This window comes from Dermacentor andersoni, chromosome 10 (assembly GCF_023375885.2).
Source record: "Dermacentor andersoni chromosome 10, qqDerAnde1_hic_scaffold, whole genome shotgun sequence".
In the NCBI taxonomy this organism is placed as follows: Eukaryota; Metazoa; Arthropoda; class Arachnida; order Ixodida; family Ixodidae; genus Dermacentor; species Dermacentor andersoni.
Window position 1 is genome coordinate 87301712 of NC_092823.1, and position 72089 is coordinate 87373800.

The 72089-nt window shown below is 45.1% G+C and overlaps 1 protein-coding gene across 1 annotated transcript; it reads right to left on the bottom strand.

Annotated features, from left to right (window-relative positions):
* Positions 1–5081: 5081 nt before the first annotated feature.
* On the bottom strand, positions 5082–41350 carry LOC126544272 (luciferin 4-monooxygenase-like). Its single transcript, XM_072284719.1, has 8 exons — positions 41294–41350; positions 40194–40396; positions 36285–36453; positions 35439–35576; positions 28920–29048; positions 18498–18642; positions 13819–14073; positions 5082–6550 (listed from the first exon to the last, which is right to left on the bottom strand). The coding sequence occupies exons 1-8, from the start codon at positions 41348–41350 to the stop codon at positions 6408–6410; spliced, it is 1239 nt and encodes a 412-aa protein (XP_072140820.1). The 3' UTR covers positions 5082–6407.
* Between the last annotated feature and the right edge of the window lie 30739 nt (positions 41351–72089).

Sequence of the window (72089 nt, forward strand, 5' to 3'; positions counted from 1 at the left end):
GCAGTAGTTCGCTGGAATACAGAAGAGCAATTTCTCTGTCCTCTTATAAGAAATAAACGTAGTGTTATAGTATAAAGAAAAACAATTTTCAAAGTGCATAATACAGGTGCTTCAGGGACTGCAGCATTAGTTGCCAACACAAGTTCAACGCTGCATATTAGCCTGCCTGGTGGATTATGGAAAGCGTAGAACCGGTTGGCTTTGCAAGTTTATTTAACATACAATGCCTACGTGTGGAGAGTCATCAGCACTAACCAGGCATTTTGTGAACGTAGAACATTTCGCATAGATAAAAACTTTCCTCGAACAAGGTTGGTTGGACGTCTCAAAAGTGGGCACTTGGCAAAACCTTGAAACAATAACTTAATATCTCTGTTGAACATTGTCGTCGGCACTTGATTATATCCGGGAAATACTTCTTATGTGATTGACTGCTGGTGACCAACAAAAAGTTCAGCTAGTCATGCGTAATCTGTGTGTACATGTCATAGAAGATGGGGAGTTCTCGCAGGTGTCGCGGCGTCGAGTGACTGACAGCTGAAGTGCGGGTGGCCCGAAGAATCATTGCTGAATCGTGGAGGGCAAAATTGCAGAAATTGAATGGAAACATTTGAAATAGCATCACGTTATAGCACCGCTAACAATACGCCCATGTGAATTTATACACTTCGTCACACGCACTAACACCTGTAAAACAGTGTAAATTAGTACGAGGGAGGCCAGAGAATTGTCGTCAGGAACTGATTTTGCCACTATCCACACCTATGTGAACGTAACGTTTAGCGGTTAGTTCCGGAACACAACTGCACGTTTTCTTCACTGGTAGCCGACGTTTTTAGAGAGTTGCCAATTATTATTCAATGTTTTCAGTTTTCCAATGGCCTGATATGATAATGCGAAATAAGAGCCTGTTGCGAAATTCGGAGAACGCAGACGTTCCCCACAAGTTGTCGCTTATCTTGTAGTGAAAACAGCGTGAGAAATGAATACTGAGATAAGCAAAACACTAGCGATATGAAATGGACGTTATTTGGACCAATAAATTGTATACAGCATAAAGGCTGGAAACAAGGAAGATAGCCAATGCCACCACGAAAACTAAGGCTTCAGGTTTTCCTGAAATTTTTTGAAGGCGATCGCACACGCTTGGAGTCCCTTCTGGATTTTGCTATAGAATCAAGGATTATTACGATGGTTCGAGACTCCTTCGCGCACGTGCCTTGTACTCTCGACTCCTTTGACTCACCGAAGACTTCAATGAATAGCTGGTGCCCGAGTGCTTTCTAGAAAGCGTAACACTGTTCATGTCATGGGTACAATAAGTGTACACAAGGCTATGGACAACGCAGACAACACAAAGAACAACCATAATGTTTTAGAATGTTCCGAAGCGTCCACGCGTCTTTTTATCTGTTTTGATATCTATGAGCTTTTAGCCGCAGAAGCGTAGCAGCTGCAAAAAATAAAACAAAAAACAAGTCATAAACACTGCTCATAACCATGCCGTGAATGGAACAGAAAAATGGAGAACATGTGAAAATTGACAAATGGGTTAGAGGAAACATTTTTACAGCACACTTCGGCGCACGTAGAAGGGCCTGAAACGCACTACTTGGAAGACTCCAGGCCAGGCGCTGCGCCGCTGTGTCCGAGTGCCACCGTAAGGCACAACCTCATAGTTCAGTAACCAAGACGTCGGAGCATCTTCTACGGGCAATAGTAGCACCGCATGAATTTTCCAACCAGTCCACGACGGCCTATTGGCGTTCAAACCAGCATACGTTCACTGGGCTCGCAATCCACATAGCGTCGTCGAAGACTGTTTTCGTCTGTCAATCCGCTGCTGGGTCATGATGCGCAGGCAACCGATTTGTCCTTGGCCATGCTGGATGTAGGCGGCAACACTGAGATCGTCTTCGTGGCTGACGTGTGGCAGCATGGCGTAGAGCATCGTGGTCGGTTCCTTCCATAAACCAGCTTGAATGGCATCATCTGTGTCGTCTCTTGCCCTGCCGTGTTGTAAGCAAAGGTTGCCTACGGAAAGACGGCATCTCACATCTTCTGTATGACGTCGACATGAGTTTCAACATATCGACGAAAGACTTGTTCAAGTGCTCCGTAAGGCGATTTCCCTGGGAGCGGTAGGCGGTGGTCTTGTGGTTGACTCTCTGCCTATATTTCCTTCATTCAAGCTGTCGGCTTGCATAATCTTCGCTCTACAATGCGTTCCTGGGTCGGCGATGGGAATTTCTGGGACACAACGTTGTAGCAGAATGTTTTCGATGAAGAATGTCGCCACTCCCGCCGCGCTACCTTTGGGCGTTTGCTTCTGTTTCGGAATAACCGCGAAGGTCGTCGATGTCTCCGACAATATACTTGTTTCCTGATTTTGATGTTGGGAAGGGCCCGAATAGGTCCATCTGAATGTGCTGGGATGGTCGGCGCTCAGGTTCAACCGGCTGCAGCAAATCTGCTGGCCCTGTCGGCTGTCTTGCGCTGCTGACACTATCAGCAGATCTTGGCCTAGTGAGCAACATCGGCGTTGAGGCGAGGCCAGTAATACTTCTCTTGTATTGTCGATAGCGTACGGGAAAGCCCGAAGTGCCCAGCGGTAGGGTCGCCGTGCACGTTATGACAAAATTCAGGCTGTAGTTCTGATGGCACAGCGAGAATGTAGTTAGCGCGAATTGGTGAAGCGTTTTCAGATTGACGTCATTTCACAAGAAAAACAAAGACAGTCTGCGCCTCTGTGGGAAAATCAGGTATTGCATTCCAAGGACTCAGTAAGGCTTCAAAGCGCGGAGTCGGCTTTCTTCCTTTCGGTGAAGTCGTCGGTACCTATTTTTCCCTGCAGGCTGTTCTCGATTTGGATGTCCTGCGGTAATTGGTCGATGTCGGCGAAAGAGATGCAGTCGAGTCAGAGTGCTTCCGCTCGAACTTGTAAATCAGGGTGACGTCAAGTTCTTCCAGCCTGAGGCTCTATCGTGCAGATTAGTCTAAGGGTCCTTGAAATTTTCCAGCCAGTGCAACGTGTGGTGTTCGCTTACGACCTTGAATTACCTATTGTGTAGGTACAGCGGAAATCTTACATTGCCCCATATGATAACAAGGCATTCATTTTCTTTCGTAGAATAATTGGCGTTGACTGTGATGGCAAGAGGCTGCCGCGACCTACGACTATTTCGAGGCTGTCTTCTGTCTGGGACAGCACAGCGCTGAGCTATGCAGAACTTGCGTCGGCGAGGATTTCGGTATCCGCAACCACGTCGAAGCGAGCGAGCTCTAATGGTGACTTCAAGCATGGTTTCACCTCTTGAATTACTTCAGTTTGCGGCGTTGCCCACTGGAGATCTAAATCTGATTTTGCAAGATGGATCAATGACCCGGCGATGCGTGAAATGTCCTTAACAAAGCACCCGTAATAGGCACACAAGCTTTCTTGGGGACGGCACACGATCGCCATAAAAGGGATATATATTCCGAAGAAATGTATACATGAAAACTTTATATTGAGAATTTTTCAGCCAAACAAGTTTCCATAGTGAGACACTTCTACATATGATAGTCTCAGCTTCTGTGCTATTCTTCCTACAGCAACCTTGTGCAAGCCGATATTACCGGGGTTTGTGTATATTTCATTGTATAGAACGCAAGCGATGGCTTAACAGATATTTATGATCAAATATTCGAGAACTGAATATGTGGGAGGCTTCAGCATACATTTCACTGATGCTTTAGGAGCGATATTAAATATGATGCATTTGGTTATATATGACGTCTTCAGAGACGTAATACAGTGTTGATAAATCATGAGCAAATGGAACCTCATCGTAGCAGCTGCCATTCCATACACATCCTGCGGTATTGAAGCACACTGTGCCCCATGTGGACACACTGAAACTACTCCATGTGTTTTGCGAAAATACTCCATATTTTTACAGAAACAAAATGTTTCTCCACCCAAGATCACGTACAAAGTGTGAAATATGCATTGTAGAATGTGTTCACTTTATTTACTATGGACACGTATGTACGGTGTATGTTTGCATGCGTTTTATGCGGATTGAGCAAAAGCGTGTATTGTTCTCGCGCAGGTGCTTATAAATATTTACCTTCAATGGCCAAAATATTTACACACTTGGTGAGAGTGTTGCTTTTTTAGTACTTTTCGAAAGGCGCCTAGAACGAGTGACAAGGTACAGAAGTGAGCCAGGAGACCTGCACCAACCAGGCCTGAACGATTACTGAAACACAAGCTTATGAAAGCAAAAGATAATGCAGGTCCCACTCACTATGTGTGTTGGTGTAAGCTGGCCTATGTCGAGCTGGCCAGTCCGAACGGCACATATCGAGAAGAGGCGTGCAACAGATTTCGGCGACCAACATGATTCAAAAGTATCAGCGCAGGCTACGAAGAAGCGCCGCTAACTCTGGCAAAAGTTAGCTGAAACACCTTGTTTACGGACTGAGTGCTCAGTAACACAAATAATAGGTTGTAGTTTTAAACCATTGATGCCCTCACATTTACCCACTTTAAAGCGTCTGAATATATTTTTACTTCATGTTCATCAGGGAAAAATAAAAATTCTGCATGTGTGGAAAGGGACACATAGTCTAGAGCTGCAGCATTGTATGTACTATTTTCTAGAGAAGTAAAACGTTAATTGAATTTTTAGCCAGCTCAATTCCTTTGTATACTTTTTTACGTAGTGACACGTGTACTTGTTTTTCGAATGATCGCATGCTATCGCTCAGCGCAGGACGCGCCTGCATGTATCGGAAGTTTCTTGAATGATATCGATGGTTCTATCCGCTGTCTGTTCTCGCCGAACCTTGTGCAATCTTTCAAAGCCTTGATAGCACCTCGGTCGCGTCCGATAAGGCACACATTATAAAGTCTATTTTCTTTATTTTGTCATTTTAACGGTTTATGCGGTTATCTATAGTTCACGCACAAGTTTAAGTTGTGAAGTGCTTTTTATATACCGAGGATATATCTCTGTAAACCAGTTGTACGCTATATCAGGCGAAAAAACGGCAAGACGTCCTCCCAAATTGATGAGTTAAGTTAATCCAGAAAAGACAGGAATGAATAAGAATTTATTAATTTTTGTTTTGTTACAATACACATAACAGATTTGTTGAGCACATGCATCTTTCATCAAGTGCATATCGCAGGCGAAATTTATGGATATTGTTTCCTAGTTTCCACAATTGCAAATCATCTCGAACATAGCGGCAAAATTTCACGTCCTAGTCACTATGTACGCCTGAAGAACTTGCTCCAGGTCCGCAGAGCAGGTTATATCCAAAACAGGCAATTTTTCAGCTTTTCATCTAAGGATCTTATCTGCGACACCCAAACATATTTCCTACTCTTCTCCCGCCTGGCTTGTTTTCCGGTGCTCAATATGTGTACGGGTTCATCTTCACTGAAACCTATAGCTGCTTTGCACCTAACTTTGCTTTCTTCGCAGCTGACAAGAACTTGTCAGGGGCAGTTCGCGTTAGAAACTTCGCTATGACATTGGGTTTTCTCTTGTCCCTGCTTTTTGATGGTACTCGATGTGGGATATAAATATCATAAATATTCAATGCAATGCCCAAGGCGTCAGCAATGTCTATTACTGTTTTCTTTAGGTGCTCATCTTGGATTTCCCAAAGCTCCTGTGTTTCAATGTTCATATTCATGGATTATTGTATAGGCTCCACAATTTCTTTCTTATACATTTACTATGTTCATTCCACAGCTGTTCATTCTCCTCGCGACACAGTTCATTCTCAGATTTCGTGCCCCCCAGTTCCTATCGGAACACTTCCACATCTTTTCTGAAGGTTTCGAGCTCTTCGTTCATGAAAGTAATCAAATTTCGAATGCCTGCAAGTTCGGCATGAATTTCGGTTCCCGCACCTCCGCACTTTGCGACATCTTTCCTTAATTAAATCGCGAATGTCCCATGCCTTCCAACCACTTCATTTAGAACATTTACCACCTCTTTTATGCTGGTGGGCTGCCTTTTCTCAAGCACTCTGGCGACATGTTCTAAGCTACCAGAGTTGTTATCGTTCAATGCCTCAAAACAAACGCCGCACGTTGGAAGCAGGTTCTCCTAGAAGACAACTTAACGAAGCATATTCGTGTTAATTGTTGAGTTTATTAGTGTTAGAAGCACGCGACGAATGTTAGATATGTTAATTGGCTAGAGAGCAAACTATAGGCTGTCGCTATTTTATAATAGCTTTTCTGAACCTAAGTAGCATGCGCTAAAGCTCATTGCTAATGTTTACAAAGTTTTCTGCAACCGTGATGTCATTGTTTTGAAAATCTGATATAATTGACACATTATATACATCAACGATGCTAGTGCGCGCACATCGAGAAGGCAGCTCAGAAATGCACGGATAATTTATGGCGCATCCGGTGCTTTTCCCGTAAAGCGCAGGTGTCCTGAACGCAGCTTTCTCCGCAGGTATTTTCCAGTTTCGCTCTTCGGAATTTGGTTTACGAAGAAAACTCCGCCATGCAAATTCTTGTGAAAGGCTGTTTGCTCTGCAACAATAATAAAAAAAAAAGAATTGCATGCAGTTCAGTAAAGCCATATGCAGCAAAAAAAAAAAAAAACATGGGAAGTTTCATTTCTGAATCAACTTAGGTTAATGAAGAACTTACCGCTATAGTGTCCTAAGAACAATGAAGTACTCACAAGTAGGTTTGCAAGGACATGTGACCTTAAAATGTTAAATACCCATGCAATAAGAGTACATTTCGACATTTCTGGCAAGAGACGCTGAGCGTACTTGGACAAGATGCGCGCGCCGCGACGGTTAGCTCAGATGGCAGAAACGCGCAAGACAGGACCACCGGCCACAGCGTCTAAACATTTAGACGTCACGGAGCTCTCGTGCGAGAACTCGTGCGTCTGTATAGCAATAGCGTTCAGCGTTTGTTGTTCTGTTGTTAAATTCTGTAGAGAACAAGGCCCGCGACTGGCGGTGTGCAGTCCTGTTTTGAACCGTGTTGGGACAGGGTGCAGTTTTCATTAAACGGAAGTCTACGAGAAACAGCAAGAAGAACCGCTCCAACCGTAACGAGTATAATATGCTGGTGTCCAGCACAAGCAAAAGTGCATGAATTCTTGAGTTTGACAAACATCATCATCATCATCAGCCTGGTTGCGCCCACTGTAGGGCAAAGACCTCTCCCATGCTTCTCCAACTGCCCGGTCACGTACTAATTGTGGCCATGTTGTCCCTGTAAACTTCTTAATCTCATACGCCCACCTAACTTTCTGCCGCCCTCTGCTACGCTTCGCTTCCCTTGGAATCCAGTCCGTAACCCTTAATGACCATCGGTTATCTACTCTCCTCATTATATGTCCTGCCCATGCCCGTTTCTTTTTCTTGATTTAAAATAAGATATGATTAACTCGCGTTCGTTCCCTCACCCAATCTGCTCTTTTCTTATCCCTTAACGTTACAGCTATCATTCTTCTTTCCATAGCTCGTTGCGTCGTTCTCAATTTCAGTAGAACCCTTTTCGTAAGCCTCCAGGTTTCTGCCCCGTACGTTAGTAGTGGTAATACACAGCTGTTATATACTTTTCTCTTGAGGGATAATGGCAATCTGCTGTTCATGATCTGAGAATGCCTACCAAACGTACGCCAGCCAATTCTTATTCTTTGGCAATACTTTCAGTCAAACAGAAATAAAACGACTGTTTAGAAATTCTGCATTTGCTGCAGTTTGTAATGGATTAGGCTATGAGATGTATGCGTATTAAACGTTCTGCCATGGTCATATTCAAAAATGGTCTGCAAATATATTCAAACACAAATTTCGTACCGCTATCATGCTAGTCAGAGATATCAAGCTGAATAATTTTGCAAAAATGTCCTATGCTACGAAGAACACGACACAAAGAAAGCTGCTCTGTCAAACTATATTCAGCTGCATAAGCTTGGGAAAATTTCGGGCGCATACCTTACTCCAGAAGAATGTGGATATAAAAGACCACAGGTTGCATTCATTTAAATTCGCTCGAGTTACTCTGCTTTAATTCCCACGCTGGCCAAAATGTACCCGAGGCTAGTCTTTGCAGTATCGTTGAGCAGAGATCTAAGTCAATACGCAAATGATTGAGAAGAGAAGTCAGCTATTGTTGCCATTTATGCTGGCAAGAAATAACCAAAGGCATCATTATTCACGACAGCCTCGCGGTGTTGCAATTAGCTTACCGTACCCGCGGTATCTGTGTGGAAAGAAGAGTCTTGCTGAACACATCACACGATGAATCCCGACGCGACTGCAGTTAGCATAGAAGTAATGTATCGAAACATTGGAAACATTGGACATAGAAACCCTAAATGCGTTGTGTGAGGCGTGTGGGCAGCCTAGGTGCTCTGGGCCTGTAGCGCCATCTAGCGCCGCCGCAGCGAAGTCCCCGCGTGGAATGCATCTGCATATCTCATCATCATCATCAGCCTGGCTACGCCCACTGCAGGGCAAAGGCCTCTCCCACACTTCTCCACCTACCCCGGTCATGTGCTAATTGTGGCCATGTTGTCCCTGCACACTTCTAAATCTCATCCGCCCACTTAACTTTCCGACGCCCCCTGCTACACTTCCCTTCTCTTGGAAACCAGTCCATAACCCTTAATGACCATCGGTTATCTTCCGCATCATTACATGCCCTGCCCATGCCCATTTGTTTTTCTTGATTTCAACCAAGGTCTCATTAACTCGCGTTTCCTCCCTCACCCAATCTGCTCTCTTCTTATCCCCCCCTTAACGTTAAAACCATAATTATTCTTTCCATAGCTCGTTTCATCGTCCTCAATTTAAGTAGAACCCTTTTCGTAAGCCTCCAGGTTTCTTCGCCGCTGGTGAGTACTTTTAGGACACAGCTGTTATACACTTTTCTCTTGGGGGATAATGACAACCTCTTGTTCATGATCTGAGAATGCCTGCCAAGTGCACCCCAGCCCATTCTTATTCTTATGATTATTTCAGTCTCGTCATCCGATCCGTGCTCACAACCTGCCCTAAGTAGATTTATTCCCTTCCCACCCCCAGAGCCTCGCTCCCTGTCGAAAGCTGCTCTTCTCTTCCGAGACTGTTAAACATTACTTCAGTTTTCTGCAGATTAATTTTTGACCCACCCTTCTGCTTTGCCTGTCCAGGTCATTGAGCATGCATTGCAATCGGTCCCCTGAGTTACTAAGCAAGGCAATATCATCCGTGAATCGCCAGTTAATAAGGTATTCTCCATTAACTCTTATCCCGAATTCTTCCCAGTCCAGGTGTCTGAATACCTCTTGTAAACACGCTGTGAATACCATTGGAGAGATCGTATCCCATTGCCTGACGCCCTTCTTTATGGGGATTTTGTTGCTTTCTTTATGGAGGACTACGGCGGCTGTGGAGCCGCTATAGATATCTTTCAGCATGTTTACATGCGGCTCGTCTACACCCTGATTGTGTAATGAGTGCATGACTGCTGATGTTACGAATGAATCAAGTGCTTTCTCGTAATCAATGAAAGCTATATATAAGGGTTGGTTATATTGCGCACATTTCTCTATCCCCGGATGGATAGTGTAAATATGGTCTATTGTTGAGCAGCCTTTAAAAAATCCTGCCTGGTCCTTTGATTGACAGAAGTCTAAGGTGTTCCTGATTCTGCTTGCGAGTACCCTAGTAAATACAGTGTAGGCAACGGACAGTAAGCTGATCGGTCTATAATTTTTCAAATCTTTGGCGTCCCCTTTCTTATGAATTAAGATTATGTGGGCGTTTATGTAGGCGATTATCGGCCATAAACTTAGGAGGTAAATTCTTTTCCTTCGTTGCGTCCTTCCTCGACAGCTGGACGGTGGCCATAAGGTTGCCGAAATCAGCCTCGGAGTCTTTCACACTCGGAAGGAGGGGCACTCCCCAAGGGGCACTTATCTCCCCCCTTCTGTTCAATATAGCAATCCGCAAGTTGGCGGAAAGCCTTGCAGTAATTGCCTAAGTAGGCCATGCATTATAGACTGACGACATTACAATCTGGTGTCCCGGAGGATCGGAGGCGATGGTCGAACAAGCTCTACAGGAGGCTCTGGATGTTACAGAGTCTTTCTTGGAAGGTATGGGACTGGCACTGTCGCCTGTAAAGTCGTAACTCCCGCTGTACAAACGGGCTAGACGAGGTGTTAGGCGGGACACCCCAGTAGATCAGGTGCCCGTTAGCGTTCGTACCATGGATGGGCACATCCTCGCTGGTACGAGATTTTGGAATTGCATATCATCCCTGGATGAAATTATGGAATGTTCAAATAAATCATACAAAACTTTTCTTATTCTTAACAACATTGAGTTTGTCTTATTAGAACCGCAGTATAAATTGTCAGTCTTTTGTTCCTTTTGTTTTCAGGTTGTAGTTGGTCTGAAACAAAATGTATCGTGCTTTGAGTATCCTGTTGGTTTCTCATATTTCTTGTAGACATGTTCTGTTTCCCGAACATAACATTCTGTCTCGCGACACTCCAGTTGACTTCGGTATGTCTGTATACTTGTTGCTGCGTACGGGCTGCGTGCCGAATTGTTGTGGGAGCAGAAGCCTTTGTCAGGCCACATGGCCTTTAGCTTCTGCTGCCTTTCTGTTGTAAACAGGAGAAATAAACTCATTCATTCATTCTTTCTTCATTCATTCATCACTAGAGTAGACTCTATCAAAATCCTTGGGCTTTCCATATACTGAAGGGGCTGCAACGCTAAGACTACAGGCCATCTCACGACGAAAACGGAGAACATTCTCAGATTAATTATGAGAGTGTCCGACAAGAAATGTAGCCTAGGTGAGGATATACTCCTTAGGGTTCACCATGCTTTCCTCATGAGTCATGGTATTTACATAGTCGCGGCCCTCAATTGGACCAAAATGCATATAGATAAATTAGACACGCTCATCCGCAAAAGTGTCAAAAGGGAACTCGGCATTCCATTCACGGCTAGCACAGAGTATCTAGGGACGTTGGGAGTACACAACACAACTTCGGAGTGACACGCCATGATTGCTCAGTAGCTATAGTGTTGGGCTGCGGAACACGAGGTTGCGGGATCGAATCCCGGCCACGGCGGCCGCATTTCGATGGGGGCGAAATGCGAAAAGACCCATATGCATAAATTTTGGTGCACGTTAAAGAACCGCAGCTGGTCGAAATTTCCGGAGTCCTCTACTACGGCGTGCCTCATAATCAAAAAGTGGTTTTCGCGTGTAAATGCCCATGACTTTACTTAACTTCGGAGTTAGCAGCAGCACGAATATCGTCACAAATTATTAGATTATCAAAGTCCAAAGCAGGCAAAAGACTACTGGATGCGGCAGGCTTCCGTCCTAGCTTCAATCAGGGAAAGACCACGCAACTTGATAATAAAATAAAGAACTGCTTTATTGTAGAACCCCAAAACAATAAAGGTCGAAGGTTAGCGATGGCTAGGGCTTTCTTAAAGAAGACATCCGGAACGGAGACTTTGTTGAGGCGACGCCGCACGCCAGTGCCAAGAAGCTCTCCGTATGAGTAGTCAATGACAGGGGAGAGCTCCTCTCGCCAGCTTCGATGAAGACCGCCTTGGTCGACGTGAGGGAACAGGTTGCTATAGCTCTCGCATTACTTGACAGAAAACGTACTACAGTGTCAACGGACTCCAGAGCAGCCGTTAGAGCATTCGCATCGGGATTGACAGCCAAAGAGGCAGCCAGAATTCTGAACGGCAAAGCCCCGTCTGAAATTATTCATCACATGGTCGATTCTCAGCTGACGCGGGACCACATGTATAACCGGGTCGCCTGAACCCCAATGAGATAGCCCACGACCGTACGCGAAGTTTCATATGCCGCGATGGGACGGTGTCTCGGGTGAGTTCGGAAGAGCTCGTCGTCAGTGATCGCCTAGTTACTTATCATGAAATCACATTTCATTACAGAGGGAATAGGCAGTGTTTTTTCTTCCCCCATCATAAGCTCCACAGATCACAAGCTAGCACGCTCCGCATGCTCCAGACGGGGGCCTACCCCTCTAGGGTCTTTCTGAACATGCTCTACCTCGACATTGATGCACTCTGTCCTGATTGTGGCACTGAATTTTGCTCATTAAATCACACGTTCTCACAGCGCCCTGTGTTACAGGATTTTAACCAAGAAGAAGACTGTACGAAGACCATCACAGATCCTAGAAAAGACGTTCAGCTCCTGGCTGTAAAGAGGGCGCGTGAACGAGCGGAGAGGCATGGCATCTCTGTTCCGACATGAGACTAGCCAACGGCTGGGTAGGGACCTACCTAGCAGGCTCCTGCCGAGCTCCTCAGGACACCAATAAAGTTGTTTGCTGCTACTACTACCATGGACTACCCAGTGAGCCAAGCTGACGGGAATGCGGTTAGAGACGCCGACAGAGAGGCAGACCGAGAGGCAATTGGACAGGCAGACACAATATCGCCGAAAAGTGCGTGAAGTACCCTAGCAATGCCAATCGCTCAAAAAACTATCAGCCGTAATTCACTTGTAATCCACTGTCGTATAAACACAAATGTGTTAAGAAAACTTTTGTCAATGAGGTTTTTTTCTGAGACAGTTCTCACGACTTTTGCAAAACAGTCCAGATCTCTCCACACGTAGAACAATACGACACGCACCATCAGCTAGCTTTTATTGCGATAGCAGTTATATGGACACTCCAGGTGCAATTCTGCCGTCGTCGTCGTCACGGTGATGTTCCGTGTAATCTTCTAGGGCGATAACATTGTCTCCGCACACCGTATGCTGTGCGTACCAGCGAAGCCGATGATGGCTGTTCAGGATCGTGAACAAGGGAGGAAAGGGAGGAAGCGTGCCGTCTTCTATCGCGCGCAAGGCACCCCGCAGAGGGGAGGACCGTCTTACTCCGTTGGCTGCTGCGTATGGCGGGGCCGCGCGAGCCTTACCTTGAAAGCCATCTGTGATGAGTACAGAGTCTACGTGCGCCGCGGGCTTACATATTCGTGAGTGCTGTGTTCTAGCTGCTTAGTCGCCTTTAAGCGAGAGGCAGAACCAAGATCAATTCGCTAGCTGCTGCTACCACGCTTCCTCACGCCAGCAAGTGAGATGTGTTCAGGTTATCTTATGCGCGCCTTCATTCAATGTTAATGTATTAGAACGCGAATGTTATATGGCCGATAAGATGACCATCCCTAATTCATATAGCTGTCTACTATTTTGCTATTGCATTGGATGGTTCAACTATCAGGCATAACTGCGACTGCTTATTGGAATGAGCATTCTAGGGAATTTCACGTCCATTCCGAACTCGATGCACACACAAACACACACACACACACACACACACACACACACACACACACACACACACACACACACACACACACACACACACACTCTTATACCGGGTGTTTCAGGGTACTTTTCAAATATTTTTTTAAAGGTTGCTTGTGGCAGATAGCACAATTTTAGTGCATGAGCTGGTCTACTTCAAAAGTCCGACATTACTTGGAAAAAAATTAAAATGCACAACCACTTATTGCGTATTTTTTAGCGTTCTGTTGAACACAAAGTAGATTTGAGAACGGATGATATGCATGCAGTTCCTTTGAGATTTATGTTAAACTTTCAACATAGTGATATACATTTTGGGAACGTGTGTTTACCTAGTTCCCTTTGTTATTCAGGAAAATATTGCAGATAAATTTATGTAGAAAATCATTCCTTGTTCCAACTCCCACATGCTGAGCCAAGGCAAAAAAAAAACATTGCTTTTCTGATAAAGTGACTAATTGTCTCACCTGCAACGAGTCGCACGAGATCCTCTGAGTCGATGCGTCCTCTAGTGGAAGGATCAATCACCACAAACGCAGTTGGTGCTTCTCCTAAGTCTGGATGATTGATGCCCACAACTGCAGCCTCCAGAACCAGTGGATGCTTCATCAGAATAGTCTCAATTTCAGCCGGTGCCACCTGCTGGTCGAGACACTTGATCATGTCCTTGAGGCGCTCGACTACGTATAACTTCCCGGAGCCGTCGTAGTACCCGGCGTCGCCTGCACCATGCAGTGGATCCCATGACAAGGTCAAATTGAAGCAGTTTGACTCGATGCTTATAAACACATATACCGCACTGCTTTGAGCACTAGCCATAACAATGAGTGGCATGGGATCTCACGAAATTTGTAAACTTGTGTAGAAGATTGTTACAGGAATAGATCTTACAGAAAGAGATCTTAAAGAAAGAATTCAAACTTATTTCTAAGGTAGTGAATAAGTGTGTGGTCTTCATACAGATCTTACAGAAACAAGCAAAACTTGTTTCACTATGGCTTCCGTGGGTACTCAATACGTGCGTCATCTTCATCTGACGGATAGTTGTAGTTTCGTCGTGTTGATGTACATGTGTCATAACGTGCCATAATAAACTAACCGTATTAAGTTCCAGCTACTAATGATAATTCCAGCCGTGTTATCTTGTAAGGGTTGATCCAGAAATAAGGTACTCAGAGAGCTCCAGCCACACGGGGAGGTGCGAAGTGCAATCCGGCAACACTGCTGCGCGCGGCTATTCCCCTACTCTCGATTCCCCACGGCCGCGCTTCGCTGCCCCACTCGTTCTTGGCTCAGCAGCCATCCGAGTTGGAGGTTCCCATTGCTGATCCCGGCAAGTGCGAGATCCGTCCCGTAATTCGCTTTTTGCACGCCAAAGGGACTCCACCCGTGGATATTCATCGTTAGTTGACAGAGGTGTATAGCGACAAATATGTCCGTTCAAGACGTCCGAAAGTGGTGCAGGGAGTTTAGTACCGGTTGGAAGGAAGTCCACGATGAAGAACGGAGTGGAAGACCATTTGTTTTAGGCGGTTATCGAGTTGGTTCAACGCGAAGTGCTTCAGAAAAGGAGGATCACCGTCCGTGAACTTGTTGCCCAGATTCGTGGGAGTGGTTACGATACAATGGAAAGATATTTCACTGAAAAATTGGGGTATCACAAGTGTTGTGCTCGGTGAGTGCCGCGGCTATTGACATCAGACCACTACCTTCCTGGCGCATACCCCATTCTAATGCACCAGGAAGCCTATACGCAGGAAACTCGACAACGGATAGCCTACCACAGGATATCACATCATCTTCGCTACACTCTTTGCAGTGCAGCTAGAAGATGAAGTGTACGAGAAAGCAGAAACGTGGCTGGAGTTCGACTTTAACATTATTATCGCCTCACCAAAACGCGCTGTAATATCATTCATCCATCGGATCGTAGCTTAAGCTTAAGAACGTAATACCTGGCGAAAGCATTGATATTAATTCTCTAATATATATGTAACCGGCATAGAAACTTCAAGAAAACTGACAACCTTCTTGAAGAAAATGTCAACCTAGGAGACAGGCTAAAGCTCTTCCACTGGCACATATTCACCCACACACATAGTCAAACACACACACAAAGAAACACTGACTTGACTGCATCGGAGCATTTCACAGTGTTAATAACCACACCACTGGCTTAGAAACAGGTGCTCCATTGTCGGAGTCAGTCACACACAACTTAGCGCCATGTTCGCCATAGCGGGCTCATTTCCCTAAACAACACTGCTATTTCGCGAGCTACCCTAACCGGATACTTAAGAAATGCCTCCGTAGCTTAGAGAAATGCATCAATGGTTTTAGAAAATTCAAGACCACGTTGTCGAAAATAGTTATTTAACGCCACGATTACTTTGCCTAGCCCACTAAGGTTTCGTATAAACCGGTCTGCGCCTCACAGGATAAGTTTCTGGATATGTAGATATTCTGACCCAGCTTTGTCGCGATGACATGTTGGCCAACAAATTAGTGCGATCAGCGCAACTCCATGCTGTGCTATAGAGCAACATATAACGACATAACATATGCATATATAATGTATCCTCCAAGGTATATATAAAGCACACATCCGTCTTGCTCAAATATCGCACAATATACAACAACCTAAATAGTTTTCTCAATTTGGGCTTGCTCTAGTTTAACAAAAGTCCAAGTGACATCATTCGCTCGAGTTTATACGGCATAGAAATTTGAGCAACAAAGTAGAGCCATGTAGTATAGCTGTTTTTGTCAATTTAAAGAATTATGCTATTAAATAAAACATGTTGTCCGCTAATGGGTATCTCTAAAGCGGTCAGCCCTTTCGACAGATTGGTGCATGATTTTACAAAGGGTTCCTAGATTTTTTTTTTTTTTAGTTTGGCATGTTTGGCCTCCTCCAGTCTTGGTCCACTGAGTATGAGGCACTTTAAAAATGGAAACATAGAAACCCTAAGTATGTTGACATATGTTTTGCACTTCTCTCTACTTACACCTTCCTAACCATTATTCCTCTAAAAAGATGGAACGATGTCGTCGTTCTCGTGCCATGTCCTGCATGGACCGCCGTTGGTATTTTGGTTAGCTTGCGAAAGGGGTTTTTTTAAACAGAAGAGTTACATGAAATAACGTTGCTATATGTGCAGTGGACAAAATATATGTATGCTGAATGAGCTTACACGTTGCATTGCATTAAAATAAATTAGATGTACTAATGACGTAAAGAAGCATAAAGATGAGGTAATGAGAACGAAAGGACAGAACGCTATTACGCAAAGCAAAAGCAAACCATCTTGCTCGACAGTTGTGCTTACGAAAATCAGTTGAAGAGCATTAATCTAAGCACTTGGCGAACATTTCTCTTCGCTTAGACTCCATAGTGTGTTTTTTATCTGCGTTACTTCCAGGTATATTTGTCTTTTTGCACAGAGTTCAGTTTATGTGCTTGAAGAAAGTTCAACTTAGCTTTAATTCCATGAAGTAAACAGGATCCGCCATCATTCTTTTTCGTGGACGAAAGCATTATTTGGTTGATACCTTGAAGTCGAAATTTTGCGACAGCGTGAGCGTGTGGTTGGTTTTCAAAAAACCTTGACGGCTAACGCTTGAACGTGCACAAATTTCATTTATCGCCCCGCAATTTCCGCAACTTGCAGAGAGCGCAGTGAAAACCTGTCGTTTTAACTTTGGTTTCCAAACAAACTTCCGCGATATGAGCAATCATGCATGTACCAATTATTATTATTTGCCATAAAAAATTACTCGGGACCCCTCTCACCTGTGGCCGAAGCTTTCGTAGGTGATTACGTAACTGCACGTTCCCATCTTAGTTTGCGGCTTGCGCTTAGGCCTCTATTTATTTACATGCAACTCTTTGCTTTATCATTTTTTTCTCCATCTGTACATGCGTGAGTGGACGCATACTCGCAAATGCACGCGCACGTGCACTACGCACGCTCACACGCAGACGTGCATGTCATGGCCGCGACGCATTGATTTTCTGGCTTGCGGTTATATGATGTAGCTTACTTTTTATGTATATTAATCATAGGGACGCTCCAGGCAAATTTACGCCGGCGGCGTCACCGTTGCGATGCCCGTGAGGTTCCGCATAAATTACAAGGGCGATAAAATTATCACCACGCGCCATCTGCTGTATGAACGAGTGGAAGCGTGCGAACGTGAGCCGGCGATCGTGGCCAAGCTCGAACACGCAAGAGGATAAAGCGGGGAGGAAGCGCGCCGTCTTCCGTCTCGCGCTAGGCTTCGGGGGCAGGGTAGGGACGTGGGCTCATGCTGCTACGGGCGACCCGGGCAGCCGCGCGCGGAAGCCCGTGCCACTGTATCTTGAAAGCCATCTGCGACAGGGACAAAGTCCGCCGCGCTGTGTTTTCGCGGCTGAGTTCGCGATGATGCGAGACACAGCACGATGGTCAATTCGCTTCGCTGCTGTGGCATTTCGTCACTCCAGCGTTGTGACAGCGAGTTCTTGCGGTCATCGAGTGAGGTGTGTTCACGTTTCCTTGTGCTCGCATGATACCATGTTTGTCAATTTAGTTAGTATGCCTAAGTTTACAACATTATACGGCGAATAAAACTACTCTCCTTACTTTGGATAGCTGTCCACTAGTTCGTATGCTATGGCAGTGATGCTTTGCCTTTTAGGCCTAACTGCGACATTTTTTTTCCCATCGCTGCCACAAGCATCGTTGCGCATTTATGAACCATCAAACTTTAACGTTCCGCAGCACTTTTTTTAGAAAACAAGGACGCGCCCTGATCCGCTAGTCCCTTCTTTCGCGCCTGGATGTAGGTGACAGAAATGCAAGTTTAGTGGCATCTTGTCAGCAGCTTGTGTTGCTGCTCGCTACTGGGCAAAAGGTGGGTCGGTTTCCTGCTTGTCAGACTCACCACCCGGACACATTGCATCATATAGCGGCGAACATGCGAAGTGTTCGTGCAAAACAGGTCAGCGGCGCACCGCGCAAAGCGTCAAAATGAGTCAAAGAAAGCGTCGCTTTAAAACCGGCGATATTCGGTTGCCATTCTTCAATATTATAATGTTCCGTAGAAGAGAGTTATAGCTTCGTTTTCGAGAATTTACGGAGTCGAGAAACACCGCACAACTTACCACTGCGGAACCATCGCTGTGGGTCGAGTACTTGGGCGGTCGCTTCAGGTCTATTGTAATAGCCTCTCATGACTTGCGGCGCTCGAAAGTATATCTCGCCGACTTCGCCAGGTCCGAGCTGTCCTCCAGTGACAATGTCCACGATCTGCAGAAAGGGGAGGAAAGTAGCGGAAGCGTGAAACACAAGGACCTCTTCAGTTAGCTGTCTGATACAAGCACTGAACAGTTCTTGCCTTTTATGCGTAAAAGAAGTACGCGCAAAGCATTTCATCGACGAACGATCTCATCAATAAATAAAGGGTGGAACCAAACTTCCCGAAGCTACAGACTGAGCTAAGAGATACCACGTAATCAAGGAGTCCGAAATAATTTGTTCTACCGAAGATTCTTTAAAGTGGAAGCTAAATTGAACCACTACATTCCCTTATACTGAGAAGTTATGCTTTCAAACGTCTATTTTCATTAGATTCGCAGCAATATATTGATTTGGAAGAGGGCAAATGAACATCATAGTTCCGTTTTTTTAACTTGGCCCCAAAATCTCCATCACTGGTCGTACGTCGGCGTAGCGGAGCGAACAAGCATAGCAAAGGAAGAAAGAGCGAACGCAGAGCGCAGTTCCGGAGGAAAGAAGGCGAGAGCGAAGAGAGCGCGAGGAGGAAAGCGATGGAGGAGGGTGCAGCGGGAGCATGAGGAGGAAAGCGGGGCAAGCCACCTTGAAGCACCACCAGATAGCCATCGCGTCCGGGCATCCGCCGCACCGGCCATGCGGAGGAAGTGAAAAAAAAATACCAATCTATCAGCCTACCAGAAAACGGGGGCGAGCGAAGCTTGTCCTGTGTGCACCTGACCTTCCTGACTGTTAAGTAACGCACAGGTAGTGGTGCCGGATTGCTTCGGCCTCCCGATTCCTACACTCATAATCTTCTCCTTGCTGTCGGCTTGCCTGGGCTCGGGCGTCTCTAAAGGCACGTTTATGGTCCCATGTCATCGGGGCTCGGGCGAGCGTCGCTCGACGCCGGGCACATCGGAGTACGTTGGCCGCGTACGCTTAGGTTGGCTGCGCCAGTGTGTCGAAACATCGGTCGAACTATTGACGCTGTTCTCCTCGTCAACGTGTCGTAACGTGTGAGCGCGCTCACGCTATGTCAGAGTATATTTAGCTCCCAACGGCTGGATCGGCGCCCCGACGGCGAGCCGTTTCACGGGCGAGCTCTCACAACCGCGCGTCGAAGGCTACCTCTTTCTGCGGAGAACGCACACAGCGTGGCCGTGCCATCCGTTTTCCGTGACAACTGAACGGAAACGAAGCCGGCGCAGCACGCGCGAAACCCTTTCCTACCTTTTGCTTCCCAGGCGGATGCGAAACGGCTGCGATTGGTTGCGCTCGTCGCGTGTGCACGCAAGCAATCAAACCGCCCCATCGTGTGCACTTTCCCGCAACTGCTCTGGTCCGGGAGCAACTGCATTTTTTTGCGTCATTACATCGCCACCGAAACTTGTGAGCCAATACAGCCTTCGCTTTTAGAAAGAACCGGAAAGCTCGCCTTCGCATATAGCGTTCACCGCAAGCGTTTTGCGGTGAAGATTACGGTCACGTAAGCTGCATCTGCTGGGAAGCGGTAACTGTGTAGTTGGTCCGTATGGGTAGCGCCGCGCGTCGCGTCTCTGCAAGTCGGTGGGGTGATCGTTGCGAGTTCTCAGCATATCGCAAAATGAAAACACACATACAGCTGCACTCAAATATCGCATTCCATAGTACCTTAATCGTCACCGATTTTTTTTTTATTTAAAACCCCGAATCATGGTAGGTTCCCACAGTAAGCTAAGCAAGTGGTTTTGCACTCTTCTATCAGAACGGCATCACCCTGTCGCTGCTTCCAGAAATCAAAGCCTTCCACACTCTGACCAAAACGCCATAGTGGCTGAACCACCAGAGCGGGTTACCTATCACAGCATATTGAATAGCAGTTTTGGTAGAATCGAAGAATGCAAAAAATATGGCATACATAACAGACAAAGCACTTTCTTATGCCGGCTGTAAACAGCAATCTGTTCCGTTGTTCGGTTACCTTCAAAACAAGAACTGGCTAGCCCCTTCAGTATATTCCTGCATCGTTGGAACGATGCCGCTAACACCTAAATACTGTTCGGTAGCCGTTCTAAAAAATCCGTTGTCAAATTCGGCAAATGCCTTACACTTCCTGTGCGATCGCTAACCGAGGGCTGTGAAATTTGGGCTAATCGTAGGTTTTCTTTCGCCAACAGTGTCTTGAAGACCCCGAGATCAGGATACACATGATTGTAATATTCTTAGGTGCAATAACACTAAGGGAATGCTGCAGAATTGTTACAAGACAATATCCACAACTGTCAGTTTTGTTTACAATTATGTGTGCTGAGTGTGCGAAATCTAACATAAGGTACGCTTAGAAAGAGAGAGATATATCACTAAGTAACCTCTATTTCTCAGAAAAGGTGTGCAAGCGGTTTCAAAGAACTTTAAAAAGGTATGCAAAAAACCCGCGAAACTCAAGACAAAGGCTATCAAGCTTCTCAGTGAGCTTTACATGGGTAAGCTGGTAAAAAAGGTACGCAAATCAAGGATGGACAACCTGACTGTCTTCTTTGCATTTAGGACCAATAAGGTTGACTGCCCGTTTAGAGCCATTGTGACGGAGAAGGGAACCTGGCAGCAATCGGTAGGCCTGTACTTGCAAAGCTGGCTAAAAACACTCGTTGCAGCTGATCCGTTTTCTACCATTTCATCGGACTGCGCAGTTAACTTTCCCTGTGAAAAACAGCACCTTTGCAAATACGGCGTTCTCCTTAGACGTAGAGGACTTGCTGTATTCAATGCCACATGTTGATTTGTTTGTAGCTGTGCGGAAGCTCCACGAAAAAAAGGGGGCGTTCCGTTCCAGAACGCCTGCGGTGTTCCTATTGATTCTTTCCTAGAACTTCTAGTACCTATTGTCGACGACTGTTGAATTTTAGGATGAATTGTTTGTGCAAAAGAACGGTATCTGCATAGGCTACAGTGTGGCACGAGTCTTATGCCACATCTTGTCTTTCAAAATTTGACAAAGCTCTGAGCAGCTCTTTAAATGACGATAGGGTAGTCAATGTCTTCAGGTATGTTGATGATTTTTTGATCTTGTTAAACCTGAAGGACTCTTTGGAACTAGAATCAATCTGAAGTGATATCGTTAGTTCATTTAGAGCGTGCACGAAGGCTCTAAATTTTACGAAAGAACTCGCATCAGACATTACAATAAAGTTTTAGACTAAAAACCAACCTTCTCTGACAATGGTCACATCTGCTGGACGTATGCGCCTCATACCCAGGAACAGCTTCTACGATTCGAGTCGTCACACTCTAAACAAGTGAAGCGTAGCATAGCCACCCTTTCCATTCACAGTGCCCTCAATAGAAGTTACCATCATTCAATGGAGCAAAGTTTTCATGAACAGATTGAGCGTGTACAGGTGGCCGGCTTTCCTGATATTGTTCTCAAAGCAGTAGCCGAGACAAAACTGAAGAAGTTGAAAAAATGAAACAGAAGGCAGATCACTCAGCACTGCCAGTGAGGACCGTAACCGAGTGGGAGTCATGCCCTATATCCACAAGGTATCCCACAATGTGAAAAAAAGCTTGCCACAAGCACGGCGTTCGGGTTGTGTTCTCGGATCCATGCAAGATGTCAAGTCTATGCGCTAAGATTGAAAATCGTAAACCTAGGAGTGCTTGCAGTACCAGCCATAATTCCACAACTTGTTTAAAATATGTTGTCTATCGCATACCGTTGAAGCGTGGTCGCGTTTATGTAGGCCAGACGGGCCGCTGTATATTGTCCGCTTAAAAGAACACGAAAAGGATGTCACGTCCGGAGGAGGAGCAAACTTGCCTACTCATTGCCGAGTGCGCGGCTGTTCAGCTGTTCTAGAAAACACACAAATAATTGGCAGGGGAACCACGTGATAGGAACGAGAATTGATTGAACCGTACCATAGCCTCAAGCACGGTGACAATCAATGTGTCAGTGTACCCTGGTTATCGCTGCCAAAGAGAGAGATAGCTTATTTTTTTTTAAATGTGGTTACCAGATGTCATTTCGGGTTTTTGGTTATCACGTGGTATGTACGACGCGTGCGAGCTCTGGCTGCCCTGCGAACTGCTGTGTAGTTTTGCTGTGTGGTAATTAAACTTGTTGCTAAGTGTCTGTCTACTTCTCTACTGGTGTTTGCGACTCAAAGGCTGGGTTCCATTGTTTCTAAAACCTCTGTTACCTTCTAGTTTCAGATTTTTAAAAAAAGCCCATGCACATGCCGGAGACAATGTAGAACGAAGACGAACACGACATAGAGCTGATGCGTTCAAACAGCTTCACCTCTCAAGCACTTGAAGACTAACCGAGGATAGTCAGTGTCGATCACATTTCAGGAAGAGCTGTCTATACCAGAACAATAGGAAACTATCATATTTATCTCTATGTGTACGACTCGAGAAACTGTAGTGCTACTAGATTTTGTCTACGATATGTAATATGTAGATATGCTGTCCGCTTTGTTCTTTGAAACCATCGGCGCAGGGTACATCAGCTAATTCTTGCAAAGCCTTCTAAAGGACAGATGCTTCCACTTGATTATTGTTTAAGGTGTTCCCGTTGTGGCAATGTGGAGTATACATTCTTGTACCCTGCGTATTCATAAGATTAAGAATACATTTAACCTCTTCAGGCGCCGTACGCAGATCTGTGGGCATGCCGTGTGTTACTGCGAAGCTGTATGTCGCTAGGGTTCGGTCCATTTTAGTTCTCCGTGAACAAAAACTATCCTCATCAATGGCTCATACCCCCGTGAGCACTGATGCACCCGTAAGCAACCAAAACCCCTTAAGGCAGAGACGACAAGCACTCAGAAAAGTAAAGCGAACTGTGCTTAAATTCTTTCTAATCCCGCATACAATATACAGAACAGCATGTCGAAAACTGTCATCATTAATGGCTCATACTCCTGTGAGCAATGGGTCATACCCCCATAAGCAAGCAAAAAATGCAATGACTCATAGTCCCGTAATGTTCACGGCTACTCACTTTGCGTGAATTAGCTGCGATGACACTACCCCTGTTGCTGTTGGCGATTTCAAAGAGGATGTGTCGGTACCGAAAAGGGAGCGGTTTGCAGTCTCCGTGTTGCCGACATATCCCTTGCGCTGCCGCACTAGAGAGTTTTAGCAGTGCCGTATTACGGTACGGTAAGTACGGTATACTGTACGGTATTACCGTTCCGTACCAACCTACCGCGATGACTGAAAACGTTTTAGCTGCGTGTGCCGCTCGATGCGTACGGTAATGTGATAATGATGATAGTGGCTAACATTGGGGCCTTGCAGAATACAATACATATGTGCTTAATGAGAACAGCATTCCGGGCAAGTTGGTAATCCATTACTTAAATGATATTGAGCGACAAAAAACGACACGGACGTGAGAGAAGACGACGCACCAATCTGAGCTGAGCGCTGAGCGCGAAATATTCATTTTGGCAAATACTAAAAAGGTTCAGCTTGTCCACACACACATTATTCTTTACGGAAGTGCCGAGTTATGGCAAGCGTAGACGCCAGTCACAATATCGGTAGCGACCTCTTGTGACACTTTGTCCTGCAACACGTGAAACATATTTTTGTTACATAGGTGTTTTTGTCAAAGCAACATATAAAAATAGGCGTGTTTCTTGTCAGTTGCACTACTGCCGGCACTTTACACCAGTAGACAAGAAAAATATAGTTAGTCACTGTTATAAAAACTCAGCGTCCCCTCTAAGTAAACTCTGCGTCACTAGATGGCGCCACCATCCTGAAGTGCTTTTCTTTTACGCCACTTTTTATTTTCAGTTTTTCTTTTAGATGATTTTCGGTTTTGTTAATATTCGTTTTCTTCTAATTCGGTCAGAGTATACTAAACGCTTGTCAGAAGGGTACGGCCACAAGTTCAGGTCAGCCGAAGTTTCCTCCCGGTTAGAAGGGCTGTCTTGCTGCTACTTCGTCGTGTCGTAGAAGGTAAATTAATGTTAACTCGTTCCTTGGTCATATCATCGTGAAAAACGCACATGAGACTTGAACATGCACGGCGTGGACTCTGTGGCCGACATCAGCTTCTCACTGTTTTGGCTTGGTGCAGTCCGGCTCGCAACACACGGTGCCAGCCCAGCCTTGCTGACTCCTTACCATCTAGTATGCCGTACGGAAAGTCATTCCGCACGGTAGAGTTCGCGCATGCGCAGTCCTCGACCGGTACATTATTACGCACTTACCGTACCGTATACCGTACTTTCCGTAGCACCGCTAAAAGACCCTACTGATCCGGCCCAACCGACCACGTACGTGCATCGGAGTACGTGCATCGATTTGACATTTCAAACAATGTGATATCAGTTGCGAGTGGAAAATACTGTAAGTGAGTGTCCATGCCTTTCGTCACGACGACCACCGATCAAGAGAATGAATGAGTTCGTACCTTTGACGAAAATTATGTGTCAACTCCATGTCCTGTGCTAAAAGGCTTCCCTGGTCAACCACCTTCACAGAGTGGAATGGTTCTTGTTTTTTTATCCCGTTATTTCATGTTGTGGCCAAAGGAAAGCAGGATACATTAAGTTTCGGGTGAAATGAGCCCCCCAAATGCCCAGTGTGCCTTCATTTCACTTCCAATGTGCTCTGTACTGCTACAGAGGATTACTTTGCTGGAAGTACTACCAAGTTCGATGGCCCATTCGGCGCTGCAGTGTTCCGGCAAGAATATACAATTAATAATATTGCAGCGAAGGTCTGTATGTCTAGGCGAGACACTCGCGGTCCTATAACAACTCATTACCATTTAAGCAATGACTCACACAAGCGTTAGCGGGACCTCCCCATTAGGACGGCAAAAGAGAAAGAAAATTCTACGTGGCAATGACGAGCGGCAATGGAGCCAGCTGTGAAAGACGATGACGCTCCTGCCAATTCTGATAGTTTTTTTTGTACAATGGAGCCGCAGGGGAAGACCACGACGAACGCGCGAGGAGTGGCATCATCGCGTTTGCGAGGGTAATTTTAACGCGAGAGCGTTAAGGCTCCCGTTCAGCGCAGAAGGCGTTGGCGTCCACGGCATGTCGAGAAGCCCACGCCACAGTCACGTGAAGGCTACAATGATATAAATTTATAAAGTCAACGATTTTAGCTTTAAAGAAAGTTCACATTATAGGACTCGAACTCGGCCCGTTGGGTTGGGAGGTGGACTCCAGAGTCGGACACGCTACCGCTTCGCCACACAGGAAAGCTTGCAAGGTGCGAATATCAGCGTAAGTTTATGTGTATGCCGTGCGGTACGATAACGTAAACCGCAGCATTTTGTGGGATATTCTGGAACGGGAACGCTTAGGTGACCTTTGTCTACAGTTTTTCAGAGAGATTTGCGTAGAAAATACCGTTTGCGTTGAATGGGAAAGGATTATTAGCGAGGAGAAAGTTAATATCAACAAGGGACTGAGGTGTGCCCTTTATCCCCACTGCTGTTTATAATGTACATGGTCAGGATGGAGAGGGCGCTAGAAGGAAGTAATATCGGGTTTGTTCTTTCGTACAAACAGGCGGGTACAGTAGTAGAACAGCAGCTTCCAGGTTTATTTTATGTGGACGACATTGTGTTGCTATCTAACAAACATAGTGATTCGCAACGTCTGGCTAATATCTGTGGACAGGAAGGCAGGAATTTAGGTTTGAAATTTAGTGTCAGAAAACCAGGTGTTATGGTATTCAATGAAACCTGAACAGATAGTGGCAATACAGGGCCAGGAAATACCTCGGGTAAAAGAACATAAATACCTCGGTATATGGGTAAACAAAGGCAGTAGATATATGGAAACACAGTAAAAAACAATAACAGTAAAAGGGAAGGAAAATGCAGCCGCAATGAAACACAGAGCGCTGTGCTGATAGAATAGGTACGAGTTGTTCAGGGGTATGTGGAAAGGTGTAATGACTCCAGGACTTAATTTCGGAAATGCGGTTGTTTGTTTGAAATTAGGGGTGCAATCAGGACTCGATGTGAACCAAAGGTCAGTGGGTCGCCTTGCATTGGGTGCTCACGGGAAGACTGCAAATGAAGCTGTGCTAGGTGATATGAGCTGGACTAGTTTTGAAGTGAAGGAAGCTCACAGTAAAATTGATTATGAACAAAGATTGAGGACTATGGAAGAAAGTAAATGGGCTGGGAGAGTGTTCAGCTCTCTCTGTAGGAAAAGCATTGATTCACTGTGGAGGAAAAGAGCTAGGAAGCTTACCAGCGAGTATGCGGCCTGTAGGTTGAGCAACACAGCAACAAATAACGTCAAGCGTAACGTCGGAGAAGCTGAAATAATCTCATGGGTGGCGGCAATGGAAAAGAAACCTGCCAAGGGTGACTACTCATGAGGAAAGAACGAAATAAGGAAAGAAACAATTTATGATAACTAGAAGGGAAAGTCATTACTTTTCGAAGCGAGATCAGAATTCGTTAGAACACGCACCTATAAAGCGAGACATAAGAAGGAAGAAGCATGTGCCAGCTGCGGTAAAGCTACGGAAACGATGGAGCATGTCTTATTAGAATGCGAAGAACATCCGCCCAGTGGTCGATTTAGGCACCATTTGCCTCTTTGAAGCCCTTGGGTTCAGCGAGAATAGTGGAAAGGTAAACATGTTCGCAATAGAGATTGGTAAGAGGCTATTGGAAGATTGGTGGAAGAAAAGTAGGGAAACGACAAGAAATGGAGACTTACAAAAGCAAAGTTCACAGTAGGGGGTCAGAAAATTTGGTTATGAGAGTCCATCATGTTTTTTTTTTTTTTTTCACCTAGGTAGGACATTAGGAAGTATAAAAGCAACAGCTTGGTGGCGCACCCCACTGCTACGTTCCAAAGGGGACGCTCATAATATCCCTCCATCCATCCGTCCAGCTTCGTTCCTCATTTCTGTCTTCAGCGTACTGCCGCCAATTCTTCAATAGATAATGTGCCCGGTTCGTCTGTGGCGTCCTGTGCTGGGCCGTCGTCGGTACCTAATGCTGGGCCGTCTTCGGAAGCGCGTGCTGGCCCATCTGTACCACCGCCTCGGCCTCCAGGGAGACCGCGGAAGATAGCTGCGGAGAAAGCGCAGACCAATGCTGATCGCACAGAACGCCAGCGTTGTAGAAGACTCACAGACGCCGAATTGCTTGCGCGGGTAGTTGCGGCGAAATGCCAGAAGCGAAGCCTCACATCGCAAACCACGGATTTGGATCGCGACCGACAGGAGCTAAGTAGCGAATATGCCAGGAGAGTCTGGCGCGGCAAACGGAGGCTAAGCGACTGAGGCGACTAAGGTCAAGCGGCCTAGGCGTCAACAGTGACTGTGCCGAAATAAAAACCACAGAAAGGAACAATTAAGGCATCGCGTCATACGCTTAAAAGCGCAGCTTTTCTTAAAAGCGCAGCCTCTCGCAGCCCATAATTCTGAGGGCTGCGAGAGGATTCGTCGTGGTGCTCTGTGCCGCAGGACTACTGAGGTCAGCCCACGGAAAGGGTACAGCGGTTTCCTGGAATTTCGCAGGTTGCCACCAAGGGCAACCACTTCAGAGGAACGAGGCGAAAAGGGGGACAGCGCCCGTTGCCTCGATGTAGGCATACAGTGTAGCACAACAACACGAGGTCTCGGGAGCGAATGGCATCCGCAGCGGTGCCATTTCTATGGGGGCGAAATGGAAAAACAGTCGTGTATCGTGCATTGGGTGCACGATAAAGAACCCCAGGAGGACAAAATTATTCCGGAGTCACCCACTACGGCGCGTCTCACAATCATAACGCCAGATATAATATATTTAGTCCTTCCGAATTGGCGCTGGAAGAGGATGTAACAGACATCGAACGCCAAAAGTTTCCAGAAGCAAATATGGAACACATTCAAAAACACAAATTCTTGTGGTTGCGCATTGCGATACCACCGTCACTAAAAATGTTTGCCTCGAGTATCCTAAGGGTACGCGAAAAAAAACGTCAAGTAAGGTCACGGCATTATAATCAGTGTAATTTGTTATATTCAAATGATCGGTGACATTTACTACTCACGTGAAAATGTGTAGAATGCCCATAACAGAACAAAAAAATGCTATTCAGGAAGAGCGGCCAATGCTACAACAGGTTCGTGCAAAAAGTGCATGTGCTTCAGACCGATACCCCACCCTATGAATTTCTTAGTATTAAACTTCCTGTGCATCAGTGTCCAGCCAATGATGGTAGCGAACATATTAGTCAACGCGCCAGGCCACTAATTCTTTGTTAGAACAATATGCTCTTGTATAATGTTACTGAGACCGTTCATCTTTCTATTTGCATACTTTCTTTTTCGTATTTCTACCGTACCTTGTATTCGACCATTGGGAGTGGGTAACCCGCGCTACGATATCCAATGGTGTTCGGCGCCGTGATGGTGATGAACCCGATGACTTCAGACAAGCCGTAGGCGTTCCTTAGGCTTTCAAGCTGGAGCACCTGCGCGCACAGAAAAATAGGGTTTGTTGGAGGCAAAATTGCGCACGTTTGAGGGAACAGTGCTCAATAGTTCACATGTGCACCAAGGGGACTTATGACGCCTTACTTTCTGGCTTAGCTCATGGTTTAGCTGCCAATGTGGCAGAAGGTTTTCCCTTATTTAGGACACCACCCGCATCGCCCTTTATGCTGATAATAGTTCATCTCCAAGTCGTTCTCCACTATTCACTTAATGCAAACAATATGGAAAACCATAGCATATTTACCGACACTGCACAGCTGAAAACTTGGATTCTCGTACTGGGCTGAGTTACGAGAAGTGAGTTGCGAGACAGGTGGATATAAATGCGAACAAGCAAACTTTATCTCTTGGCGGCCAGGTTCTCAGCAGTGCAATTGGGTGACAGCTAGCTGTGTAAATCCTCGGTCAATGCTATGACACAAATACGAGCACCATCTACGTTGCTTGAGTCACACTTTGGTGGTACACGAAATTAGGCTTGCATAAAACTGTCGCTGGTCGCAAGCGCCCAGTGAATGGACTCAATAAATTTAACTTCATGTCTGCTGTCCGATCCAGTGTGTGTGCCCCGCTGTAATATGCATTATTGAAAAATTCTCGCAAGGGAGGTTTGAAGTGTTTCCAGTTTTCAAACTTGTTAAAGGCGCAGTCCTCATGACTGAACATTACACTGCGGTTTTCCCAACGTCGTCATTCTGGCTTAAAGCAAAAGCACTAATAAATTGCAGCCACGACGCAGTAGTCCATATTGCCACACTATAGCGACGTTGAAAGACGAGGCGATAGCACAATTCCGAGTGACGTAACCTAATTCTTGATTGCGCGAACTTGTATCAAGAAAAGCAAATAACACTCAAGCCTAACGAAAATGGCATACACTCACTTCGACTGCCGAAATTTTATCCACAATAACACACGCCGGCTATTTAACATGACGGCGCAGATTGAACCCTAACCAGTGGTTCTCCCGTGCATTCTAGAACGTACAACTATACTCGAGTCGGACATGCAAACTGTACACACAAGATAGCGCAAGAACGTTCGCAGAAAAAGGTAACTACGCGTATGCGGTCACGCTGTTTAGAAGCATCGTTCGAAGGATGCGAGCAAGACGCAAAAGTGAAAAGCAAGAGAACACTTAGTAAAGGAACACAGCTCAACAACAAAGAAATTATGTGCGAGAGATCATTAGCTCCCATAATATAGCCTGGGGCGCACTACGTGGACGACTTCAGGTCGTGCGCGGCACCGCTGTGATTCCCCAATGCCGTCCAACAATTATTTCAGCATAGAGAAACTGCAGCGAAATAATGTGTTCAACATTTCGGTCACACATCCTTGTCTTCCGTAAGCTATGCAGTCCAACTGAGAAAAAATAAACATACAATATTCCATACCTACACGCACAATTCTCTCGCGCCAACGCCAGGTGTCTTTTGAGATGATCGTCACGTCTTGAAAAATATGATTTCCGTACTACGGCAAATGCCCAGAACAGGCGATCCTCTAAGAAGCCTGTCCGCATATTGATTACGATAACGATAATCCATAACCTCACGATCGAGATCATACCAAACGACCACATAGGGAACAAGCAAAGCATCTTCCTCACAAATCTGCACAGCAGCCCCAAGGATATGAGGCAAAGGTTCAGAGGCATTCTGGGCAAGATTGCGCACATCGCCAAAGATACTCCGCTGATCTGGTGGAGATTTTAATGCCCCACACAAGGCATGGGGCTACAGGTATCCCTCTAGCAAGGGATATCGTCTTCACCCGACAGCGTCCAATCTCGACTTCACACTGATCACAGACCCGGAAACCCCAACTAGATGTCGCACTTCCACATGTCGAGACACCACACCGGACCACACATCTCTTCGGGGCCTAGAGAAATGTGCCTGGCACAACTCGGGCATAGATCTTGGCAGTAACCACTATATTTTCCGAATTGATGGAGAGATGCCGGGAAAGAAGCAAAAGGAGTACAAACTAATCGATTGGAACAAATTTCGTGCAATACGCACGCAGCCATCCAACTAATCAGGAGCAAACACAATGCACATGATAATGAGCTGGACCGAGCAGCTCAAAGCAGACATCGTAGCCTCGGAACGAACGATTACCACGGACGTTAAGGTAGAGAGAATGCACAGTCGGCTAGCGTATCTTCTCGAAGCCAAACATTCCATTCTAGCCAGGCAGAAGGGTCAACGTTTCAACAGAAGACTACGAAGGAAACTTGCCAAACTCAACAAGACCATTGAAGACTACTGCGTGATTCTCTCGCGTCAACAATGGGACGAAGTCTGTAACTCCCTCGACGGGCAAATACGCAGAGGGAATGGGTGGGGGTGCATAAAACACCTCTTCGACGAAAATGGAACAAAGTCCAAAACTATGCAACGGATCAGGCTAAGCAAATTAGTACACCGCGCGAAGCAAACCAGTACTGCCGAACCACTTATAGATGACCTTGCCAAACGGTACTTACCGCTTAAGTCAGGCCAACCCAGTACCTTACAAAGGAAGAACTATGACAGTGCCCCAAACTTAGAGCTAGATACGGACTTCACAGAATGCGAAGTACGTTTCGCAATTCACGAACTCAACAGTAACTCTGCAGCAGGCCCCGATGGTATCACAAATCGGTCTCTCCGAAATTTATAGGACATCTCGGTCACATTCCTAACGCAACAAAGCAACGAAGCCTGGAAAACCGGCCATCTACCTGCAGAGTGGAAACATACCAACACGGTCCTCATCCCAAAACCGGGCAAGCCGCTAGGGCTACCAAACCTGAGGCCGATCTCAGTAACGTCCTGCGTAGTAAAGCTAACCGAAGACGTCTTCCTGAATAGACTATCGGAATACGTAGAGGAAAATGAGTACTTCCCCTACAATATGATCGGCTATAGACCGGGTCTGCTAACGCAAGACGCTATGGTATGAATTGAGAAAAGTCTGCTGGATCGCCCCACACGAGACACCAAGGCGCTGCTGGGACTCGAGGTGGAGCAAGCTTTTGACAAGATCCAACATTAAGCCATTCTCAAATCAATATCTGACCACAATCTCGGAACACGCTTCTACCGCCCCGTTAAGGCGTTTCTAGAGGATCGAACGGCCACTCTCCGAATAGGCGAGCACATCTCGGAGAGCTTTGAACACCACAAGGCTCAGTACTTGTGGTGTTCAAACAAGGCTCAGTACCACAAGGCTCAGTACTTTCACCATTCTTATTTAACTTGGCGATGACAAAGCTCTCTCGCGCACTGGGTGAAATTGCCGATGAGGAGCGCACCATTTACGCAGACGATCCACCATCTGGAGCACCGGTGGTAGCGATGCGGAATTGGAAGCTGGCATGCAAGAAGCCATCTCGGCTACCGAGGCCCATCTCACGCCAATGGGACTTCGCTGTTCTTCCAGAAAATCCGAGCTGCTCATCAACCGCCCCCCAAGACCAGGGCGCTCGTCCAATGACTGGCGCAGACACCACACTCCATGCATAGAGTTGCACTACAGGGACGGAAAGCGCATACGTACGGTTGACAAAATACGAATTCTAGGACTAATCATCCAAAGTAGCGGCTCCAACTGGGTGATGCTGGACACCATTGCGATCAAGATTGCGAACGCGATCCGAATGTTTCGGCGCATCATGAATAGACACGGGGGACTGAGCGAGGACAACGCCATTAGGATGGTCCACGCTTTTCTACTCTGTCACATCACATACGTGGCTGCGATGCTCAATTGGAAAAAAGAACATCAGAAAAGACTCAAAGTACAAATGTGCCGAGGTTTCAAGACAGCGTTGGGGCTCCACGATAATGCCTCCACTGATCTACTCTTACAGCTAGGAGTGCACAATACCCTTGCCGAAATCATCGAGCCTTAGCACACGGCACAGATCGCACGCCTGTCAAGCACCAAAGCGGGCAGAGAGATTCTGGTCAAGCTCGGCCTGAACACCATAGCGGAAAGAGACAACGTCCTGCAGTTACCTAATGTCATGCGAAAAGCAATTAAAATGCTCCCCTTATCAAAAACGTACATCTGTTCCACAATCAGGGAAGAAGACTCGCCCACGCTAGAGCCCTCGCGGCGGACGCGTCAAGGTTTCCCGACCAGACAGCTTTCGTGGATGCAGCATACGTAGCGGGAAAGCAAGCCTACGCGGTAGCAGTAATCGACGGACACAGGCGAACGCGCAACTCACTCACGCTTTACACTAAGAAGCCAGAGGTAGCTGAGCAAACAACGATACCACTAGCTCTCAAAGACTCGAGCTTCAGAACTGTATGAAGCGACTCTAGAGGAGCCACCGGAGCTTTCACCAAGGGCGGGATAGGCAAGACGACGCTACGAATCTTAAGCGCAAGTAATATCACTGATCACTTCATAGTATGGTTCCCGGCACACATGGGTAGGGGGTGGCCTGCGGAATCTCAACGAGACCGCACACGAAGCGGCGCGAGGACTGATCGATCGCGTCCCTCTGGTTTCCCCCGCTACCCCACATATCAAGTACAGGGATCAGTTATTCACGTACAAACAGCTCACTAAGCACATTTATCTAGGCAGATGAGAGTTTCAGCTCCCGGATAAGAAATTAACCCGCAGTCAGTCGGTCACGTTACGCTTGCTCCAAACGAACTCATACCCCAACCCCTGGCGCATGAAGCACATCGACCCAGACTACGATGGACAACATGTGTGTGAACAGTGCAGGGAACTTGTAGACTTGAAATATATGACGTGTGGTTGTGCATCAAGTGAGGCCTTCGCCAAGGACAAGCAACATTGGGACAAAGTGCTAAAAAGTGCTTCACTGCACGACCAGCTTCGGGCTGTCCAGGAGCACCGCGCAGCGGCGGAGAGCTTCGGGCTCTCTGTGCCGACGTGGGAGCTGCCTTCTACACCTGGCGCCTAGCCGAGTGTCCTTCAGGGCCCTTACTGTGGGGAATAAAGTTTTGCCACCACCACCACATGCCCACTGGACAATAAGTGGCCGCTACCCTTGAAACGTCTAAGAAGAAATGAAAAAAAAAAAAATACAAGCCCATATGAGACATATCGCAGTGCGTAGCACGGGTACGCTTGTCCACATCCGTGTGCCAGTTTCCTTTACGCCAAAAACGGAATAATGTAATGGCATGTATATCGCTTTTCCTTAGCCGGATTCACGACAGCATCGCTTCACACAGATTCAAATTTGTGCGCTGTGTCTGCATTTGAATTCGCTTACGCACTGGATGCTCGTCTTACTCACATTCTTATAGAAAGTACGCTAATGGCACTATTCTGATTACAATTTCCTTTTACTATTTTTGACTTGGGATGCATAAAAAATAAAATTTATTGCATTGGCCGCATCTAGGCTGAGTCTACTACGAAAGCCGTATTCGGAGCAGTGGTACAGAAATATACGGCGCCGGAGTTCTTTCACCATTAGGCGACTACTATTGCAGTTCAACATTCACTGCATTAGTCATCACAGGATTTGTGAGAAAAGATGTTGCGAAACAAATATGATACAGGACGAGAAATTCCCAGGGTTACCACAAAAGCTTGTCCTCGCTTCTGTTTGCGTGTCGTTCGAGCTTGGATGGGTAACGTGCTTCACAAAACACTAAGCAGATCACGGACCGTATCACAGAATTAATTATATTGCAGTTGTCTCTACGCGTACTTTACCACGTTCAAAACTCAGCATCGCGACCTGATGCCCCCGCAATTAGACTAAGTGTTGCCTAGGAATTCAGTGTTCTAAGATAGCTCTTTTAATCATGATTTACTCACTTTCTCGACATCATTGTAATACAATCGAGTTCAGTAAATTACTAGTTAAAAATTACCAATGTTGCAATTTATTTTACGCTCTGGCATGTAATTACCTCCGAACGAAAATTTCTACGCTAGTGCTAGTAAAAATACTTCGATCAGAAGGCTGCACTGTCCATGTTCTTGAGGTCTATGGACCTAGTGCTCTAAAAAGACCGTATAGTAGTGCAGCATACGCTCGATACCCTTTGCAAGCTACACTGAACTCCTCTCTATTTATCTTTCGCTCCCTATCCACTTTCTCTGTAAATTCGCTTACCCTTTACCTACGCGTAGGGTAGCTGTAATGGAAAGCCTCTTCCTTAGCTGCCTGACTTTCTGCAGATTCTTTCGCTCCATCTGTCGCTGACGCACACAAGGTTATTGCATGGCAGATGTTTTAATCAGTTTGCCCCATGCGGCTGTGCGAAACTGCAGTTTGAGCACGGAAGTGTGTATGCAGCAGTATCGGGGATTCTGCATATAATATATACAAGAACACAAATTTGAAAGTAGAAACGAGGGTTAGGTGGCCTCACCTGCAGTGTTCTTTGGTACACGTCTTCGGTAAAAACTGTGCCGCACATTATAATTCGCTTCAACGATGGGACCGCACCTTCTTCCAACTGAAAGACCAGCTTTCTGAATGCCGTAGGAAAGGTGCACAGGCTAGTCACCTGGAAGTGTACAGCGTGTTGTGAGCGTATTTATGATACGGTGCCATTAGACAGCTCGTGTCAATGCTTAATGGTAGCGGTTTCTGTAAAAGAGCGCGATCAGTTTTATTCATGGATGAAAAAAAGTGTAGAGGTTGTCCCGGAATCCAAGGAAAGTTCTGAAATTGCCAGTGGTTGCATACTTAAACGATGGTTACTACAATAGTTGCTTCTACTGGACAAGGAGATCGCTAATGCGTAAGCATCCACAGGTAAGTACCTGATCTAATAATCTCTTCTGTACAATCACTTTTGCTTAAGAACTCACCTGAAAATAGGTGACCTGAACTTTTCGGTAGAAAACACAGCGAGAAATGTGAAATAGTGAAATAGTGAAAATAGTGAAATGAGGACTGAACGTCCACAGCTCAACATCTTAAAATTTAAGCACCAGGGCAGCAAACAAAACAACCTGACGATCATATAACACTACTTCTGGAGTCAATGCCCTGTTTAACGAGGCAAAAGTAGCGATGTACAAAATAGACCACCTGAGTAAAAATGTGATCCTGCCACCCTTACGAAATATCAGGTGGGCTAAAATAAAGTGTTTAGTTTACGAGTGAGTGTGAAATCGCCAATTTTGTGTACTTAGCGCAGGATTATTAGCAGTGGCACAGCCTGGCGGCTAGGGTTTGGTTCAAGACGATGTCTGCGTTAAAATTTTACCTGATGCTTGTTGACAACGTTGACGAATTCCTTGGCGGACAGTTGACCCCGCGAAGGCACCACCATGGCGCCCGTGATGAAGGCGGCCATCGTCAGAATAAATCCCGATGCGTGCGTGACTGGGTTCCACCCCAGGAGCACATCTCCCTCGTTGAAAAACTCGGCTGCCCTGAGCGACAACCGGGTAAGGAGAACGGGCGTTGCTTCCTGTCGTTACTGCCGCTGCTAGATTGGCAGAGCTTCAACAAAGCCAGCAAACTTCCGGCCTAAATTTAATCAGCGCTAAACGTTCACTGACTTCTGCTCCTACACAATTGAGCACGCGGGTTCATTGAGGGTGCACGCCAGATCTACAAGCATTCACGATTGTAGGGTTAAACCCATAGGACTTTCATTCTCAACTATTGAATATTTTTCATCGTATTCTACAGGACCATATGCTTCGCTATGTTCCATAGTGCTGTTCAGGTTGATTGATTATGCAAATTATCTTTACATCCAGTAATGTCCTTGAGAATCCAACCACCATGCTTTAAAGTGCCATTTCATAGTTCTTTTCATTTTAGTGCACAGAATGGTTTTCGAAGTTTTTATACACTTTCTGTTTCACTACGATGGAAATTTCGAATGTTGTAGTATTTATTAGTTGAAAGCCTTTCGAAAGCATACACCATACCTTACCTAACCTAACCTCGTATCCACGGAGTCTAATATAGGCCAAGTAGGAGTGTAGGATTATATTACGCCGCCTCTTCGCAAGAAGAGGTTCTCTGGACGGACAGATACCAGAAAGGGCGAACGCTTATAGAGGTGTTCGTCAAGAGTAAGAGGAGACCTTCACTGTGCCAAAGATGGCGCTATTCAGTTCCATTTTTCTGAGAGGCACGTCATGAAAACACATTTCTTATGACAGAAAGATGCCGTTACCGTGTTTCAGCATTGTGCATTCGCCTGTGTTGGCGGCTTTATAGAAGGACCGTCTTTTGGGCTAGTTGGTCCAACAGTGTAAATTGCAAATACAGTGCAAAAATACACATACAAATAAAGCAGACACGACGGACACGAACGAGCGCCTTTGTAGACGTGTCTGTCAGAGAATGCATGAGCCCTTGTCAGCATAGACTTTCCTACAAACATTAGTCGGCTTCCCTCGCGCTAGAGATTACGGAAGCTGCTGGTATGACAATTCAGCTAACATGGAAATGATGGCCAGCACATGCATTTGCCACAAAGCGTACTGAATGACGTTGCAAGGACTTTTGAAGCTGATAGCACAAAGCTTTCACATATCTAGGGAAAAAAACATAAATCTCGTTTTACCCGAATGTTTTCAACTACAGGGTTACTTCTATTTATTTTCATAAAGAGCTTTTTGGTTTGCGAGACGACAACGAGTGTAAGTTCTAATAGTGCCCTAGGCACTTTCGCAGCCACTTTGCGCTACCATGGGGACTCACCTATAAAGACACCGTTGAGATTCTCAACAACGTTACACGTAGTAGATAGACGTCAGGGCGAGTAAAGTGAGGTAAAAATAGGTGCAGTGACACCTAGCCGATGTAAAATCTTTAGCATAAATTTGTTAAGAACAAAAATTTTACCGCAGATGCAGGATAGCAACTAACTTGCAAATGAGACTTTCTAGTTAGATTCCAACACCGTGCTTTTCTTTCTTTTTCTGCCTTACAGTTTTCCACTTAAAACAATTAGCCTAAATAAACGTACTGCTGAAGTTGTGAATTCGCAACTGTAAATTGATAAATTGCGGCGTTGATTATGCTGATTATGCGCCGTTTCCGCTAAATTACCATCGCGACAACCAAAATGACAGGAAAAGCGATAATGCCACAGGATACTGGCTACCCACACTTGGATCTTTTTATTACGCAACACGCCTTGCCCGCTATAGAAACAAATATTCCGCATGCTTCTTCACAGTGCAACGCCACATATTGCCAGTAAAGCATAACCCGCAAACGACGTAGCATCTTTTCCGCTTTCTCGTTACTTTGAAAATTATCTGTAATATTTGAGCATTTGTTTTTATATACGGCTTTGCGATAATGAGTAGCGATGATGTGCATTTCACATAAGCATCCCATTAACTGCGTCCTGTTCTTCTTAGGTTTCTTCGGCTTAGGACGGTGGCTCCTTGGGCAAGTAGGTACGTGAAACCATGGGCGCATCTGCTAGGACACACTGACTGCTACTGAAAGGGGCAATGCATTTCCGTACGCTTCTGCATGTGCCTTGATAACAGCCCGTGATTGCAGTGCACATCTGCTTAAGCTAGTTTTCTTTGATAATCCGTCGTTCAACTATGTAAAAAAAACCGCGAAAATACTGAAAGCACGCAATAAAAAATCTTTCCATCCTGATTTCTGTAATAAGAAAATCGAAGAGCTTGGAAAAATAGACAATCCTAAATAAGATAACTCTTCTAGGTCACGCAGCAGAGTAACAAGACACGCAGTTAGACAAGTCGACACACTGCTTCGAGAGTTCATGAACACGACATTTGCGTTGCAGCAGTACAGACGAACCGATTACATGGGACATGCGACAAGCAGAACACACTCGGCACTGCAAGGCATTTACTAAGGATCAGCCCTACAAGTATATATAGGCACGTCCTGAGAGGTGGTGACTTGCCGGATGAGCAAGTGCACTTTTTTATCAGTAAGCATGACCGATTGCTTTTCGCATGTGAGATGGGTCTGCCAACACACACATACACATTTGTGACTAATCCGCAATAAACTGATATTAGGGGGGGGGGGGGGGTAATAAAGAACCATACGAAAATAGTTTCGCCTTCCCTTTCCGTCGCTATTCCGTGCATTACATGCATGCCGTCGTGAGACAGAGATAGATCTTTTTCATTGAGGAAACGACTTTTAGAAAAGAGTTTTCAGAAAGCAAAATACTTTATTAGGTAAATAAACCTGTCTATTCCTAAATAATACCGAAGGAAGCAACCGTTAAACTCACGGCAGAGAAAAATTTCTCGCTTGTGCGTAGGTCTTGTGGCAACCTTTTATAAGATAACGAGGACATGATTTATTGCCGACGTTTTGTCGTACTATACCACTAAAATAAAGCATTTTTTTTTACATTGCGGCTGTGAATAATCTCGATGCCCTATTTTTAGAAGTGCGAAGAAAGTTATTCTTACAAAAAATCTGCAGAAATCAGCCGCCATCGTTATACACTGGCTATAGTGTATTGTTGTGCTCAAAGTCGCCGGTTGTCCTATCGTGGCTTCCTCGTTTTAGGGAATATTGTAAAGTGGCCATGGTAAGCGCTAAGTTAATCTGCTTTGCTCCAGTGAGTCCATCTCTTTAGTTAAGCTTCCCCACAGGATGTTGTAGCGTTGCGATGGCAGAAAAGAATGAGTTATTTGAGATCAGCAAAACTGGTTGCTATTTTGCATTATATCACATAGCTACTTAAAATTATCAACTATGCACACTGCCCGCATTGATGACGGCTCAAACAGGCTGTGTTCAGGAGAGTGACTCCGTTAAATCATCGGCTTCAATCGTACCGACATTTTCAAAGCTTTTTTGAAGAATGAATATACAGTTTGGGAAACCTACCACTCACGCTTCGCTAATTGAGCTGCCAGCATAAATGTTCTCGAAAAAATATTTTGGCGTCTGCTGCTGCAGTGCAACAGATTTTCGCAAACCAAGAGGACTAGGATGCTTAATTGACAGGTGGGCGTAGGGTATACGATGCAACATAAGCATATGCGCGTATAGGCTCTCACTAATAACATTTTCGGTAGTCTGCGGTATTTCTAACGACCCACTTCACAGTGAGTAGCCAGCACGCGCCAGAAGAAGCGAACGACCTTCCTAAGAACATGCTGGGACCCTCATCCCTACGACTACATAGCGTTCTCACCTGCACAACTCTGCTGACGCATTGAACGCGTACATGCTGATCTCTGCTCCTTTGGGCAGCCCTGTGGTGCCTGTCGTGTACGTGTACAGCGAGATGTGGTTTTTTGTGTCTTCAATACGTGGCTCTTGAAACTGCCCGCCATCTTCGCTTTCGAAGTCTTGAACGCACAGGAAGCCTTTAGCATGGTTTGTTGAAAATAGGGCCTGTAAGGTAAAGCGGTTGGGTCAGTGTGACAGAGTTTTTTGGGTTCACATGCATGGCCCTACTATAAGCGGATGTTCCTACAGTAATGTTATACGTCACGTGGTATCAGCAAAATTGACATTCAGGGATAACTTATGAGGGCTGACCCTAGATTCCAGAGATTCCAGAAAGCATCTCGGGTCTACTCATCTCAGGTCCTCGTCATCGGCATATATTGAGCAGTGGATGGGGAACCGCTGAGCACTAGGAGTGCCACAGGAAAGGATGGAAGGAGTACGCTGAAAAAAAAAAGCCTTCTAACCGGTCCTTGAGGTACACCGGCTGCGGTAATTTGCGGTGAATACAGTGTGCAAGTCACTTCGACATGGCTGGACACGGCCTTAGGCGTCCTTTCGCTTCTAGTACATTCGTGGCGTGGTCAATGACCAAGTATGGCAGCCCGTCGAAGGCGCCTTTTACATGAAGGAGACGTAAGTGCTCGTGTTGTCCCGAGTTTTTAGCCACCTGCGATGGAAAGATGACGTCTGAAATGGCGTCGGGCATGCGGCAGTGTCGCCGGAACTACTTCAGCTGCTAAGGGAAGTCGCCGAGGGTCAATCGAGACGCAGAATAACAAGCTTAGATGGGATAGTTGGTTGCCGGCTTGATGGAACATGGTTATAACGGCGCGCTTTGAGGACAGGACACAGAAAGAATGCACACAGGACAGACGCCGAACTCCAGTTAATGTTTGGCGTCTGCCCTGTGTGCATTATTTCTGAGCCCTGTCCTCAAAACGCGCCGTTATAACAATGCTTCATCGAGACCCCGAGTTTTGCAGAACATTGGCTCCAGCACGCTCCTGCGTTGTTCATACAGGCGACGCTGCTCTTCGGTCTTCGAAATTCACTACGCACCGCAGGTGTGCCCGTGTCAGCGACGCCCGACTGTAGTTTGAGGTGAATTTTACACATCTTCCATTCATATATTTCCCCTGCACCTCTTATAGATTGCGTCGCCATTATCATCATTCGCACTGACGAAAGGTTCCTGTCATATCACAATATACTTTGCTTGGCTTGTTCAAGTTCGGCCGGCTCAGAGGCACTGTAAGGAGCAGCTGTGAAATTAAGAAAGGAATGGATGCGTATGAACGTAAGCCACCTGACGGGCGTGGCTCTTTTTTAAGGTAGCTCAGTGCCTTGGATAAGAGAAAATTGGTAAGGCAAATTCCTTTCTTCGTAGTAATTTCTTCCTACTGCAAGATTTGATTACCATTGTATCAAGGCAACGGAAATTATCCTGTTTATTATTATTCCACGAAGGCAATCATAATCAACAATGATTTCTTGTCGGTGTCATTCCACACTACATGCATTTGTAGAAGAACCGTGGAACGACGGCAAAAAGGACAAGTCCCTTCCTTCAACTGCAAGGACGCGAGGCAAGCATGCCGAAGCAGTAGTTGTGCGCTCTGATTCCCAGCCATAAACGAAGGCGTAAATGCAGGGTATGTTACCTTATTGACGAATAAATAACTTCTTGAAGCAGATGCATTTGAATTCAATTCTGAAGTTGGAGTTCTCGCATGAGTGTTAAAACTTAGTTTATTATAACTGGCTCCCGTCGGATGACGGCGAAAATGCATGCTGCTGGCCGAGCCCTGCCGATGAGATAAAGAGTGTCCTGCCACTTCCTCGTCGCCATTCACGATGCAGTCGATTTTTTTCACCGATCACGCGCTTGAGAGCAGCACAATACCACTGCGCAAACGCTCCATCACGTGGCTTTCTTTTTTTTCATATTTCGCGGGCTATTTTTGCAACCGGAAAAAAAGGACTACGTGAGACGTATCGCTAAGCAAACAACTCAATCTGTGGTTTCTGAAGGTGCTTTACAAATCTGCGTATCATACTTGGGGTCCTAAGCCAATAAATTATAGGTTGGGCAATTAAAATTAATTAGTTAGTGAGTTATTGGGAAAACAAAAAAATGTCTGAGTTACTATAGGCTATTACGAATATTATGCATTCGGTTCAGTTTGCTTCCGACGCTCCTTCCATTGTTAAATTCTAGGCCCAAGTTATGTGGGACACTCTGTATTCTTAGGCTAGACCAGAGAAATTATATTGCCAGCGCAATAGCTGCTACTTGCGTCGCAAGAAAACACTGCAATGACATCACCTTGAACTGGTGCATCTTGTGTATATTCAAAATTTTCGCAGCATTCTGCTGCTCAGTAAGGATGAATTTAGCACCGCTGTCTTCGACGAGGTACAGCACCTCACCTGCGAAAAAAAAAGCAATAAACTGCGATTCAAGGCAATATTTCATGAAACAAACGTAAGTTATCTTCAAAATCACAGTTGGTATGATGCTCATATCGCAGTTGAAATGAAGCACATCTGCAAGAGGTGGTCCTGGGCTGAGCTGTCTTACACAGTGATAGTTTCCAGTGGAAGAACTGGAAGTCCAAAAACAAAACAAGCATGGTCCGGCATTGTTTTGTCTGTGCTCTGTTTGTCTTCATATTGTTCGAAATTTGAGACGGGAACTAGACCTATATAAGTTATGTAATTTTATACACTGTTTCGGATCCGCTAAAAAAGTAAATATTAGCTGTAGCACAATGCTGCGAAAATTCAGAGAGACCGGCTCAAATGTCAGCAGCTAGACATCGTAGCCGTTGATGGTAATAATAAAATTGATTCATTTGTCATGCTGCTGGTTCGCAAGTGCCTCATGCAGCATGGCGATGCGTGAAAGCAAAAATACTTAGTTAGATGTGGGTTTCCCACGTCACCAGCCTCACTTTCTCCATCATAAATCACTTAGCAAGTGGCGACAGTGTCAGGCTGGTGAGCTAATTTCATTTCACAAATTATAGGTCCCGCAATGACAGGGAGTGTTGCCAGCAGCGCGCTTGTATCTGCATAGCTGGTATGTTGGCGGAGGCACTTATAGTCTGCTTCGCACAGCCGCCGGAGATGCTCTACTACAAGGCATCCTGTGGCTAGAAAAGGGTGCCCACAATACATGCCATGAAAGCTGTAATGATCCTATTGTTGAGATGGTAACCCCTACTTGCAATTGGACAGCATTCTGATGACAGATCTACGCGCTGGTGGAACAAGCAGCTTTCCTGTGGTACCTGGAATCAGAGCCAATAATTTCTACACAATACACTCCAGTTACATTCAATAAATATAGCGTCTTGTGCCCCTTAGGTTTGGGCCCAGGAGCATCGAGGCATGGGTTCGTAAACGGAGAGGATCAGCACACAAATTTATACCTGAGGTGTTATGTAGCCTATCATGAATGAGTGCTCCTCTATAATACATTCAACACGCTGCCTGACAAAGATTGCCTAGTTTGCCTACAATGCCACAAACTCTCTACCTTCAAGCACAGTAGCTGGAAAACGCTGAGAGAAAGCTAGTTAAAGACGGGAAGGTTAGCCCTTGTAGATCCACAAACTACCCTGTGAGGGGGTAAGGTGAATGTTGAAATAAATATAGAAAGAGACGCGAGCGGGAAAACGAAACTGTACGTGATAACGACGTGACTCGCCATTGTACTGAAAATTTGTTATGTGTAATTGTCCTTGGAAGGCACCTTCTGTGCGGGGGGGGGGGGGGGGGGGGGCGCTCTCGACAAACGTCCGAGGGTTGTCGTTTTGCAAGAGATGTCGATCGTCGGTTCTTCTAACGTGGTTGATAGTTCGGTCCTGGGTGCTCTGAAACGAGCATATTCGCGAAGAAGCGTAGTTCGCTCCTTGCCGCTACAGTCATCGCATGTAGAGTTGTTGGCCATTCCGATGCATAATTCACAGCCGTTTGTAAAGCGCATGGCTAACCACAGCTGGAAATGTTTCTTTGGCTCCCGATATCCCATGGCGGAAGACGGAAATGTAGATGTGGATAAAAGCAACGGGGACGAGTGTTTTTTTCTCAATTCAGCCGAAATAAATTGCGCCAACATCAATTCATCTAGTACCAAGCGAGGCCTTGCTGTAGCGTCGGTCTTCTACAGAGTTTTTTGGTATGCAATGAATACTATCGTGGGCAGATCGGAAAACCAGGTCCGCCCAGTAGTTACCGTAGATGCAGAAATATTAAAATATGTACATTATTAAATTGATACAATCGAAATTCTTCAAAAAATATGAGAATAAGGTAAATATGTTTGGTATAGTTTACATCTTACTAAAGACTTTAACCGTTTCCTTGTGAAATGTAGTTAGAGAAAATGTATCACCATGGGTTCCGCAAAACAATACAACAATCTTTTAAAGCTTACCTGAGCGTTCGTCATCGATACGTCGAATTAAACAAGTATACATGCTACCTGTGGTTCAGTGAATTGGGAATTCCTCAGTATAGCCTACTGGGACCCATTCTATATCTATTAAATTGGCCCTGAAACGATTTTGTACGAACGTACTAAGTCCTTTGGGTCAGTCGTGCTGGTCATTAATTGATGCGTTTAAGCGCTCCACGTAAAGCGTTTGATTTATTATAAGGCTTAAGAAATGTGCATTGCTACCGATAACAGCGCTGCCGCTTCATTGAGCTTTCAGCCACCTGCTCCCAATTGATGTAATTAGCCCAATTAACGTCGGTTGAACGAACTATCCCATTCACAGCACAGGTCGCGTCATCGAAAATTTTTCCAACTTTATGGCGAACAAATGTTACTGGTATTAGTTGCTTGTTGGTTAATTCGTGTCCATCAAAGAAGTATCGAGAAGAGAATACACGACGAAAATTTATCGCTACACTAAATCACTTCCGCCACACAGCAAGTGACGTCTGCTTGTGTAAGCCTTTCACCGTGTTGCCGCCCGGTGCGCGGAGAATGCTGGTTTCGAGACTTCATTTCGCCAGTGCCATGGATCACCCTTGTCATGTTGTGGGCTGCAAATCAAGCAGGCGGTGACATGTCAAGCTGCGACATCGTGGACCTCTGCACGGAAGTATGCGGGCAAAGTGGCTGCACCGCATCAGGCTGTTGGTATCCGATCAGCGCCTCCATCTCCGCGGTGGCGGCCTTGACGCCGTGGGATCATGACCACAATGAAAACTTCTAGAATGTATGCATAGGGTAAACGCAAGCGCAAGCGGACTGTTCGTTTTACCGGTCGATTTGGGGCCCAATCGTGAACGGCTTGTACGGTGCAGCCACCTAGTGGCACAGAGCTCAACTAGACACAGAGAAAGCTAATGTAGCAGCAACCATGTGGGTGCTCCTTTGCTATTGGTGTAAATTTTCTGCAGGAGCCTAATCGTAAGTTCGTGCTCGGCTGTTTACGCTCGGCCCCACCAGGTGGCTGCACCATGGAGGAAACTCAGGCCACTCACGTTTACGCTAAATACCGTTCGTTACAGCGGTAGTCGTATAAATGGACTTTAGTTTACGCCTCCGCCCATCCGTCAAAACGCACAGGTCGTCTGTGATTACCGGATTACCGGACACGTTCGGCGGTGTGATAGGACGCTTGGAACGCTGGCTGTTTGGATAGCTCTCGCGGGGGATCGGCGGCCAGGTGTCTAGTGGAGAGCCTTGAGAGGCTTCGCGCGGTGTCTTTAAGACAGCCGGCAGTTGATGACACGACGTCACATGCAGAGCCATTGAAGGCGGAGCTTAGCCCTGCTCACTCAGCGATCGACAGGAGAACAGAAAGCATTGCTAGGTAGCAGGGTAACTTTCTGTCGTCTGTAGATATCTTAATATGACACCCCTCACGTAAATTGTGGCAGTAATGTTTTACTGTAGCTGTACGCTACGCGCCTAAAAAAATCTGGGAGCCTTGAATGCCATTCTTAGGGCACATCACCCACTTTCCGGGGGCTACCTATCTATGTTATATTGTTTCCACCTATGTTTGTACGTTTGTATCTAAAAGTTTCTCCACCTACGTGGGTAACTTAGTAGTAAGTGGGCGAATGGGTAACGCTTGGGGATGTTGTGTGGAAGTAACAGGGCTGGAAACCAGTAATTGGAATAACTTGATGTCACTGAGCATGCGGCAATGTGCACATACAGCAAACCCGGTTCACGCTGACATGAGATGCTCTAAACGCAGGACGGAGTGGGTACCGCTGTTCGAAGAAACTCTTCGACACCCACTTGCAGTACTGGGTATGTGTCACTCGGCCTCTGTTAGTCTCCAATAAATGTATTCGCACCAAGTTGGGCGACTTTGTATGTGCTGTTAGGTGTGTGGCGAGCTTCAATGATTGTCTTTCATGATAACTTGAGCAACTTGGTGGAGCAGCTGAGAACCTACCGCTCGACAGTAAAATTCCATAAGTTTCTCCAATGCTGAGCGAATGCGAACCTACATGAAAGGGGCCCTCAACAATAGCAACCCGATGAAGCAGCAGGCTGCGCCACAAATGCCCTGGGTATGTGCCGTTCTTCAATGAACGCTGTTCACGCCAGAGCTTTAGGGAGCCGCACTATCAATGCACTAGGTAAGTTTCGCTCTTCACGGAGCCTCTCGCCAACTTGCGTTACTAAGTTTGTGTCACTGACCACCACTTCACACTTCACACTAGTCATTTACCGAATGTGGAGACGTACATGCCTCGCCTAACGAGGCCTCGCTCAGGGGAGCCAGACAGATCAACACGACGGTGATAACCATTGCCCAACCATCTTCTCTCGTGGGCAGTACCAAGTGCTGCACTCTGATAGCTGGTGTCGGTGACGATCAGCCTACCGCTGCAGATGGCATGGCACTGACCTGGATGGCGGTGCAGTGCCCAACATTTCATCAAGATCTACCCGTTAGAACACCCCAAGGAGCTTCGTTCTGTCAGCGTAAACTCTGCAAAAGTGCGCGGAAGATACGTCGTAGACAACCGCGGCGTATTACGACCGACTGCGATCATTGGGACCAACCACGTTCGATGCTACACACAGTGATTCCGGATCAAGGAGCTCCTGCCGCGTTTTTCCAACAGCGATGCGTTAATCGTCTCCGAGACCAGCGACCATAGCGCAACGATCAGTGCCACCCACCAGAGGAGCTCGCTGGCCGCTCACTGGACCGCTAAACGACGACGAATTGCACTTCCCAGCCTTGCTGACTGGTTTTCTCCCCCCGTGCGCATTCACAACCGCCAGAGGTATGTTAAGCAGCTTGGCAAGCCGCAGCGTGGCCGAGTGTAATGATTCTCATGAACACAAAGGGGCACTTCGGCCCGGGCGGTAAGACTGTGAACGCGAAGGGAGAAGACAACGCAGCACAATATATATATATATATATATATATATATATATATATATATATATATATATATATATGTATTGTGCTGCTCTCAAGCGTGCGTTCTATGAACAAGGTCGGCTGCATCGTGAGTGGTGGGGAAGACGCGACAGGGCGTTCTTTATTTTATCGGCAGCGCTCGGCCAGCAGCAGCACACATTTTCGCCGTCATCCGACGGGTTGTTCACCGAACGCACGCTTGAGAGCAGCACGATACCACTGCGCAAGCGCTCGGTCACGTTACTTTTTTCATATTTCGCGGGCTGTCTTGGCAACGCGGAAAAAAGAACTACGTAACACACATTCTAAAGGATACAACTCGATCGATCATTTCTGAAGGTGCTGTACAAATATGCGTATAATATTTTGGGTCCTCAGCCAATCGTTAAAAAGTTGGGTTAATAAACTTAATTATTTGTGATACCATAGGCTATTGCGTATAGTATGCGTTCGGCTCAATTCGCTTCCGACTCGCCTTTCATGTTTAAATTCTTGGCTCACGTTTTGTGGGACACCCTGTATACTTCTGATGCGTAACCCGCGTTGCGCACTGCACACACATGCACTTTTTTTCTTACTTTGACACTCGTAATGCTCACGCATTAAAAAAAAAATTCTAGAAAAATCTCGAGAGCATTAATTTCAGGCTCATGGTTGACTTTAGTCCAACCGGCAGTCAAGCAGTGCAGTGATACAGCATTTGCGTTTGCGTTTTTTCATTGCCCTTTTTTGTATAGCCGCCATTCCTGTGAAACAGTATCCTACGTTTCAATTGACTGGAAATTGTGTTATTTTTTAATAATTTTCGAACTCTCTGTTTCGGTGCATTTTTCATTATTCAACCCTACCTGCTTCATACACAAAAGGACTTTAGGCTACGCCCTTCATTCAATTACAACAATTTTTGTCCGGCTTCCATCGCAACAGCCCTCGGTGTTTTCTCTTTTTCTTTTTACGCTTACGCGAACAAGCACCCCTGCTGTCACAGAGATCTGCCCCTTCGAGGAATGTGCGTGTGACAAGAGTATTACAGGTTTAGAATACTTGTAAAGTACAACCGCTGATCATTCTTGTTGTCTTTCACATAGAAAATACGCCGACATGTATGACTTCACGCGCGTACGTGTGACCTGGACAGGTGTCATTTTTATAAAACCACCCGCTACATTTAGTCCTGACAATGTCATTTAAAACATAATCTACGTGTCTCTATTCCTGGGCGCAAAATTCAATCGCAACAATTTAACTAATACAGGAAATATTGTATTTGTAGAAAAGAAAAGGCTTATCGGCTCCGACGTGGTGGTAAGTTTTTACACGTTGGGCTGACGGACCACTACAAGCTGTTATTGCCGAAACACATGAAGAAACGTTGTATTCATTCGTAATCTGTTGCAGTAATAACCTCCGGGTCAAAGGCATCACGGTGGGGAGTGCTTACACCATTTTTATAACATATACATTGAAGTCGTTGTTCGTCCCAGTCAGACAGTTAATTGAGTGCACACACACATGCACACGCACGCACACACACACGCACATGCTCACACACAAAAGAACTCCAGAAGAGGGTAACCTGAGGTCAACTCGGGCCCAAACAAGATGTACAAACTACATACGAGCGTAGAACGCAGGCACTATTTATTTTAACATGCAGTGACAAAATCTGACAGGCCATCTGAAACGTTGTGGAAGGAAAAATCTAGAGCACAATTTCACAACAGAGAAAATGGATAAAAAGAGGATATTAAAAGAAAAGCTTTTGCATGCTTTTAATGAAATGGAGTCTAAATTAAGTCCGAGGCGAATTATAAACATTACGCAAGGCATGATACCTAATTAACTTTGTAGTTAGTATTACAGGCTCTCCTCTCCGTAGTTTATCTTTAAACGTGGAAGAAGGAAAACAAAATTGAAGCGTCCAGAGGACGCATCAATTTCCGAAAGTAAATTAAATGCCGCTTAAGGCGTGTGCACATGTCATTTTTGTCATTCGTCGTGTGTCACAAACAAATCTTTAATTAGGCTGCGCACGGAAGACAGTGGCAGCTGAGTGCCTTCAATAAAGTCCCTTCACTGCGTGAAGCAATGTGGTTTGAAATCAGAGATGGAAATATAGAATAGTCGATGTAGTTGGAGTGTTTTGCTGATTGTTTTTGCTTGATTTCAGAATATTATTGGTGTCTACGTTCTTTCTTTAATGGGAACCACATTTCCTTTTTTTACAGTGATCCCGTGCCTGGGATGCGATGCCCTCTGGTTATAAATTATTGAGCTACAACTAACAAACTGTGATTGATCTAATAAATTGCTATTTTTCCACTCGTGACTTATCATGATTGGATTTCTTCTGGTGAAAATTTAGCCATTCAATTTGCAAATGACGCTATCGTTATCTAATTAGCAGCGGCTGCAAAACATTTAATGCAACGTAGCTCGCTCACTCGAAATCGGATTATATTTGCCCTCGTAAATGGGACGCAACACTCTTTGACAGACAGCGTAGGAAGCTGCTGTGCATGTGGACTCTTTTAAATCACCGTCCTTTCTGCTGCGTTTGAACGACGCCCCCGCCTTGTATCTACAGCGGGCTGCTTTAGCACACCAGCTACTAAACAGATGGAACTGCTGGGCCGGTCATACTTTCATGTACATTCCCAGTAAATACATTCTCAGCTGTATTTTTGCTACGATGATCGGCAGTGGGAAAAGAAGAACTTCAGTTTGGCCTAGTTGGTGTTTACTGCGTGTCATATTGACCGCAAATAAAGACGGAGACAGCGGAAGAGAACACAAACAACACGGGTGGTAACAACACGGGCGGTTTCTATGGGAAACATTCGATAATGTCCCCGAATGATCCAGTAGTACTTAAAGATTTTGATATATTGCTGCCGATCTACGTGATTAATGATGATGATGATGATGAAGCTGATGATGACGTTTATTGGCTTCCCCTTATAAATGGGGCAAAGACAAATCACTTAGTCTGCTTGTTGCAATCAGGTTTCACTGCGCCTATCGCCTTCAACCGTTTTGCTCACCTGATATAATTCTAACTTTAGCATTTATAATAATAATAATAATAATAAGCTTTATTTCCATCAAAACGATGGAGGGGCCGTGGGTAAAAGCTGCTGAACAGCTTGACTAGAGCCCACGGTCCCCTCTACAAGGCAGTACAGCAGCATACATGAAACATACAGGAATACAAACATACAGAAACGTAAAATTGATTCGATTTAATGTATCACAAGGAATCAATATTAGAAGTGTTCAAAAACATGACATATGACATGATTTAAAAGATCTATCAAGATACTGTGCAGTCACCTACAGTTGTAATGAATCCGGTTACACCAATGTCTTCCTTGCTATTTTTTTCACCAAAACACTAAACATCCTAAACCAATCTCGGCTACGGTCCAGTTAATACTTCTATAGGACTTGAATCCCAGCGCTTCTGTAAGGCGGACATTCTTTACTGGTCTCGCTCCACCATTACCTTGGCATTGCATCACGATGTTGCGAGTCGTTTCCAGGACTCAAATTTGGGCTCTACGTGTTGATCCATGATCTCTACTACACAACATAAGGAACGGTACCTGTATGATGGAGACGCAATGAAGTTAAATAAGAAGTAGGGTGGCATTTTCGAAACGGATTGTCATTATCACATAGATGCTGGCTATATTGCCCCATTACTCATCGCAGTAACGTCGAAAGTCATCGTAACGTGGGTTCTGTTGGAATATTTCTTATGCATATTTATTTGTTTTAATAAAGTGTGAAATAATGTTGCATTGCTGCAGTTTCACAAAATGCGTTCGATTTCTGGTCGTTAGCCATCAGAGCTTAAATCAATAAGAACTTTAATGCATTGAGAACTCCAAAGGTGAATAAAACAGACAAACCATTCAAAAGGTGCATCTATGAAGCCAACCGACTTGGCTCGTTTATGAAAATCTGAACACGATGGTACCGTTTCTCGTGGTTTTCGGACGAGTCAATACTAAACGGAGGTTCCAGGCAGATTAAGGAGAGGCACTGTATTATTTTACATGTATAAACATCACCTCATTATCACCAGTGCGTGAACATGAGCATAGGGCTGCCATGGAATTTAGTCCTGCTTTAACTCACACCGAAAACAAACATATGATGGCATAAGGTAGACAAAGCGTGTTCCTGTGATTGAAAAAGCAGGTTGCCCGCGATTTTGTTGTTATAAACTGTTTTCCCTCTCTCTTTGTGTGTGTGTGGGGGGGGGGTGGAGTGGAGAGTATCTGCAACGCTTAAATCTCCACGTAAACCCATATTTCCACCTGTCCTCATTCATTGTTTTGTAACCATATTAGTTACGCAAAAGCCTTATGCTTAACCACGCTGTTAGACTGACTGTTAATTCGATGCCTGCGCGGGCCCAAGATGAAAGCAAACGCTTTAGTGGATGTGTTACGTCATGTTACCCTGTAAAACAGTGTGATCATTCTCAAGTTTAAGGGAATTCTTAAAAATCGGCTGTGGCAAAGAGCCTAATTCTTCTGCTTGAGCTTGATATACAGAGGCCCGAAAAATCTGACACGCCTTCAACTTTTTAAGAAAAATTGACTGATTATGTTTCGAATTAATTACTTGACGGCACATATTGCAATTTGCGAATTGCAGGCAGTGACAATGTAAGACATACACGCTTGAAGTGAATATCCATGATTACACCAGTTTCGAGATAGGTAAACAAGTGTGGAACGAAATACATCGGCATTGCAGTTCCTTTTGCGCTTCAGTGTGCAAATGAACGCTTCGTTAAAAAAAAATACGTTGAACAACACTGCATTATAGGGCAAGTTTATGGCGCATATCTGCAAACTGGTCTTATTGTGAAAATTGATTCCAATTGAGTACGCCTTGCAAACTCAGTGGCTACAAGTGTTAAATTGCAACATGTGCCGTAAATAAATGGTTTTAGGAGATAATTAATGGCTCTTTCTTAATTAGTTGAATGCGAGTTTCGATTAATAGTGCTCACTCAACAGTTTTAGCGACAAGTTTGGCGACCTTGCCGTAAAATTTAACTAAAACATAGCGACCTCGTCGGTTCAGTATAGCGATAAGCTTGAAAGAAAAAAACGCGAAAACTCCACGCGCACTCATTTTCGCATAGCTATGGGCATGCGCACGCGCGCTGGCCTATTGGTCTGCACCGGCGCTAAAGTCAATTGCATCGGCTGTAGCGGGTGCCGGTGACACCGCTGAGAAAAGTCGCAGGTGCAGAACTTCGCTCGGTATCGCTGACCTCCTCACCGGTGGAAATTCGCAGCTGAATGGGAAAAGGTGAATTGAATTTTGTGTGTGGTAAGCCAGCTGCGTCGCTTCATGAGGGCCTGCGAGGGCCCGCCGCTCACTTGCGGGGGCATCTTCAATAACTGCGCGCGTCCGGTATTCCGTCGTGGAGAGGACCGAAATGCAGCATTCCTCCTCGCATCTGGCCGGGAACGTTTTCGGCCTTTGAGCGACATACACTCAATAACAAATACCCAAAACAACGCAAGTAAATTCACAAAAAAAAACAGCCACGTTTTCTTTTATCCCTTTGAACGACTGGTCAAGAGATGGGACATGAGATGGCATGTGGCTCTTTTTAGCATCGGCGTTACTTCTTCTGGGTGTTGTACTAGACGTTTCGATAATGATACAAATTCTCAATGTTCTTTGTTCGTAAGCGTTTTCCCTATTGGCTAGCAGCATCCGCTAATAATATGTCAAGCTGAAGATTAGAAACAATTTGTCATGCGAAAAATTACAGGGCCAGAATTTTTTTGGTGTGAATACAGGTCGAAGAAAAAAAGAGCACTGGCATTACACTTGTGGACTACGCACATATATACCAATCAGCTTGTAAGAAACGTTACAAGCTAAAAAGAAATTGGAGGCTTGTAAGCCCTGCGTTCACGGGCTGAACTCCCATATGTGCTTTTTTGGGTAAGGAGTGGCTTCCATTGACTGAGCTGCGCTCGTTGATATTATATCCTGTAGTGCAATTTAATGGCATCACTTTCTATTAACACTTTTGGCATACGAATATTTGTTAACGCAGGCCAATGCTTCTGAAGCTTCCAACTGATCAGAGTGTTCAACAAGCTCTATTATTAGCAAAGTAACCACATGAGAGGCATGAGTATAAAGACATGCAGCATCTCCTCTCGCCTGGAGTAGCAATGAACCTGCTCTTCTCGTCGCTGAGCAAAACGCCGTAAGATGACATTAAGGCTCAAGTCCCCCCTGCATCAAGGTCTAGCGCTCAGCACCCTACCAATATGTGGAGGTCACTACTGAAGGAAACTGCATCCACATTTATTAGGGAAGCGTCAGGGCGGAACGGCCTGACGTACCGCTTGTCCTTGACCGCGAGCTAGCACGTGTTATCGGATCAAGAGTGTTCTAATTTCTTGTCCTCATACTCAGCGTTCGATGGAAGTACTGCTACAATTTACACTATGAAGCCATACTGTCCAAGTGCCATTGAGGCGGCAGATACTGAGGCTGGAGTGTAGGCATTTATGTATTAAGGAATGTTTGTGGCTTGTAAAATTAGTAGCAAACAGGCAGCCTGAGCTGATTGCTTCTTTAAGTAAAAATGACACGTTGTCAGCCGCCGTGGTTGCTTAGTGGCTATTCCGCGGGGCTATTCAGCACGATAGCGCGGAATCGAATCCTGGCCTCGGGGGCCGCATTTCTATGGGGGCGAAATGCGACAACACTCGTGTACTTAGATTACTTAGATGTTGGTGCACGTTAAAGAATCGAAAGTGGCCAAAATTTCCGGAATCCTACACTACGGCGTGCCTCATAATCAGATCGCGGTTTTGACAAGTAAAACCCCGCAATTTAAGTTATTCAAATGACGCGTTACCGTATTTCCATTTATTTCACCAGATTTGGGCGCTACAACGTTGTGTAGTGCTTTTAGGCCAAACCACGAGTACCTTCTAACCACAAAAAGGAAGCAAGAAAGCAAGGAAGCCACAACACCGCTCGCTTATCACATCCGCTGTTATTCACCCAGCCATGGCTTACGTGTTACTCGCTGAACGCTTTACTCTCTATTGAATTGTCACAACTAGACCACATTTTGATTCAATCCAAGTGTTCCCTGAAAAGGGTAAGAAACTGGACCAGTCGCCTTGCTCAGCCAAAGGGCAAAGAGCAATGCCCTCCTACCAGCAGCCCGCAAGAAATCTCTGAATATCAGGCCTCTCTTCACCAGGACACGATTAGTCCCACACAAGTCATACATATGCGACCACGTACCTATTACCACAATCCCACAACACTCAGCTGCTATGCCCCAAGGCGAATTGTAGTAGCAACAAGTTACTTTTGATTATTTACAGTTCGCTTTCGTGTGAGGCTGAGTGGTAGAGCGGCTGCCTCCGCTGGGGGAGGTTGTGGGTTCGGTTCCCACCACCGGGGTGGCACCTACTGGTTTACAAATGGGCACAAGTGTACCCCGGCCTGGCGTTTGGCTTTCTTCAGGGGTGATACGCTTGGGAAAGGAGCCTGCGCCCTAAATTACGGTCGAAACAAAATAAGGCAAAGGATCAGCGAAAAGACGCTGCAGAATTGCATGCATCTTACGTTCCGGCAGCGCTGGCTTGATCAAGAGGACAGCGGCGCCCAGACAGCACAGGGAGTAGACAGCGACGAAGGATTCCGCTGAATTGGACACGTTAACGCAAACCTTGCACCCTGAAGATACACCGTAGCGCTGAAATCCGTTGGCATACCGCTCCATAAGATGCAGAACATCTGAGAAACACAGCCATTCACCATTCCGTTCCTGCGTATAGATATCAGAAATCACGAGTTGGACAACGTTTTCCTATTGTCATTGTTAAGCTTGAACTGTTGGCATGATCAACAGCCAGCCGTTGGGCCTACTATACGCACAAATTTTGTCAACTGAAACAGGGTATGGCATGTAAACTATGCGCCTTCGCACTGTGCGACGTTTGCAGTTTTGTGATTGATAATTATTTGAAATGAGGTGGCTCCTGGATCCTGGAGATAGTACGATGCCGGACCGACCCGCGGCGGTTGTTAAGCAGGCGTCAAGCACTCCTCAACGTGGGCCGATCCAGAAGATTGTGCAATGACGGGCCGACCCGCGGCCAATGTGAAGCAGGCGTTAAGCACTCCCCATACGTGGGCCGATTTCGAAGATACTCCAATACCGGGCCCACCCGCGGCGGTGGTGAAGCAGGCGTTAAGCACTCCCCATACGTGGGCCGATCCCGAAGCTATTGCAAAGCCAGGCCGGCCCGCGGCGGAGGTGAAGCAGGCGTTAAGCACTCCCCATACGTGGGTCGATTTTGAAGATTGTGCAATACCGGGCCGACCCACGGCGGAGGTGAAGCAGGCGTTAATCTCTCCCCATACGTGGCCGATGCCGAAGATAATGCTACCGGCCTGACCCGCGGCGGAGGTGATACAGGTGGTAAGTACTTCCCATACGTGGGTCGATCTCGAAGATAGTGCAATGCCGGGCAGACCCACGGCAAACGTGCAGTTCGCCATTAAGGGGCCCACATACACAGCTTCGCTGGTGATCTTTCTTCACAGAGTGTAAAGGCTCTGAGTTCCTCTTCCTTTTTCTTTTTTGCCTGCTTGCTCGAGTACCAAAACTTGAAGGCAAGCCTAGGTTGGCTCTAATGCTTTAAAGAGCGTGAGAGTCTACCAAAAGTGCAAAATACTGAATTCACACTACTCAGCAGAACACCTAGATGCGTTAATTTTTTCTTTCTTTCGGTTCCACGCGCAAGCAATTCGAGCCACCCGCGACGATTTTTCTTACGCGCAGGCGTGGGTCAGCGGCGACTACAATGCCGCGATACCTTTTGAGGGTCGGAATGTTACAATTTCAGATTTGAAAAACCGAGCAATCCCTTTCTCGATTTTACGAACTTGCCGCTTTAACAAAATGATCCGAAGGTGGCCAACAGTTTGTTAAAACGAGTTTCAACTGTTATTTGCTTTTAAATAAGAAGTATCTCATGTTTTATGCTGTTTATTATTTTCATTATTTCTTTCTTACGAAACGCTCAACATGCCCCTTCATGAAATAAAGGCTCTTGCTGATGGTCAAGGCTCTGCCCTTGTCGTTTGTTTTGCGTCATGAGCCCTGCTGCATGTGTCTGCTCTTTACCGAGATCTGCCAACCGACTGAACTGAGCACATTCCTAAAGTACGGAGCTATGGTGAAGGTTTGCTGGTTAGGCATACACTTTAAAATTACCGAGATTTGTTTGTCGGCATATATACGCGATCTCGCTCAGTGTTTACCAAGTTACAGACCTAAGACTGGAGTGTATAGCCGGGAGAATTCAAAAGTTTCACTGTGATAACGGCAGAAGCGTGCTGTAAAGAAACGTTATTTTAGCGCCTGTAGACACTTGTGATGTGCCATCAGCGTGAAACTGCTTTCTCGTTGCAAATTTACAGGAAATTTAAGCAAGAGAAACGCTGCTAATGGAGAGCCAGAGTTGCAATCAAATCTTGCATCGGATTCTCCTTTCCATGCATGGTACATACCGTAAACACTGAATGCTTTACACAAGTCCTATGAAGGTGCCAAGGCGCCTTAAAGGCATACCATAAGGCCCGCACCGGGGCCATAAGTCTTACGGAAGTAATAAATGTAATGCTTTCAGTATCCCTCCTTAGTGCATTGAAACTTACAAATAATTGGCTTGTACAATAAGGCTAGTCACTGGTGGTCTGTAATGTTTCCTTTTTCTGAATATTATTCATACGCACTTTTATCTTGTTCTGTATGCTCCCCAGTACATCTGTTGAGCGCCTTCCGTGCTCTTTGTCAAACCTAGATAACAAGAGTCAAGCCTTCTTCTGAGAGCTATTTCAAGATCACCTACAATGTGTTGAATACTCTTGATTCCATGACTTGTTCCATTTTACTGTTCCCCGAAGAACCGAAATAGATCGCCTTACTCAAGCTAGCATGCAGAGATGCCACTGTCCGACTTCATTGCATATTCTACGGTAAAAATGGACATTGCTTTGACAAAAACAACGTGGATAGACCACGGATGCCAATTTCGAAGCAGGTGTAAAGAAATGCATTGACTCAGGTCATCACACTTAGTGGAAGCGATAGCACGCGGGCATTTCACTTGCTGGGGAGCATATAATAAGTGATAAAAGTACCGATGATTAATAATTTGAAATAAAGATTTCAGAGCAATAGTGTCAGTCTTGATTGAAGCTCTCCGTATAAATCTTTTTCTCCTTAGAGCCGTTCTTACTCGTACACAGTTTTAGTAACTTGTATGATAAAGAAAGATCCCATATATGGGTTTCCGAATAGTGGGAAAGACCAATCAGTCGTTGGAGCCTCTGCGTTTGATAAAACCTGTTAATTTAGGCACGGAATAAATGAACTGATAAACTACGTGCTCTGACACATTTGATATACCTAGTGCTTCGCCATCTGCGGAGCAATGTTTCTTTAGAAGAAAATGCCAATCTTATGTTACCACCTTTTTAACAATTTACACTGGTGGGCCAAAGCAAGCAAAACTTGAATTATAATTTTATTAGTAACCAGCAATATGCTAATTAATTTTTATGGCACTGACTTCACTGCCAAAGAGCAGTGATTTCACGTCTGATTAGACCAGGCTCTAAGACTAGCATAAATTTTGAGAAATTCCCCATTCAAATCTGTCACGCAATATAATGGATTTCCTGTTAACAGTTTCTTTACCTATTTCCTTGCAGAGTGCGTTACGCGCCTTTCCTGTCAAGTATTTTTTCCACCCTGCCGTCAAAGGTGTTCACACTTTTACTATATGTATCTAGCAGTTTGGGGCAGTCGTAGCTGGAACGCACATACACATAACGGATATTGCAAACGGATATCGTGAAAGTGATGCTCGTTTAAAGATATTAGCAAAGCAGGCATAAGTTCAGTACAGCTCAGCTTCAGTTTTGAACTTACAATGTGTTCCCTAAAGTAAGTACATTGTTAAAAAGCTCGTAAACTTATAGGAACATCCTACGGGCCCGCACCCGCCCGAACTCCGTAGCTGCTGCGTCCTGTAACGTGCTTCAAGTGCCTCAAACCAGTTTCACAACGGAATCCTGTTTTGGGGTATGATAAGTAGTTATGATAAGTGCAGCGGTGGCGTAGAGGTAGGGCATCCGCCTCGCATGCAAGAGACCCGTGGTGGGAATCCCGATGCCGCGCAATTTTCTACCGGATTAAAAAAATAAACAAAATCCGCGTGTTGATAAAAGTGCATAAACAGGTCTGGAGCGCGGCCTGATCCCGGTGCAATCCCTCATCAGAGCAGGATTGGCCACCCTGGTGCAGCACTTGGCCACAACCTCCTATATGAATAGAACAATCTAACCCCGGTCCTCAGTCGACAGCAGCTGTGAAGCAACTGACCACGGTGGCGGTCAAACCTGTGACGCAGCAGAGGGTGTTAAGAATATCTGGGTCCGGACAAGCCGCCATTGCAACCTTAACCTGGCAATGTTTAACGCTAGAACATTATCGCTGAGGCGAGTCTAGCAGTGCTATTGGAGGAATTGGCGAGCAATCAATGGGATATAACAGGGAGCTCAGTGAGGTTGGGACGACAAAAGAAGCATATAAAGTGCTAAAAAGCGGGGACGTCCTCTGCTACTGGGGCTTAGCGGAGAGACGAGAACTAGGAATCGGATTGCTTAATAATAATGATAACGCTGGTAACATACAGGAATTCTATAGCATTAACGAGAGGGTGGCATGTCTTGTTGTGAAACTTAATAAGAGGTACAAAATGAAGGTCGTACAGGTATACGCCTCTACATCCAGTCATGATGACGAGGAAGTCGAAAGCTTCTATGAAGACGTGGAATCGGCGGTGGGTAAAGTGAAAACAAGATACACCACACTGATGGGCGACTTCAATGCCAGGATAGGCAAGAAGCAGGCTGGAGACAAGTCAGGGGGGGCGATATGGCATAGGTTATAGAAATAGCATGCGAGAGTTATTAGTAGAGTTTTCAGAACAGAATAATATGCGGATAATGTATACCTTCTTCCGCAAGCGGGATAATCGAAAGTGGACGCGGAAGAGCCCGAATGGGGAGACTAGAAATGAAATAGACCTCATACTCTGTGCTAACCCTGGCACCATACAAGATGTGGACGTGGTCGACAAGGTGCGCTGCAGTATCCATAGGATGGCAAGAACTCGAATTAGCCTGGACTTGAGGACGGAACTGAAGAAAGTGGCACGTAAGAAGCCGATCAATGAGTTAGCGGTAATAGGGAAAAGAGAGGAATTCCGGATGAAGCTACAGAGGAGATATTCGACCTTAACTCAGGAAGAGGACCGTACGGTTGAAGCAATGAACTACAATCTTATGGACACCATTAAGGAGTGTGCAATAGAAGTCGGTGGTAACTTCGTTAGACAGGGTACCGGTAAGCTATCACAGGAGAAGAAAGATCTGATTAAGAAACGCCAATGTATGAAAGGCTCTAACCCTAAACTAGACTAGAACTGGTAGAACTTTAGAAGTGATGAACAAGCGTAATACAGCTGACATAAGAAAGTATAATATGGATAGAATTGAACATGCTCTGAGGAGCGGAGGAAGCCTAAAAGCAGTAAAGAAGAAAGTAGGAATAGGCAAGAATCAGATGTATGCGTTAAGACACACAGCCGGCATAATCGTTACTAATATGGATAAGATAGTTCAAGTGGCGGAGGAGTTCTAAAGAGATTTATACAGTACCGGTGGCGCGCACGACGATAATGGAAGTGAAAATATTCTAGAAGAATATGACATCCCACAAGTAACGCCGGAAGAAGTAAAGAAAGCCTTGCGAGCTATGCAAAGGGCGAGGACAGCTGTGGAGGATCAGGTAACAGCAGATTTGTTGAATGATGGTCGGCAGATTGTTCTCGATAAACTGGCGAACCTGTATACGCAATGCCTCATGATCTCGAGCGTACCGGAATCTTCGAAGAACAACATCATAATCTTAATCCATGAGAAAGGGGACGCCAAAGACTTCAAAAATTATATACCGATCAGCTTACTGCCCGTTGCCTGCAGTATATTTACTAAGGTAATCGCAAATAGGATCAGGAACACCTTAGACTTCTGTGAAGCATCGGACCAGGCAGGATTTCGTAGAGGATACTCAACAATTGACCTTATTCACACTATCAATCAGGTGATAGAAAAATGAGCGGAGTATAACTAACCCTATATGTAGCTTTCATTGACCACGAGAAACTGTTTGATTCAGTCAAAACGTCAGCATTCATCGAGGCATTACTGAATCAGGATGTAGACGAGCCGTTTGTAAAAATACTGAAATATATCTGTAGGGGCTCCACAGCGACCGTAATACTCCATAAAGAAACCAAAAAAATCCGAAGAAGGAAAGGCGCGAGGCAGGGAGATACGGTCTCTCCAATGCTATTCGCAGCGTGTTTACTGGAGGTTCTAAGATACCTGGATTGGGAAGAATTAGGGATAAGTGTTTATTGAGAATACCTTAGTAACTTGTGATTCGTTGATGATAATACCATGCTTAGCAAGACAGGGGATCAATTGCAATGCATGCTCACAGACCTGGAGAGGGGAAGCAGAAGGCTGGGCCTAAAATTAATCTGCAGAAAACTAAAGTCATGTTTACCAGTCTCGCAAGAAAACAGCAGTTTATGATAGGTAGCCAGGCACTGGAAGTGGTAAGTTCTACTTAACATCTACTTAGGACATTTAGTGACCGCGGATCCGGATCGTGAGACTGAAATAATCAGAAGAACAAGAATGGGCTGGGGTGCGTTTGGCAGGCAAGTGTATAACAGCTGTGTCTTACCAGTACACACGTACGGTGCAGAAACATGGAGGCTTACAAAATGGGTTGAACTTGAATTGAGGACGACGCAACGAGCTATGGAAAGAAGAAGGATGGGTGTAACGTTAAGGTATAAGAAAAGAGCAGATTGGCGGAGGAAATGAATGCGAGATAATGGTATCTTAGTTGAAATTAAGAAATAGAAATGGGGGCATGGGCAGGACATGTAATGAGGAGGGAATATAACCGATTGTCATTAAGAGTTGCGGTTCGGATTCCAAGAGAAGGGAAGCGTATCAGGGGGCCCCAGAAAGATAGGTGGGCTGTAGGTGGGAAGAAGTTTGCAGGGACAACATGGCCACAATTAGCACGTGACAAGGGTAGTTGGAGAACTATGGGAGAGACCTTTGCCCTGCAGAGAACGAAACCAGGCTGATGATGATGATGATGATGATGATGATGATGATGATGATGATGATGATGATGATGATGATGAAATAGTTATGTGTATTGTGATAATGCGTTGAATACCGTTACTGTCTGCGATTGCCAGGAGGCTCATCTTATATCCGTTTTGGTAATGCAGCATTAAAGCTTCAGCCGAACTAACTTCTTGCTCGAAACTTGCGCGACGACGCCTGATGACACCACGGCGCGGAGGAACACCGCCAGGCCCACGCAGGCACAATTTCTGTCGTGGTTTCGGATTTAGGAGCCGCTGCGGTTGTGTCTCGGCGGCAACTTTCATTTACTGCGTTTTTTCGCTGCTGTAAGGTGCAACCAGCGGTCTGAACTCTGCGGCTCCTCTGTCAAAGGATTGCATCGTAATTTCTAATGAACTAGCAATCTTTGCTGTGTGGAAAGCTGTTCATCTGCGAATCAATGACGCACCACCCGTCCGTGGCCTGCCGTTCAGTAATGGCACGCTTCCGTGCTATAGGTTAATTTCCTAAACCTGATGTCAGTGCTCTTGCGACGTTCAATCGTAGACACATTTTCTGGGCATACAAATGAACGGTTTACCTTGCGCTATGTCCCTAGAAATTAAAAATGTGTCGCCGAATCGCCGGCCGCTGCTGCTCATAGCGAGCTACAACGCACGACGGCTTTGACACGCGCTTGAGCGCAGTAGGTCGTACTGCGAGCGATATTATGTACTTGATGGGCCTGTGGCCCTATGCGGTGGTGATTTACGTAGTGTGCCGTTGCACGAGTTCGTATAGGTAATGACGGCGTGCTCATGTTTCCTGCGTATACCTCGCCACTGCTAATAACGCACGGAAGCGCGGCTAGAGATGCCACTTGTGCCTCACACTGGCGCACCGGCGTTAGATTACGTGCCCTTACTCAGGAGGCCTCCGACTAACGCTGGCAATAAATTCGCGTCAGCTGCGGTCATCCCAGCATGATTATGTTTTGTTGAGGCATCACTCACCGTTTTCAACGCTGGCGGCAAACGAGGCTGTGTTACTTCGACAAAGACACCATTTGTAGCCGCGCGCCAGCCGGCACGGATCAAATACCTTGTTGCAATCGCCCCATCGAAGATGACCCGGTGAATTCCTTTCGCGTGTGTATCGGACACGCCCTAAGCAGCGGCGCGTCCGACGCGTGTGCTCGATTACAACACCGGTGCTCCAGTAGACAGCGAGTATGAAAACATGTATGGCATCTCTGGCCAGTAGCTCGCATGTTAACGGATCTGAAGTCTGTAATTCTATGTTCTATAGAGGCTCGAGGAACTGCCTAAGTCGCGGCGTGAGACGATCTTTTTTGCACATGCCCTGCAGAGAAATTGTGGATAATGGGTCACAATTCCAGTGGCAGTGAGTTTACATCCAGTATGAGCTAGATGCAGTGATAAGAAAGAGTTATCATAAGTGAGGGCCGGTTAGCGGGGCGACCTGAGTGAACGCCAGTAAGCGTGAGTGCGTGCGAATTCAACTCTTAGTGGCGATGAATGTGAATTGAGTGCCCGAGGGAATGCAAGTGTGAGCAATAGTGTAACTGCCAGAGAGCTAGTTCAGTGTGATGGTGACTGTTAATAAGCGTCCTGATTGAGTGTGGGTAAACTATGTGTAGTGCTGGCCAGATGCTGTAGACATGTAGGAGAATGAGCATCTATTTCTGTGAGTGTGTGCCACCGTGATCCATGGCTGAAAAAGTGCGAGTCGATATCATTTTTCCGACAAGTTTGCATAGCCGGAAGTAGGAGTGGATATGTCTGTGAATTAATTTTGTACCTCTCTGATTAAAACTGAACGCTGCTGAATGTGCATTTCTGAGCATGATAGGAACATGAAACTTGTATTAAATTAAGAAAAACACAGAAATATACATACTACAATATCATATTGTGAAAACTGAGAAAACTGACAGAGTTTCCTTTATTGCACCCAGCACTTTTCAGGTGGAGCTGTACCCGGTGCTTTGAACTAATTTGATGAGAAATAACTTAAATATGCACTCCTATTGAACATTTTGTGTGAAGCATGTGCATTTGGGTGCTATAAAGCCTTTCTAGTATACTTTGGGTGTTTCCTTTCGTAGTGCTCGAGTAGGTATATAGACATGAGTGTTAGCCTGATCGAGTTGAGCGAGCCCATGCCTGAACATTGTGCCCATTTTATAAGATGCTTAGCCACTGCAGCGCCATGCCTGCACTCGTCGCCTATATTGTTCATCGTTACTTAAAAAGGACTGTTAACCCTCCAAAACATGTACCCAAATTATCGTGCCAATGGAAAAAGAAGTCTTAGTAGAAGGCATAGAAATGCTTTTCTTTCTTGGCATGTTTTAAAAATATGAACATTTCATTACTGCTTTAAATGATGATTTACCCCTACGCTACAAATAAATAAATAGGACTAATATTTATAATGAGGGTGCTTTACCTAAAATTGTTTTCATAAGACCCTTCACTGTGGGGTTATGAGAATATTGGTAATGTAGTAATGACCTTAATATGTGCAATACCTCTCAATGATAGATGAAACACCACTGCAAGAGGTACAACAAAATGTTCCGATCACTGGAAGCGTTCTTCGAGCACACCTTGTACCATGAGGCGTCATGAAGAAGTGTAGAATGCAGTGTTCCTGGCTCTGCGGCTGCAATAAATAATTACAGCACAGTGCGAAGCCATACCACAAGGTGTCATTCTCAACTTCCACCCTGCAGCCCAATCAACATCCAAACTTCAACCAAGCCATGCTCTGTTGAGGGCTGTGGGAAAAAATGGGCAGTAAAACATCTTTAATGCAGCACCTTAAGGAACGCCTGATAAGGAGCATGATAGGGAACATACCTCGCTGATAGTACGTCTACTAATGTTTTCGTTATTCTGATTGTTTTAACAGCTTTGGTTATGGATGTTTAATTAAGATACTGACACGATGTGCTAACCACCCCATAGGTACATTTTTTGACCATGCATTATCAAATTTGGCATATCAACCAGACGCAGGTGTTATAATGGCCGACATAACTGATCACTATCCTATATTTTTAAACTTTCACTATACTCATGGCTCCGAAAAAATCACGTACACGAAGTTCATACTAGACAAACAATCATTCCTTGACGCCGTGTCGAACCTTGACTGATCCCCCATCTCTTCTACAAATGATCCACAAAAAGCATTTTCACTGTTTATCTCTATGCTTAACTCATGTTTTGATCGTCATTCCATTCAAGTTAAATGCAAAAAGAAATACGCGTCACCTCAAAATCCATGGATAACAGATAAGCTCTTAGCTTTAATGCGCAAAAAGGATGATCTTTAGAAGAACACCAAACGACAACCATTTAACAAGAATTTAGCCATTTGGTACAAAAAGTTTTGTAACAAGCTTTCTGCCACATTGAAAAAAGCTAAAACAACATGGTACGAAAAGAAAATTTTGGAATGCGGTAAAACGTAAAAAAGAAATGGGAAATTGTTAACCCCTTAAACAGGGTAAATAATCGCGAAGCTATAACAGAAATTGCATATCAGGGTATGGCATAGAGGACCGCCAAAGAAATAGCTGGTGCGTTTGCTGATTTCTTCTTTAGCAGCGAGCTACAGTCACCTGTGCATGACAATCCCGTGCTCCAACACCTGCCACGTTCTTTCTTTTTATTTCCAACTACATCCCAGGAAGTTCTAAATATTATAAACAACATGAAAATAACAAGCGCCGGCATCGATAAATTACACCCTTCCCATATAAAATGAATGTCACCCTTGACAAGTGATGTCCATGCAGACATTATCAACTTCATGTTTAAATTGTACCTACGTTACCCAAATTACCTTACAAAATTACCTTACAAAATTTAACGTTCTCTCACCATTCCAATACGGCTTTCGCTTGGGTTACCCGACCGAACTGGTTCTCGTTGCTCTAACCGATCAACTAAAGCTCGCTATCGATGAAGGGAATTATGCAGCTTCAGTATTTGTAAGTTTAAGCAAAGCGTTTGAGAAAATAAATCACCGCATCTTATTTATTTAGTGAGCTCGAATCATTGAAACTTACTGGTCCAGCAATCTTGTTACTACAATATTACTTAACAGACAGAATGCAGGTAGTAACCATTTCAGGCGTTCATTCTAAAACGATGTTCACTAATATTGGCATGCCCCAGGGTTCCACATTGGGTCCGCTTTTATTTTTATTATACGTCAATGATCTGCCTAACTGCCTGTCCTCTTCGAAATGTATACTTTATGCAGTTGATACTACTATTATTATTTACAATAAATGTATTACAACCTTAGTATCTAACCTTAACGGCGATTTACACAGCCTGCTGGAGTGGTGCCATACTAACCAGCTACAGATAAACCCCTCGAAAAAAAAAATTGTTGTATTCACTTCACTCCATTCCTCTTATCCTTTTGGGCGGAAGTCCTATCCCCGGAAGTTTTTCATGTAATTACCTTGGCATAGAAGTAAAAAAAATTATGGGGTTTTACGTGCCAAAACCACTTTCTGATTATGAGGCACGCCGTAGTGGAGGACGCCGGAAATTTCGACCAACGGGGGCTGTTTAACGTGCACCTGAATCTAAGTCCATATAACACCAATCTAAGCCCATATAACAACAATGCCTCATATCATTGACAAACTAATCACATTCTTACAGTCACACAACTCGTTAAATATAATGTAGGTACCTTTTTCCGTCAAATCAATTGCACACGATGCGATAGCTTGATACCACAATCTTCTCTATTAAATACTAATTTTACTAGGTTTCCAATAAATAGGAACATAATTTTACCTAAGAAAACATACTAATTATGGTAAACAGAGCGTCCATTTTTCACCTATCGCATTCTGGAGCACACTACCGTTATACATAAAAACACTTAAAATTCACGAATTCAAGAAACAACTCAAATATTACATTCTGTCAAATACTGCTGCCTAGTCCATACAATCATTCTTTCAGGGTGCCTCCGTTTCATTTTCATTGCCGTACCGTTAGATTTCTGTTTCTGCCTCACATATACATTCGAGTTAGCAAATTGTACTGCGTTCGTCACGTAATCTACGCTGTTACTGCAACAGTTATCAACGACATTGTGTTACAGTGCTTTTTTCATAACATTTATGCATATGTAATTCTTCAATAATGCTATTCATACTAAAACCTGTAGTTTTCCCATGTTAAGAGTTTGGTGTTAGTACTGTACTTTTGTTTTATTGCGTTTACTTGTAAAGGAGGTCCCATTGCAGTCTTTGACTGCGGGACCTCCTTCTGAATATTAACAACTTGTAATCTTTCTAATCATCTCAATAAAAACTGATTCTGAACGGCTGGTTGCTGCCCAATTGATGGATGATGTAGAAAACTGAGGGCATGGACTGCACTGAAAACCCGTCTTTCCCTATACCACGGGGAAAAAAGCAACGAAGTAGACGCAGCAAACATGCCTGAAAAGGAATGTACTACGACCCCTTGTTGTAGCAACAACTTGGATCGGCATACCAAGTTTCTTGCAGAGTTAAGATTGGAGACTGAACTGCCTTCTGATGTTTTAGATTCTGAGTCCAGTGGTTCCAGCCATGACTCTGTTCTTGAAAGCCTAGTAATGTATACACAAAAGATTGAGTCAAAGTACTTGATTCTCAGCTCAGCTGTCCAGGATATAATTGAACACATGAAGCAACTGCACAGCATTCCACAAGAGCAGCTCAAGCGTGAATTGAAGCCTCAGGTAATGCTTTCAAGTTCTGCTGAGGAAGTAGATCGGGCACTAGAACCTTCCTTCAAGAACAGCAGCCTGTCTACAGCATTGTCACCTGATGATGCTCTCCGCTCAAGCTACATGATGAATCTGGATTATGCCCAGAAGCTTTATCACAACAGGTCAGTCGAAGTATCTCTGGGGTTAGACTCTCACAAAGACATGCGGCATTACACTTTTGTGCCAGTCAAGGAGACTCTTCGTTCCTTGCTGTGTCACCCTGACATAATGTTGCGGCTATCTTTCATTGTGGAGACAAACAAAAAGAGGGTGTATCGTGAGTTCACAGATGGCCGTGCTTTTCAGTATCGCAGGACTTCAAATGAAAATGTTGTTCACATTATTGTGTACCAAGATGCATTTGAAATTGTGAACCCCCTTGGATCTGCCCGTGGAAAGTTCGAAATGCTGGCTGTCTACCTAATGCTTGGAAACCTACCACCTTTCTTAAGGACTGTTGTTAATTCCCAGCAGTTAGCCTTACTGTGCCGTGAGGCAGATCTCAAACATTGGTTGCAGCAAGGTCTTTGAACGACTCATTAGTGACTTGCGAGACCTTGAAAAGGGCATCATGGTTGATGGCCGTCATTATATTGGGCGGCTTGCTTTCATATGCGGTGACAACCTAGGAAGCCATTACAAGTGTTCACGTCCAGGTCACCACTGTGGGGCGTTAAAGGAAAAACGACCGACACGTAAGCTGCTGACCTGACTACAGGAGCTTACGTTTACGCTTGGCAGCACTGCGGGCGCCCACGTTGTTTACTGCTCTGCCTCTGTCGAACTACTTTACATCATTGACTGTGTGGACCAGGCTATCTACTCAAATACTGTGCTACAGATTTCGCTAGACCTCTTTCACTTCGACGAGAATAGATTAGGAATTTTAGAAGGTGCGTTTCACGATATACATACCTTACCAAATTAAAATGTGCTGAATCGTCTCTAGTTTTTCATTGAAGGCTTCTTGGTCTATCATAATATGCACTCTTGCAAAGCTTGGCAGACATGTAGCAGTTAACTGTGGGATGAAACTCTGGTCACAACCTTTGCCTTAAAAGTTTGATTTTGCGATAATATCGTTTTGTTAAGGAACATGGGGAATGAGTTGTAAACAATGAGTGAGGTTCTCCACAGAGAAAACGTAAGTGTAGGTTTCAAGATTAATGTGACAAGAACTAATGCTCATAGCCTTGGGAAGTAAGAGGAATGCATGATAGGCCATGATATATAAGAAGTTGTAAGAGAGTACAATTACCTTGGCCATCTAGTGACTGCATAACCATTTTGCGAAAAAAGAAATTAGTGGGAGAGTAAGTATAGGCTGGTGTGCACTTGGCAGGCGCTGCCAAAGTGATGAAGAGCAGCTTACTAATTTCTCCTAAAAGAAAGGTGCATAATCCATGTATTCTGCCAGTTCTCACCTATGATTTTGTAACTTTGAAGGTACGGAAGAAAGTTGAAACAAAACTGAGTGATATGCAACGAGAGTAATGGAATGAAAATTCATACGGCGAGGGTTAGAGAACGGATGGACGTTGGTGAAATTCTAGTTGACATCAAGTGAAACAGATGCAGGTGGGCAGAACATGTAATGCACCAGACTGACAACCAGTTCCCCTTAAGGGTATAAGAGAATGGATACTGAAGGAAGTGAAGCACAGTAGGGGTTTCAGTGACTGAGATGGGATCGCGAGATTAAGAAATTCACAGGAGTAATGTAGGTGCTCAGGGCACTAAATGAACGCTGTGATTGACCGAGTTTGGCCGGGCCTTTGTCTGGTAGCAGACATATAATTGGCTGATGAATCTTTACCTGTTATCAGCACTGAGTGTTAGTGCAATTTTTCCCTTTAGTTCATTTTCTGCCCGTTGCTCAAGAAAGACACCATGCAAATGGCCTGGTTTTTATCATACAATGAGCATTCAAACAAATATGTCGCTGTGATGCATTTTTCCATGATTTCAATACAACCGTACATTATGCCTAAGAGGGTGATAGTTGGAAAAATGTATTGTAGTTGCTACACTGCAGGGCTGGAAGTAGAACATTTTTTTAGCAAGGCTGATGACATATAACGATTGCAGCCTCACAAGGGATAGAATTCAGCATCCATTTTCTTCACTGAGCCAGGAAATCTATGTTCTGTTGACTGCTAGAAAAAAAATTTCTTCTTTCGCCATTTTTGTCACCGAAGTTGATCTCATTGATTGGCTTTGCTTTGTGCGTGCAAATCAAGGCCAGTGTAACACTTGGTTAATGACTGTGAATGTCTGTTAAACTTCTCCAGTTTCTTTCCACCAACATTAGTCTTACCCCGTTTCTAACTACATTATTAATGCAAGGAAATCTTGCCTATCTTATGTGTTTACATTTCTAGGAACCAATATAACCCATTATATTCTTGCTGAAAATGCATTAAAAGATGACACGGTTTGGCTGCGCAAGCCAAGATATATGACATGAACGCCCATTTTGTTGGACCAAATGAGCCATTCTCTTGCACCAAGCTAGGCCGTTGTTTGACCGTTTGTTAATTTAACGCATTGCAGTGGTAATCTCGTTGTCAGACTGTTTTTTTACACATACGCCTGCGGGCATTACTCCGCACAAGGCGGGACGTAAAGGAGGAGTGACTAAGCGCTTCGGCAGGCGTGCTTATATTATAGGGAGCACGGTTCATTTTCATGATGTGGGAGCTGTCACAAAAAAAGAAGACGAAGTGGCATGGGCTGCAGACGCCGAGCGTTTTAAAGAGCTGACTGGCTTTGGAAAGAGAGAAGTATGCATGGGATCGCGGCCTAATTGTTAGAGCCCCGGGCTGCTGCGCTTGACAGCCGAGGTTCCATTGTACCGTCAGGTACACACTATTTTTGACGGGGCGCTGTATCAATAGGCTTCATCCATAAAACAACGGTTGGGGCTAGTTGGTGCATCGTATTGTAAGGTGGGAACAGTCCAGTGCAAACACCCAGGACAACTGCTTGGCTCGTCACTTTGTGGTTGTCCTGGGTGTTTGCGCTGGAATTTTCCCACCTTACAAGAATTCACCCAGACAGAGGCAAAATCCAGGTTGGTAGGCTAGTAGTGCTTTCGCACTAAAATAAGCAACGAAGTTAACTGCGTTCTTGAATACTTGCATCGTTGCTGGATACTCGCACCACTTTCTGTAAAACTACTAGCATATTCGACAATAAATGTACGATAAAAAATGTTCCAATTCAGTCTGGGACCCTCGAATCTATTCAAAGTCCTACAGCTGTATTTGTTTATTACGAGTACTTCTACTACTGCAGCATATCCTTACAGGCTAACTTTCACGACTTAGAGATAAGACACGAAATTTTCATTTCTTTTGTATTTCGACTTCTTCCTCTCTTAACTGCAATATCGTCTGTCCATTGCTATTGCTCCATTGCACATCCAGCATAAGACCATGTATCTGCCACCTGCACATATTTATTTGCACCTGAAATCTTTCGTTCAGACGGCCGCCGATCAAACCGTACCATTGCAAGGCCACTATAGAAGAAATTTACCTTTATCGAACAGAAGCCCGCCCGTCATGTAATACTCGGACAGAGGTGTTTGAGGAATTAATTAATTAGCTGAACACAGCAAATAGTCGGTATTCCACTGAGCTAGCACGGAACACAGCTATGTATTGAAATAGATAGATTTTATTAGCTTGTTTAATCGCCTTGCTTCTTATAACATGTGCTATATAGCAATAAGAACAAGGTTGAATATAGGCGACCTACTTGCTGTAAAATGTGTGCTACAGTTGGCAATTCTCAACTTATTTTTTCCGTAAACGTTCCTTCTAGCCAAGACTGGCCAAGGTCACACTTCGAGGTAACACTGCATGGTATTACCTTGTCGGTTATGCCCTGCCATTTTTACAGCTTAACCACAAAAAGAAGGTAATGATGTTCTGAAGGAAGCATGTGAGGCTAGGCAGTACACGTTGCAAGTTGTATCTACAAGTTACACTGACATGTACTGGTGTGCTTAATCTTCCTTACCCTTATTGTACAGATAGCGTGGCCTATAAACGATATTACTCTAGAAAATGAACACAAGGCAGATTTATTGGACTAGTGTCCTTGGGGTTTTATTTTCATTATACTGATTTTGACTTTTTCATCAGGAAGACATGCCATCTCTCATTTCTGTATCGTGTTACATTGAAAGTATCACTGTTTATTTCCTGAGATTTGGCAGTTTCATGCTGAAAGTTATAATCACATAATTTCTTACATATGTTAGAACAAAGGCTTCACTTGGTCCATCATTGATTATGCCTGTTAAG

Excerpts from the sequence above, each read along its gene's own strand:
- LOC126544272 (XM_072284719.1), bottom strand. The coding sequence starts at position 41,350 with ATGTGTAAAATTCACCTCAAACTACAGTCGGGCGTCGCTGACACGGGC. Across the intron at positions 40,397-41,293 it reads CTGACACGGGCACACCTGCG|GCCCTATTTTCAACAAACCA; the intron begins GTGCGTAGTGAA and ends TTTACCTTACAG. Across the intron at positions 6,551-13,818 it reads TCTCGTGCGACTCGTTGCAG|AGCAAACAGCCTTTCACAAG; the intron begins GTGAGACAATTA and ends TTATTGTTGCAG.